Genomic DNA, 72,089 nt, shown 5'->3' on the forward strand with positions numbered 1-72,089 from the left:
CAGATGCCAATGCAATAATGGAAATAAGGACATAAAAGACCATTACACTGTCAGTTCCCCAGTGCATTTTTTGCCTTGTATTCTTGGCATAGCCTACATAACTTTGATGGTATTCTACAAATTCTATTCACTTCTCTGAGCCAAAAGACTCTGCACCGGTGATTTATGACTGTAATTCTAGCTATTCAGGAGGCTAAGATCTAAGGATTGTGGGTCAAAGCCAGCCAGGGCAAGAAAGTCTGTGAGATTATTCCCTCTAATTAATCACCAAAAAGCTGGAGGTGGAGTTGTGGCTCAAATGGTAGCACACTAGGCTTGAGGAAAAAATTGTTCAGGTACAACATGCAGGCCTTGGGTTCAAGTCCCAGGATCTGGACACACACAAAAAGGGCCGGGGGTTTGGCCTAGTGATAGAGTGCTTGCCTAGTATGCAGAAGACCCAGGTTCGATTCCTTGGTACCACATACATAGAAAAGCCAGGAGTGTTGCTGTGGCTCAAGTGGCAGAGCACTAGTCTTGAGGAAATAGACCAAGGACAGTGCCGAGGCCCTGAGTTCAAGCCACAGGACTGGCCAAAAAAAAAATCACCTTAAAAAATAGATAACTTTCCATTTCCTCAGTTCTGCTTTAATTTCATTTTTCAGAATTTTAAAGTTTTCATCAAAAAGGTCCTTTACATTCTTAGTGAAGTTAATTCCTAGGTACTTTATTTTCTTTGAGGCTATTGCAAAAGGAGTTGCTTTCCTGATTGTTGCACTCTCCTATAATGACTTATGTAAATGAGAACCCATGTGAATGTTCAGTAGTTTTCCTTAAATCTTAGACGTCCTACTTGTTTATAAAGGAGATTCTGGTAATGAGTTATCCTTTTAATCCAAAATTTCATAACTTGAAATAAAAAACTTTCATTGTCTAAACTCTGAAGTCCCATTATCCTACTGAACCATTATGCTGAGTGATTGTAATTGAATTTTTATTAGCTTCATGTTGAAAGTTGTTGCAGCTGGGATGCTCAGCATCTAATCCTAGCTCCCTAGATCCATAATTAGGATATTTTTCTTACTTTACTAAAAATGTGTAAAAGGGAATCCTTCCATGTATGTATCTTTGCCACTCTTCTGGAGAGAATATGTAATATATAAATGTAGAGATTTTTTCCCCCACTGTTCAGGTAGGGAAAATAGATATGGTTGGCTTCCTGAAAGTTATGATTTAGTTGTCAAACTAAAACAAAAGAATCACCTCCTAGAGAAACCATTGTTCAAAAATGTGGGGTGGGTAGGCGATTGCCACTCTCAAAATCTTTGAAATAAAATTTGGTTAAGTGGCACTGTGGCTCCAGGGGTAGGGTGGTAGCTTTGAGCTGAAGAGCTCAGGGACAACACCCAGGCCCAGAGTTCAAGTCCCATGACCATGAAGTAAAATAAAAATATTTGGTTGAAAACATTAAAATCTGGGCTACATTACTTCTTGAACCTTGATACTTTATCTGTACCCATACCTGACAAATGTAACTGTAACCCCTCTGTACCTTATCCCGACAATATGATACATAAAAAAAAAAACAGAGGTTGGCTAAAGACTGAAACAGAGATGTTTCTGAAGAGGAAATAAGAATGGCTAATAGACACATGAAGAAATGCTCGGCATCTCTGGCCATACAAGAAATGTAAATCAAAACAACTTTGAGATTCCACCTCACTCCAGTTAGAATGGCCACTGTCAAGAAATCTAATAAAAAGAGATGCTGGTGGGGATGTGGCCAGAATGGAAAGCTACTACACTATTGGTGGGAGTATAAACTGTCAACCACTCTGAAAAGCAGTACGGTGATTCCTCAGAAGATTAAACATAGAGCTCCCCTATGACCCAGCAATCCCATTTGTGGGCATTTACCCAAATGCCCAGAAACAAGACCATACTAAAGCTACAAGCACAACCATATTCATTCCAGCATTTTTATCACAGCTAATATATGGAATCAGCACAGATAACCCTCAGTAGATGAATGGATCAAGAAGATGTATTTATACACAATGGAATTCTATGCAGCCATCAGAAAGAATGACATCTCCCCATTAGTAAGGAAATGGAAAGACTTGGAAAAACTCATATTTAGTGAAGTAAGTCAGACCTAAAGGAACATAGGATCCATGGTTTCCGTCATTTGTAATAATTAGTGCATATCTGGGATTCTCCTAGCAGAGGATCACAGTAACTCAAAAGCCATGTACATATGACCATATAGGACAGGCTAAGTTAAATGAACTCTAGGATATGGAGACAAGAGGTTTATCTTTGTAATTGTTATTCTTAATATAGTATGTGAAGTTATTTCTTTTCCCCTTTTCCCCTCTTATGGTTTAATCTCATGTTGTTACTGCATCTGACTTTGGTACCTACTAAATTGAATATGTGTTTATTTGTTTATTTGAAATAGGAAAGGAGAAAAACAAGATGATGGGGGAGGAGGGAAAGTGGGAGAAAAACATGGGAAGAAGTATCAATGTTCAAAAAGGATTGTACCCACGAACTGATGATTGTAACTGTAACCCCTCTATATGTTACCCCAACAATAAAATACAATTAAAAAACATGGAAAGGGGTAACAATGTTCAAGAAGTAATGTACTTACTACCTTAAGAATGTAAATGTGACTCCTCTATATATCACTCTGATGAGAAAATAATGAAAAAGACAAATAAAATATTTCATTATATTTTGATAAATTACAAAACATTTTTTTTGGTTTTGTGGTACCAGTATTATGGCTTCAGCTCAGGGCTGTCACTGACAAGGGCTCTTTTGCTCCTAGCTAACACTCTAACTCTTTAGCCATGCCTTCAGTTTCATCTTTTTTTTTTGCCAGTCCTGTGCTTGGGCTCAGGACTTGAGCACTGTCCTTGGACTTTCTCAAGGCTAGAGCTCTACCACTTGAGCCTCAGCACCACTTCCGGCTTTTTTGTATGTATGTGGTACCAAGGAATCGAACCCGGGTCTTCGTGTATGCTAGGCAAGCACTTTAAACACTAGGCCAAACTCCCAGCCCTTCAGTTTCATCTTTATGCTGGCTAATTGGAGATTGAGTTCACAAGAATTGCCTTCCCAGGTCAGCTTTGGCTTTTGATTCTCTGATTCTCTTGAGGAGCTAGGATTATAGACAAGAGCCACCAGCTCCCACTTTAAATACATGTTTTCTTGAGAACATGCATTGAATACATGACTAGAACACCTTTAGGGGTCAAGGGACTTCCAACCATTGACATTGAAGTTAATATCATTGCAATGATAAATGTGTCTAAAGAAATCATTTTAGTGATTAATTGAAGATAAGAGTCTCAGGGACTTCAATGTCCTGGCTGGCTTAGAACTATAATCCTCATATCTCAGCCTCCTGAGTAGCTAGGATTACTAGTGTGAGCCACTGGTACCTGGTGCCATCCCATAGTTTTAATTATATGTATGAGATACAATGCATATACATGAGGCCTTAAGTAGGAGTTTGTTGCTCAAAGGTCAGGCTAAGGACAGAGGTTTTTACTTTCCAGGTGTCACCATTTAGTTAGAACTGTCCTGTAATTTTTCTACCCCTAGGGAGAAGTCCCAACTGCAAATTGATCATACATTACCCTGCGGAGGACTGGTCAGGGGGAATGTTAAGGAGGAGGTAGGACTCCTGGGTGTCTCCTAGGGCATGACTAGAGAGGAGATCAAATTCAGCATTGTTCCCCTGTAGCTAACCTGACCAGTAGCAGACCAGTAGCCCTTTGGAAAGCAGCTGACTATTTTTTATCCATTAATCTCTCTGTTGCTAACTAATCAGAGAAATTACATTAAATATGGACTCTTTCAGTCTTCTGATTTCCCTATCCCTAGGTTTTCAGCATTCTGCAACTAAACTAAAAATAGAAAGCTAAAATTCCATACTTTCTTCTTGTAAAATATGATATAATGATGGACATGTATCATCATTCTGACTTAGTTGGCAAAAACTAGATTCACATTCTCAAGTGACTGAATGAATGGGCACTAGATTATTTTTTGCTTGTATATTGTTAATTTTGTTTTAAATTGATTGCAATAACACATATTCATGGATTTAAAGTGATGCTTGATTCATATTTATATAGAATAATTAAAGCAAGATAATTCACATCTATTACCTTAAATATTATTTTGTGGTGAAACATTTCAAATTTACTCCACAAGAAATTTTAAAATTTCTTAATGTTGATCAATCCAATCGATTTCCAAAAACCTCTTTTCTTTTACATTTTTACTTAAAAAAATTATTGTAAAGGTGATGTACAAGGAGCTTCAGTTGCATAAGTCAGATAATGAGTACATTTCTTTTTGAACAGTGTCACTCCCTCCCTCATTCTCTCTGTTTTTCTCCTTCCAACTTCCCTCTCCTTAAGTTGTATGGTTCATTTCCAACATAGTGTCTAGTGAGTATCATTGCAGAATTGGTTCATCCTTCTTTGTCCACTGTTTCTATGCTTACCCTTCCCTCCCACAAATCAGATAGACTCATATGCAGACAAAGGGACAAAAGGGAATATACAAAAATAAAAGAAAGAGAAACAAAAAGAACAGCACAATTAAAAAGAAAATCTCTTGTTTCCATTTCTTGGAGCTCATTTTGCTAACCATCTTTTGATATGGTTATATAATTTATTGAGTTCTTGTGATCCTCTCCTAAAAATATCTTCCTTTGGTCTCAACTGTGTGAATGTTTATAGTGCTTTTTTAATTACTTATTTCCACGAGTAATTATTTGTCTTTTACTCTCACTGAGTTTTCTTGTAGATTTATAGGTGTGTTCTAATTATTACATGCAGCCTATATTTCTTCGGCTCTGGCTTATTTCACGTAGTATAATTTTTCCAAGTCTTTCCATTTCCTTATAGATGGGGCAATGCCATTCTTTGTGATGGAAACACAGAATTCCATTTTGTATATATACCAAATTTTCTTGATCTGTTTTGTCCTTTTAGGGGCATCTGGGTTGATTCCATATCTTAGCTATGGTAAACAATGCTGCAATGAAGATGGTTGTGCTGATAACTTTAGTGAGGATTGGTTTCTGGTCATTTGGATAAATGCCCAGGAGTAGGCATAGGGAAACTCTAAATTTATCTTCTAAGAACATCCATACTGTTTTCTAGAGTGACTGAACAAGCTTACATTCCCACCAACAGTGTAACATTTCCTTTGGGCCACATCCCTGCCAGCATCTACTGTTGTTAGTTTTCTTGATAATGATCATTCTAATTGGATGAGGTATAATCTCAATGTTGTTTGATTTGAATTTCTTTTATGGCCAGAGATGTTGCACAACTCTTCTTGTATCTAGTGGGTATTCTTTTTTCTTATATTTTTATTGTAATTAATAGAAGAGTTACATTGTATTCACCAGCTAGAAGTTGCATTACTTCTCATATATTGATACCCTTTCTCATGTCATGGTCCCCTTTTCCTGCCTTCCCCCCCCAACACTCATGTTGTTTTCCCCCCTTCCCTATCCAATTTCAAATAACCATCTATTGGGTATTCTTCTTTAATCTTCAGGGAAGTCTTTCCAACAACAAGAAAAGTAAGATCAAAATCAGGAAAGCAACTCTAATTGTAATAACATCCCTTCCAAATAAAATGCCTAGGAATGAACTTAACCAAAGACTTCTTTAACTGAAACTTTAAAAATCAGAAAAAAAGACTTTAAAGCAGATTTAAGGAAATGGAAAACCCTCCCATGTTCCTGGATTGGAAAGATTAACATAGTGTAAATGTCAATAATGCTCAAAGGTATCCACAAATTCAAATACCCATCAAAATCCCAACCACATTCTTCAATCAAAAATCCATATGGAATAATAGAAGGCCCTGAATAGCAAAAACAATCCTTAACAGGAAGAGTAGTGTTGGAGGAATATCAATTCAAAGTTTCAAACTCTATTATTTTTTCTCTTCTAATTGAAACTTTATCCCCTTTGACAATGCTTTTCTATTCTCCCAACACTTCTAGCCACTGATGCTCACAACTCTTGGCCTTTAAAATCAATGGTATTATTCTTTTTTCACCTCCAGTTTCTTAGCACAATGTCCTTTAAATCAATAGATATGATCACAAATTAAAGCATTTCCTTTTCTTAAGCTGAAAAGAAATTTGTGTATATGATGATGGTCCTGGTGCTTGAACTCAAGGTGAGTGCTCTACAATTTGAGCCAGCAGTCTATTTCCAGCTTTTTCAGTTTTAATTAGATATAAGAGTCTCACATACTTTCTGGCCAGGGGTAGCTTCAAAGGTGAGGCTTCTGACTAGGGTCATACTAGGTAGGCTTTGCAATCAGGTAGACTGCTGGATGTCATTGTGATCTCTTTTGATTGCACAGGATGGAAGTCAGATTCCTTGTCTAGGCAGTAGGTTACTAGAGTTCAAGTGTTGGATGGAGCTGTCAGGCAGGGACCTGGGTGCAGGAGGAATTACTCCCCACAACAGATTCCTCCGTAGAAATGCACTATACAGTCTTGCTTCTCTATCTAGGTGAGGTCCCTAGGCCTTCAGTTTGGACTAAACTGCTACTTGGAATTCTAGGTCAGGCAGGTCTAGTTAATATGCTCCACAAAAATACATGGAGATGGGCCTTTCCTGCCCTGGGAGGGGAATTCAAGTAACTTCTGAGACTAGGCCAAGCCACTGGCTGACATAATAGGTGACTGTTAGGTTCCACAGAGGTGCGGTTTAGCTAGCACATAGTATGGTTTAGGCCCTCATTCTATGCAGTGTCTGAGAATAGGTTATGAAGGTGCTAGGGATGGAAGTGGGTTGCGTAGAGAGTCAAACCACATTGAATTTCCTACCATGCTTCTGAGAACAATGAGTTTGGCTTTGGTCTGGTACCTCTGGAGCTGGCCAGAATACAGAGCTAATTTTTGTTTGTTTATTTTGTTGTTGTTTCAATCTAAGTCCAACAGCTCTAGCGTATGCATTACTCCAGTGTTCTCTTTGAGGGAAGATAGGAGTGGGCTTTCTGAAAAGCACTTGTGAATGATATAGAAGCTGGGTATCTGTCTTTAGTTATCTATGTTAGACACCACAGGTTCTGGCAAAGACGCTTGTGCTTCTCAAGGCTGTTTGGTGGAGAGAGGCAGGGATGAGTCAGTCAGTAAAATTATGTCTCTTACCTTTCTAGAATGGCTTTTATTTGGGTCTATAGTTTACATGAGTGTCTGATTCCCAAGTTTTGGGTTTGTCACAAACTTTATTGTGTTGGTAATTGCTAGATGGGACTTCCTTTTAGGACAGTGAAGTTTGGGACTTCACAGGTTGATTTCTTGCTGATGCTACTTCTCTGACATTGACTTTTAAACAGAGAGAAGAAATGAATAATACACAATCAGTTGAAGGAGCAACTTGCTCAATAAATGGGAAAAAAAGCACTCTGAAGTGCAAGCAGGTGTATTGAGGAAGAGAATGGGATGAGGTGGCCCAAGCGGAGTGTGCAAAGAAAAGGTTAGTGGGTAATGAGCACAAAAAGTGGTGTGAAAAAAATGAAAATATTGTCAACTACTGAAGAGAATTGATGATATTACCAACCCATGAATTTAGTTCAGTGGATTGTGTCCCAGAAGAGACACAGGAATAGGCAAAGTCAGCTTGGGATACAAAATGACTGTTGCAGGTTTTACCTTATGATAACTTTTTACCAGCCTTTGAGGTTCTCAGAGCATGCCCTGGCTGTGGTGTCAAGGTGATCTGCTACTGCGTATTATTTCTTCCATTTAAGGGCCCTGTGCACAGAATATGAAAATTGGACTATACTCTCCAAGGTTAGCCCAGTTCTTCCTATTTGCCTGGCAATATGTGGAATGGACAAAAAATAGTATGGCACACACACACACACACACACACACACACACAAACACACACACACCCCTATATAACCACAGGATCCCTCATGACTTCCACAAACCATTTGAGTGAAGCATTTTCTGTTACCTTATGATAGACAACATTCAGGAGTCGCTTTTATTACAGTGTTCTCCTTTAGTGCTTCTTTTGATGCTCATCTTGAATTAGTTTGCATAAAAGTAATGGGTGACAGAAATCAAATGGAACTATGGGGTGTGATTTATGGCCTTACGCATTTTCATGGCTTGCTGAAAGACCTTATGAAAGTCCCAGAATTGCAGCCATATCTACTAATTCAAGAAAGTCCAGTATATATGCTCTCCACCTCTCCCAGCAGCCTTGTGTTCTACATCCTCATCCCCCACAATGCATCATTCCACGTGGTTAACAAGAACCACATCTCAAGGCCAATACAAAACAGGTTGCAGCAAGTAAGTTTTTCTGATATCCTGCCATTTGCTTATATTACTTATTGCATATTTTGTTAATTTTGTAGTATGTTTCCAATAAAAAATATGGCCATGGTTGCTTTATTCCATCTAAAGTCTATTATAATCCAACTCACCATGCAAATGCCTGTGTAAGAATCAGAATTTTATTACCATGTTTTATATCACAAACACATGGATTTTTTTATCCTACATTTTACTTATTGATTGGTCATATTGAAATGAAACTCAGTAGTTGAGCAGATCAACTTCTGTCCTGGATATCTCCTCATAAATGGAGCAAAGTAAGTTAATTTTGAATTTTTATTTTCATTCTCTTTAGTAAGATCTTTCTTTTTTATTTTTTTATTGTAATGTATAGAGGGGTTACAGTTATACTCAGCAGATAGAAGGTGCATTGTTTCTTACACATTGATACCCCTTCTCATTTTTTAGTAAGATCTTTCTAATAGATGTTTCTCTAACAATAATTAGGAATAGATAGCACATTAAAAGTTTTCTTAATCTTGTTAATAAAGTAAGGCAACAGGTGAAGCTGAGACTTCCTGTACTATGAGCATATCCTGCCTAGCATGTTAGTCAGCTTTCTGTTAGTATAGTAGATATAATCAACTTATGAAGAAAAATGTTTATTTGGGCTTACAGTTTCATAAGTTCCCATCCATAATTGATTGATTCAATTGCTTTAATGAGTTAGCTAATCTTGACAAGAGTACGTGGTTGAGTTAAACCACTTACTTTATGATCAGAAATGAAGACCTCAATCCCTGTGAAAGGCATGCTCACATGGTATGTATACTTCTCACTAGACTGACTTCTTCTTGGTCCTATCACCTTCCGATGGTGCCATCCTAGGGCCCATATCTTTACCCAATGAATCTTTAGAAAATGACCCAATGACACTGATTATCTGCATTATCAAAGAGCATACTGTATTGACTTGAACACAGACAGACTGAGGATCAAATAATGTTTATTCTATATTGGAGAATCACAATTTCTGCATATAATATTGTATTATCTTTCTAAAAATTCGGTAAAATCCATATGTTCTCCTTGGAGGGGGGTGAATAAAACCAATGGCTTTGTACATACAGAGCTTGGGCATACATGGCAGAGTTGCCAATAATTTATGTCCCCAGTCTATTATAGGATATTTTTATTTGAAAGATCTAACTATAAAGTGTATTTTCCAAAATTCATGGATACTTTGTGTTGGTTGTGGAGCTTGAACTTGGGGCCTGTGTGCTGCCCCTGAGCTTTTCTGTTCAAAGCTAGTGTTCTATCATGTGAGTCACAGCTTCACTTCTGATTTTCTGATGGTTAGTGGAAGATGAGGGTCTCACAGACTTTCCTGCCCTGGCTGTCTTTGAACCGTGATCCTCAGATCTCAGCCTCCTGAGTATCTAGGATTACAAGCCTGAGTAGAAGCATCCTGCCAATGTCATTCTTCATAATTCCTTAACATAGAATGTAATGTGCTTATCCCATCAATACTAATGTAAGCCCTTCATCCTTTTGACAAAAATATGTTTGTTGGAAGGAGCTGTTCCATTTTGATTTGCATCCTAGGTTAAGTCTTACCACATAAAGAATTGTCTCTGTGAAGAAAAGTGCCAAATCATGTTGGAGCTGGTTGATGGTTCTCACACCTTTAATGTTCATAAACAACATTTTTATGTTGCCAGATGTAAACCAGATGGTGCATATTAATTTATACTTGCTTATTGGAAAAATATATAGTTTCCATCTGAGGTCTTTTAAATATGATTTCTAAATTGATGGGTGCATTGCTTCCCCCCACAACTCACACCATAATGTGAGTCAAAATATGGTTCCCAGGTGAAGGAGCAGTTATCTGTTTCATTTGACATCATTTTATATTTCTGAGCCATGAGTTCTGAATGAATTTTGTCTTTTCAGACTTGGATTCAACTAGCTGAAAAGCAATGTGATAGTGTCAGGTAACTCTCATTATGGTGAAAGTCAGTGCTGATAAGATAAATTTAGAATATCTTTCATCTCATTTTCAGTATTAACAACTGTTCTATAGTCTTGCCAACAGACACATATCTGTGATAAAGTCTAGACATTTTAATCTTCCAGCCTTCCTGTTTTGATAAATATTAGACATAAGGTGGTACTGAAACACCATTACAAATCTCAAGATCTTTTATTAGATAAAATAGTCCATCATAAACTCATCATGAAACTATTTATAAGGGGCTGGGAACATAGCCTAGTGGTAGAGTGCTCGCCTTGCATGCACAGAACCCTCAGTTTGATTCCTGAGTACCATCTACACAGAAAAAGCAAGAAGTGTCACTGTGGCTCAAGTGGCAGAGTACCAGCCTTGCGGGAAAAGTGTCCAAGGACAGTGCCCAGGCTCTTAGTTCAAGCACCAGGACTGGCAAACAACAACAACAGCAGCAGCAGCAGCAGCAGCACAACAAAAACAAAAGGCCATATAGTAGGACGCTAAATGAAAGGATCTCTAGGATATAGAAACATAAGCCATATAATGAATGATTGTTGTTCTTAAGGTACTATGTTATCTCTCATCTCTTTTGCTGTCCCTTGGTTATCTCATATTGTTACAGTATTTCACTTTGTTACCTGATATATCGGATATATTTGTATTTGGTTATTTGAAATTGGATAGGGTGGGGGAGGGGGAGAGGGAAATGCGGACCAAGACATGTGAAAGGGTATCAATGTATGGGAATTAATGCACCATCTATCTGGCAAATATAATGTAACCCTTCTATTAATTACAATAAAAATATATGAAAAAAAAGAGAAATTGTAAGACCAATTCAGCAGACAATTCTCAGATTGTGATTTCCTGCTGGCTTTTTCTTTAATTTAGGAAGAGTCCAATCTATTGTTCAAAAGAAACAAAATGTATGTCCATTTTATAACAGTCCTTGCAGTATATATTTCAAAAGAAATCTGATAAGCTGTCTTAAAGAAAAATACTTCCTTCACATTTATCTTCCTCTTCTCCCACCTTTTCCTTTTCTATAGTATTCTTCTTTAGCCTATTGTATATGATGAATGTTGTTACTTATATCTTCTTTTTTTTGTACTGATAGGTAAATGAAGAAATAAACACAATTTAATGTCCAAAACATTGTTCAAAAGTTTAGAGTATGCTGAGATACCTAGTTTTTTCACTCATAATCATAGAAGAACACTGCAAACAACTAACTATTCCTTGAAATCTATGGATGTTTGTCAGAGATCTGATTAACGATGCTCATAACTCCAGTTTGTTAGAATTCTCCTGTGAAACTTACAGTATTACCTTATATGTAGCTTTATTATTTTTGCATGCAAATTAGAAGGCTTCCAGGTTTCTAAGTTAAAGGAATAAAGGAATGTAAGAAAACTGGAAGAGTCACCAAATAGAACACGCATATTATTAAACACTAAAGCAGTAAACTACATGTCCACCACGTACAAAGCTGCTCACACAGACTACCTTCCATCTCTGTGATGTTTAATATTCCTTTATAGGCACATAAAAACTCAACCACTTTCAACATATGTTCACCTTCTGTACACACATTCATACACACCTACATACACAAAACACATCTCCCAGTATTCCCCACAGTTTGTTCTTTGAAAATATACTATATTATAGTGAGAACACAGGTTCTCTGAGGACCTAGACATGTGTTGTTGCATGTAGCAAATACGTGACATACTTTGTCCCCACTTACTGTCACTTTCTATCATGTAGGAGAGAAAACTAAATATTTCAGTTTTTACTGAATCCTTCCAGATGAAAATCTCTCCCAACTTTAGCCTGCTGAAGTTTTTAATGAAAGAATAGTGTGTAAGAGTCTAGAAACCAACACCTAGGACAGACTCATAGTTCTCCAGTCCCAGTAGTTCTTGTCTCTATCACCCATACTTAGACAAGCACTGGAGATATCTACCTCTTGCTATTTATTGTCAAACTTTCCCCTCACCCCCCCCCACACAAACACTTGAATGAGGGCTGGATCCATTGACATCCATGCAGCCAACAGAATTCTTTAAGGTAACAGAATGTATTTTCCATGAAGTGGTTATAAACATATCATGACTTCCATATTGATAATTGACAGTTATATCTTATTGTTTGCTCCTCTGATGGGAAAATTGCTGTGTGGTGAGACTGACATAGCAAGCAATTGAAATAACTTGTAGCCAGTGGAAAACTAAGGTTCTCAGGCTATCAGTAAGCAAGGAACTGAATCCTACCAATGACTGATGGAACTGGGGAAGAGATCTTTCTGAGACTTCAGATGAAACCTCAGCCCTGGGTGATCATGTGAAGTTCCATGGGAAATTCTTAAGCAGAGGACTCAGAGGAGCACTTCCCAGAGTGCTGACCCATATTACATATGAGGTGATGAACTGTGCAGTTTATGATGATTTTCTCTATATTGGTATTTGTTACAGATGTCTAATATGCTTCCTAAAAGCCCTGTGTGGCATAAAATTCAAGTCCAGACTCATCAAATACCCATCCGATCTTTGTATTACTACTACTGCTATTACTTTCTTTGGGTTTCATTAATCAAATATTAAAAAGAATGAGTTAACTGAAATCACAAGCAATAATACGAAGCATAAAATTCACAAAATAAAATACATACAAGTTTAGATGCTGGCCTTCTTGGGATGACATTATTTTATTTATATTTTTCTCCAAGATCTGTCCATTTACATGGCATCTTTAGTGAGTCACTTTGCGAAATGTTTTTAGACTTTAGGAAAACATTACCTTATCATCATTGATGAAAGCCAATGGTTATATAACTGCTAATTTCATCTTGCTCTTTAAACTGGCCTATAAAGACTACAGCTGCAAGGTTGTATGTATATACATGTACGTATGCATGTATGTATGTAGAAGTCCTGGGGTTTGAACTCAGGGCCTTGGCACTGTCCTGAAGTTTTCTCAAGGTTAGTGCTCTATCATTTGAGCCACAGCACCACGTCTGGGTTTTTCTGTGTATGTAGTATGGAGGAATCAAACCCAGGGATTATGCATGTTTGGCAAACACTCTACCACTAGGCAACCCAAGTTTTATATTTTTATACATAGTTTGAAGTGCATTTTTCAAAGACACAATTGATTTCCAAGGCCCAACATAAACCTCTAGAAAAGTTTCTGTTGACAATAACAGGAAGCCTACCATTGAATTTAACACTTCAAAAATGGTGAAGGCAGCTGCTATAAAGAGTTATCTAAAAGAAGTGAGCAAGTTAAATATTGGGATGAAATATTTGTTACTTAATGCAGATCTTCAGTTACACCCTTCCTTTAATGCACTGCATTTCTGTCGAATGATTTGACAATAAGTAAAGCAACAGTTTAGTGGAAGTAGTAAAGACTGTCTTCTACATTATCTTTTTTTCTCTTTTTCAAAAAATTATAAAATATGCCTGGCAGTTTTGCTGACAGTTCAATAATGTAATATGCTTCACTTTGCTCCTGCTCTCAATGACGTTCTCAGATTCTTGTTTAATAAATCAATGCCAGGATAAAACTTGGAGATAAACAGATTTTAATTAAGTCTTTGTGATGTTAAGTAGTTAGGAATTTGGAAATTGTAGAACTATGAATCATTTTGGTGGTTTATTTTGCTTGAATATTTGGCATTGAGTATTCTAACAGCTTTTTGATGGGAAGACAAACATCTAAGAAGTTTTCTCCACCGGCTTTCTGAAGCATTTGGGGAAGCAGTTGGGGACATTCTGGTAGAATTTCTGCCAGAGCTTTGTATTTCTCCCAACTGGTCTTACATGTGCCTTTTTTGATGAGAATGGAAGACACTGGGATTCAAAGTTAATACTGCATTTTTGACTTACCAGTTGATAAACTTGAATCTTAGATAGTATTAGTCTAAAAAAGTGCCCTTTCAACCAAATGCTTTGAGGTCTTCACATGTATTACCATGTGTCATATCCAGTAAAGGCCATCTACTTTCCTGGAGGAAGAAGCATGGGTCAGTATTAGAGCACTGTCCAGTGAGTGACAGGTCTTATGTCCAAACTATAGTCCAGAGAGAGGGGGGGGAAAGGGAGAGAGAGAGAGAGAGAGAGAGAGAGAGAGAGAGAGAGAGAGAGAGAGAGAGAGAGAGAGAGAGAGAGAGAGAGAGAGAGAGGGAGATAGAGAGATAGATATTATACTAAGGGATAAGGAGGAGTGATACTGAGATGTTTCACAAACAAATGCTGAAAATAAAGTTTATTTTCAGTAAGGAAACTTTTCTTAAAAGAAAGTGTTGAGCCCCTTGCTTCTAGGAAACGTCATCCTAACATTGTTGTCTTTATCTGTCTTTCCTTCTGATTGTACAACTGTGTAGCCTTACACCAAAATCCAATCTCCAATAGAAACCATATTTGGCATTAAATTTTGTTTCTGTTTGTGTTATTTTGAGAAATGAATAAAATTGTGGAAAATAAATGTGAGAACAGTGCAAACAGTTCTTTGAAAGGGAAAAGTATAATAGACTGTTTCATGGTAGATTTTACAGAAAGGTATAACTGTTTTTGCAGATGACAACTGAAGGTAAGAATGAAGAGGAGATTGGGTGAATGGCATAGACTCAGTAAACTGAAACTAAGTTTTCTTTTTTTCTTCTGAAATTAAAGAAAAAAGTTACCCATGAGTTTCTCTTCCTGAATTAAAAGTTATCCTTCACTGGTCATAGTTTCCACTTGTATACACTTACTGGTCTTTGTGTCTCTATCAGAAATTCCAAGTTCATGAGTAAGATGCTTACCTAGCTTTTAGAATAAAGATCTTCTCATATTGCTGTAGTCATTTACTTCCTGTCTTGTAATTCCAAACTCTTCATTATCTCTCGTGGTATAGATCTTCTTTGTCCCCTGTTTCTTGGGGTGTCAGCTTGAATTATGGAAGCATTCAATTAAAAACTAAATGCTAAACAGCCTGTACAGTAATTAGAAAAATGTAGAGAACAAATTCGATTCTCATTATAAACTTTATGAATGTAGACTTATAAACATAGATTTGACCAGTATTAGACTCAGACTATGTTTGGTTGCTTTTCTAAGATTAGTTATGTTGTGAAATGTAGCTTTGCCCAACATTTCCAATTGTACCTTGTCTTTGTAATCATCTCAAGTGTTGTCACAAAGCAGGGACTATTACTAAGCTGTTTTCCACAAGACTTAAAGAACATCTAAAGGGTGAATGCCATTTTTAAAATTATAAGGCAAAAACTCTCCTTCCAGCACTGTCTTCTGTTGACCACATTGCTCAATGATGATAGACTCAGAAAGCAGTTTCTTTTAAATGACACTTATTTTAAATCATGTTTCATTTCTTATGTGTCAACCAATAATAATCCCACTTGATATATGTAATTATAGCAAAATTAAGAGGAAAATAAAAATACCCGAAAGGATTACATGCAAGACAAAGAGAAAGCCATGCGAAGGAGACTTTTCAATATCCAAATTAAGATGTAAGTTCTATTGCCCTGGTCTTTTGTCTTAAATCATTCATTTAGAAAAATCATTTGAAATTTCTGGCCCTCATATGCTAATAGTGTCAAGACATGTGGGAAGATCAATAAGCGAACCACGGGGTAAATTTAGGCCATAAAACTGAGATGAACAAAAATTTCCATCTGAAACATCACCTATCAAGCAGAGAAGCTTGAGACAGTTTTTTAAACCAGACCATGAAGAATTAAGTACCATAATCTATCTTGGGTAATACTATTTTGAGTGGGATATCCAAGATTGGATTCAATGAGGAGGAAAAGAACAGATGATTCTGTGACCGATTATCTACAATGTCTAAGCTTTTGATAACGTAGTTCCTCATGTACTAAAAAGTTCAGTGAATCAATGTGACTGTTTTACCAAGAAAACTAAATTCCAGTTACATCATAAGGCCACACTATTAGCTACAATGTACAAGAAATTCTAAACTTTCCAGTAAGTAACCATTCCTCTTAGTGACTAGACTACAATTCTCAAAATGGATATGTGCTTATATATAAAAAATATATGAAGCAATTCATCAGCAGAAAAGGCAAACTGAAGAAATCTTACATAACTGCCTCTATTGGGTCAGTGCTGTGCTAGTTTTCTGATGCCTAAGAAGACTACAATTATTACTGTTACATGTTTAAAGATTATACTGTAACTTATAGAGTGCTCATTAATTATAGCTACTATTTTCATTAATCATAGTGGCTATTATTTCATGATATGGAGGTTTTAGCTTTTCAATATGTTCCCAATAACTTGTGGAGGGTGAAAAAAAATAATGAAGTTATTTATGTTTTAGTTACCATGGCACTGCAGGAGCTTTTAAAAAAAAACAATAAAATATATTCATCTTTATTTTTAAACTTTTCCTTGTCTTTTTAGCTTTCTCATCAAATCCCCTGACAAACATGGAGTTAACTTATTTCTCCTTTTTAATTATTACTAGATTTTTCTATCCTCCTTGTCACCTTACTTTTAATAATTTACCAATTATGCCTGATCAGGCCTACTTGGCTGGCACAGCTGAGCTATAGAAAAGAACAGGAACAGATGTCAAGAAATGCATTTGTTTTCTTTCTTGCCAAATGCCAAGAAAAGAATGGCATGGTTCTGCATGCCTACCCCTTTTACTGGTGAGTAGTACAAAATAGTTCACACAACATCTGCTTTTGTAAAAGACCTGTTAGCACTGCCCACGAAGGTCCAGATGTTATTGAATACACACACAAATATCTGTAGAACTGAAAGTGAACAAACACTTGTGGGATGCCAGCCCAATGCTGTTTTGTTCCTGGGTCTGGGAAAAAAAATGACAAAGGAATGGTGGCATGCATGAGAATTAAAAGATCCAACCTCAATGTTTCTTTCCCCATGGCCTCAATCTTTTGGCCTTAGATAAGGGCTAGCAATAATTTGCATGAGTAGCTTATGGCATTCAGTAGAGAGCTTCGTTCCCATCTTATACTTAGCAGGAAAGATGAAGGAAATCACCCTTCCAGGTCAGATATGAGGTGAAATGCATACAAGATCTACTTTAAGATTTTCTTCATGAACACAATTCATCTGAAGCTAGATGGGGTGGTTGTAGCCTCTAATCTTAGTCACTACGTTTTGGTTCAAAGCCAGCACAGGAAGGACACGCCGTGAGCCTCTTATGTCCAATTAAGCATCAAAACTCTGGAAATGGACTGACCTATTTCAAGCACTGAAATAGAAATGGCAATAAGAGACCTTCTATCCAAGAAAAGCACAGGGCCAGATGGATTCAGAGCTGAATTCTATAAGGTCTTCAAAGCAGAGCTCACACCAATACTCCTCAAGCTCTTCAACAAATTTGAAAATGAAGGCTCTTTGCCACACACATTCTACGAAGCCACTATAACTCTCATCCCAAAACCAGACAGAAATTCATCAAAGAAAGAGAACTATAGATCCATTTCTTTGATGAATATTGATGCAAAACTTCTCAACAAAATACTGGCCAACCATCTTCAGCAACTCATCAAAAAATTATACACTATGATCAAACAGGATGTATCAAGGGAGGCAAAGCTGGCTCAACTTACACAAATCAATTAATATAATTGAACAAATCAACAGGAGCAAGGACAATAATCACATGATTGTCTCAATAGAGGCAGAAAAGGCATTTGACAAAATCCAACATGCCTTTATGCTAAAAGCTCTGGAGAAACAAGGAATCCATGGAACATTCCTCAGTATAATAAAGGCTGTGTATCACAAACCCACAGCTAGCATTATACTTAATGGCAAAAAGCTAAAGCCATTCCCTCTAAAATCAAGAATGAGACAAGGATGCCCACTCTCTCCACCCTTCTTTAACATAGTATTAGAATTCCTAAGCAGAGCAATAAGGCAAGAAGCAAGCATAAAGGGGATCCAAATAGGGAAAGAGGAAGTAAAACTTTCCCTCTTTGCAGATCAGGTGATTCTGTATTAAAAGAACCCTATAGACTCCACTTTCAAGCTGCTTGAGCTGATTCAAAACTTTGGAAAAGTAGCAGGGTATAAAATTAACCCTCAAAAATCAACTACCTTCCTATATGCCAACAATGAGAAAAACGAGGCCACAACAGAAAAGCAACTCCTTTCGCAATAGCCTCAAAGAAAATAAAGTACCTAGGAATTAATTTAACTAAATGAACTTTTTGATGAAAACTTTAAAATCCTGAAAAAGGAAATTAAAGCAGAACTGAGGAAATGGAAAAACCTCCCATGCTCCTGGATTGGAAGAATCAACATCGTGAAAATGGCAATCTTGCCAAGGGCTATCTACAAATTCAATGCAATACCTATCAAGATCCCAATGTCATTCTTTAAAGAAATAGAAGAGGCAACCCAAAATTTCATATGGAATAATAAAAGACCCCATGTAGCAAAAAACAATTCTTAGTAGAAAGAACAACTCAGGAAGAAATTCAATGCCAAACTTTAGACTCTATTACAGAGCCACAGTGACGAAAACAGCTTGGTACTGGCACAAGAACAGGCCTGAAGACCAATGGAATAGAACTGAGGACCCAGATATTAACCCACAGGCCTATGGCCACCTAATCTTTGATAAGGGAGGCGAAAATTAGAATGGAAGAAAGGCAGCCTCTTCAACAAGTTGTGCTGGCAGAACTGGTTAAGCACCTGCAGAAAACTAAAGTTGGATCCTTCTTTGTCACCCTGTACCAGGATTAACTCCAAATGGATCAAAGACCTGGAGGTAAAAGCTGACACACTGAAAACTTTACAAGAAAGAATAAGCGATACACTAGGTCTCCTTGGCACAGGTCGAAACTTTCTTAATAAGGACCAAGAATCACAACAAATCAGAGAAAGTCTGAATAAGGGGGATTGCATTAAACTGCAGAGTTTCTGTATGGCAAAAGACATAGCTAGCAAATTAACTAGAAAGCATACAGAATGGGAGAAGATCTTCACTAACCATACAACAGACATCAAATCTAAAATATATCAACAGCTCAAAAAATTGAATCACTCCAAAACTAATCTCCAAAGTAACAATCATCCCATTAAAAAATGGGCCAAAGACTTAAAGAGAGTCTTCTCTGAAAAAGAAACAAAAATGGCCTATAGACACATGAAGAAATGCTCAACATCTCTGGTCATAAAAGAAATGCAAATCAAAACAACTCAAAGATTCCACCTCACTCCAGTTAGAATGGCCAGGATCAGGAAAATGAATAATAACAGATGCTGGAGGGGATGTGGCCATGAGGGATCACTACTACACTGTTGGTGGGAGTGCAAACTCATTCAACCACTATGGAAAGCAGTATGGCATTTCCTCAAAAGACTAAACATAGAACTCCTTTATGACCCAGCAATTCCACTACTAGGCATTTACCCAGTGGTCCAGAGACAAGGGCATACTAAATCCACTAGCACAACGATGTTCACTGCAGCAATATTTCCTATAGCAAAGATATGGAACTAACCCAGATACCCCTCAGTTGATGAGTGGATCAACAAGATGTGGTGTTTATACACAATGGAATCATATGCTGTTGTTAGAAAGAGGGACATTGCCCCATTTGTAAGGAAATGGAAAGACTTAGAAAAAAATCATACTAAGTGAAGTAAGCCAGAGTCAAAGGAACAGAGCCTCAATGGTTTCCCTCATTTGTCATAATCAGTGGAAAACTTGGGCTCTCCTAGCAGAGATTTACCATAGAACAAAATCTAGATACATAAGGCCATATAGTATGATGCCAAGTGAAAGGACCTTCAGGATATAGAAACAAAAGCCATATAATGAGTGATTGTTGTCCTTAATGTACTGTTATCTGTCATCTCTTTCGCTGTCCCTTGGTTATCTCATACAATATTTCATCTTGTTATCTGATATATTGTATATATGTGTATATAGTTATTTGATATCAGATAGGGAAGGGGGGAAAACAAGATGAGGGGCAAGGGGTGGGGGGAGGGAAATGGGGACCAAAACATGAGAAAGTGTATCAATGTATGTGAATTAATGCACCTTCTATCTGGTGAATATAATGTAATATTTCTATTAATTACAATGAAATATATGTAAAAGATATTTTCAAATGAAAAAATAAAGAAAATAAATCATATTCATCACACAAAAAAATCTGAAAATGGAACTGTCATTCAAAATAAATGTGTTAGTCTGAGCAATTGAAAGCTCAAAGAAAGAACCTGGGCCCTAAATTCAAGGCACAAAGCTAGCAAAAAGGAGGTGAGTGAAGAGGGACGGGGGAAAGAGGGAGTGGAGAAGGGGGAGGGCAACATCCTGAGTTGGATGCCAATTTCCTGTAATCCTAACAGCTAAGGACACTGAGATCTGAGATCTGAAGACAGTGGTTCAAAAGCCAGATTGGGTGAAAAATTCACATAAACCTTATCTACAATTAACCAGTGAAAGAGCTGGGGTGGAAGTGTGGCTCATTGGACAGAGCCCCAGCTGAGAAAGAAAAACCTAAGCAAGAGTACAAGTCCCTGACTTTAGTTCTCAGTACCACTACAAGAATGAGCTCCTGAGAGCGCATGTGCTCTCTCTCTCTCTCTCTCTCTCTCTCTCTCTCTCTCTCTCTCTCTCTCTCTCTCTCTCTCTCTCTCTGACACACACACACACACACACACACACACACACACACACACACACACACACGACAACTCAGCATCTTAGCTAGGGAAATAGCTTATTACTTCCCTTGCATGTTCATGCCTTTGAACTTAATATTAATTAATTAATTAAGTGAATAAAGCATCTCAACAATGAGCGGCTGAATGTATTCATTTGATTCATTTGCATCTTTTCATGCATGTCCTCAGCTCTAGACCTAAATTTGGCATAGGCACTCCTTACCCTCTTGAATTTAGGACCTCATTTTCCTCACATCAGGATGGACATAAAAATGATGGTCTGCATTTATATTTCAATCCGTTGTCCACATCCCGCAGGAATCTGTAGACTTACCCTGTTGGACCTATTAGGTCTTTTCCACACTTGGTTGTACTGAACTGAAGTGTAAACGAGGTAAGCAGCACCTCTGTTAGGCAGCATGGCCTAAGGGCTGAGTTCCTTTTATTCTTTGCCCTTCTACTGCTATGCCAGTTGTTCAGTCTCTGTATGACTGAATTCCTTCAGTTGACAGGAGAAAAATAATAACAAAATACTACCTACTGCATGAGTTGTTACAAATATTAAATGAGTTGCTGTTTGTAAACCCTTAAAGTAACCATTTATTTAAAACAATATATATATATATATATATATATATTACAGAAACTGAAGAAAGTTTAAGTCTATCTACCAGGAATGAGACATAATAAAGAATTGTCTAAAAGTTTATTGCTGATGAGAAGGAAATATATTGTATCTTTAGAGAGAATGGTAATTGTAGCAGAGAGTAGTTTTGTAGTTTGACCCTCAGGATGATTGGGGGAGAGGTTTCTAGGCTAGAGATTATTTTCAGAGAAAAAGTAGCATTAAATGGAGCACTAGGTAGGCTAAACTTCGTTTCCATTCATATATATTTGGAAAACAATCTCTTTCCGTATTCTAATTCTCAATTTCTGCATTCCAGTTCTCTATTTCCTCATTCTAAAGGAGCATTTCTTATACATAGGAGGATCATCTAATTATGTATAGAAATTTGAGCTTCTATTGCAGCTAAAGAATAAGCTATAAAAATTCACCTACAGGCAGGCATGGTTAGACATGTTATGACGATCACAGGTTTAAAGTCAGCTAGGGAGGCCAGCTAGGGAAAAAATGTCTACATAATAAAAAAAATACTACCAAACAACAAGCATTAAGTATTACTCTCAATACCTGATATGGCCATCCTACATGTGAGGCTTATGGTCATATTCATCGTTTTGGCTGAACTAGGCAAAATCGCCTATCCCATTTAGGCAATAACTTTGTTTCTCTCTAGAATGGGGCATTAAACAGGGGGAAAAACTTGTTAAAAATAAATATTATGCATCAACTATATGTATGCTAGATAAGTCCCAAGAATTGCTTGTATATTGGGAACATAAAAGTAAAGACCTTCTGGGTTAAAATTTTATTCTACAAGAAATGAAAAAGAAAATGTATGTACATGCAATGTTACACAGTATGATAAGCACAGTCAAGAAAAATATTGAGACTAGGAGCTAGAAAGGAGCAACTAGAAAGCAGCACAACTGACTGGGATTCTTTTTCACAAGTTTCTTACAGTTTTTAAATGAACTTAAAAAATCCTTCTATCTTCAACTCATTGCCTGGAATTACAACAGTCACCACCCTGGAACTAATGAGAGAACTTGCTTAAGCAGAAAGGGAGACATGGCAGGGAGAGTCAATAGAAAGACAGGGATATCAGTGAGCTCACCAAACTGCTAAATTAGCAAACCCTGCTTTCTTACATACTATACTACATAATAGCACACTTTTCCATAGAAGATGATCCAAATTTGAGGGTTTTTTTTGTTTTACTACTGCACAATAGGTCTTTTAAAATGCATACAGAATAGAAATACCAAACACATCCAGAATTTATCACATCACCATGAGCCTGTAAAATTAGCTGCACAAGATAGTGCAGAATTACATCCACATAGGGTTTGGGAGAGGGAGGGAAGCCTGCTTCCTTGGTTTTCTAGTCCAGTCCCCGCCTGCTGACTGCTTGGACTTTTTTCCCCTGGAGGCTCATGTGCAAATTTTTGTTGTTTTTACCCCTTTAGAAAATCCATTTTTATTTGAATACATTTGAGTGGCAGAGTATCTTAGCTTCAAATTGGAATGTGCTGGTATTGATGGGTCTGATTTATTATCAATGAGATAATGTCTCATTTAATGTTGAATATTCACACAAAGACAGAGGTACTCATGACATAATTATTAACTTCGTAGCCACAAACATTGGTGGCAATATCCAAATTAGATATAAGATTGGATAGAAGAAGGACAGGGATCGACCATAACTCCGGAGCTGAGGGCAATATTTGCATGGATATTTTACAAAGAGGAGCCAGAATGATAACTAGCAAAGCAGATTTGTTCCATACCCAACTCCCCCCCCAAAATCATTGAGGCATTTATGGGATTGCTCACCTGCAACTGGTAGTTAAAGAAAGGAATTGATTATAAAAACTAAAGGGGTTAAAGAGCATCTCAATGCTCTTCACTCTGTTCTCCCATTTGGATTTTTAAAATTATATTTTACATGATTTTCTTAATAGTTTCTGAGGTAAGAGTGTCTTCTTCCAAAATAAGGCTTGGAAGAATGTTTTCTGTGCAGAATTAGCTGGTCAGCACAGCTAAGGACAGCTGGGGTTTATTTCTGGGCTCTTACATACAATACCTGAGTTTGGAAAAGCTATAGTTCTAAATCCCTTAGAAAATAGCACAGAAAATAATTGGCTTTTAGATCTCAGTAAAGCTTACTGGTTTGATCTATAAAACTCATATGTATCTTACCCAGTCCCCTACCTGTTGCCTTATTTTCCTTTCACATTTGGAAATGATTTTTCATTTTATTTCCTGCTTTGTTCTGTGAAGGCCTGGGATGATTTCACAAATAAGGAAGGCAAGAAAAATCTCTATATTTGTTTTCTTGCTGCTGCATAAATATTGATCTTCAGAAATTTATGAAGGATTGCTGGAGGCCTCCCAGGAAGTTTGACTCCACCTGGACCATGGCTTTTCTTCTTGTTGCTTTGAATCATGGAGGAATAAGTACTTTTGCCATTCTTGATGATTATTAAAAGCAATAACACTAACTGTTTTCTTGGGGCTTAATTTACTGCTGCAGAGGTTGTTATTGCTGAAAAAATCCCCAGAAGCCTTTACTCTTTGTGTTTGACAGAGCTCTGTGGACCCAACACATTTATCTCTGTGATTCAGTTTTCATAATGAATACACAGGCGTTCAAGTTAGCAGAAAACTCTTAAGCAAGTACTTTTCTATAGCCATTTTATTTAAGTCCTATGGAATTCTCTACAAAATTTGTAATGAATGGAAAGAGAAAGGATGGGTGGATACAAGCCATAATATTTAGCCGAAATGTGAAAATGGGTATGTAAGGGGAGAAGATGGGTGGGGTTGAGGGAGATGGTAGAGAACGTTGGAAAACCGGGCACTGGTCACGATGCATTGTACTCACAAAGGGATATGTTAAATGAAACCTCCTCTGGACAACTTCTTAACGATAATTTAGAAAATGTACATAAGACACTTCTTGTGACAGTATGTCCAGAAGAAGGTCAGTTTCAGTACAGGAAGGCTGGCTTCCCAAGGCAAAATTCAATACTTGACAGCAGCTCCATGGAACAAAATAAGATCTTGTAGAGTATCCTTTACTTTTTATTTTGCTTTTGTTTCTTTGAGTTTAACACTGCAATTTGTCCTTCCTTTTTGTAATATACATAAAGTTGGTGATGATGCAAAACAATTCTGTGTAAAATAAACATTGACTGAGAGGAAGTGCCTGTAAGTTCAATGATGAGTAATGAAAGAGAGAAAAGGATTTTCTTTTTTTTATTGTAATTAGTAAAAGGGTTGCATGATATTTGCCAGATAGAAGGTGCATTAATTCACTTACATTGATACCCTTTCACATGTCTTGGTACCCATTTCCCTACCCCCCCACACACCCCCCACCCGTCTTGGTTTTCCGCCCTTCCCTATCAAATTTCAAATATCCAAATACAAATAAATTCAATATATCAGATAACAAAGTGAGATACTATACCAATATGAGATAACCAAGGGATAGCAAAGGAGATGAGAGACAACATAGTACATTAAGGACAACAATCATTCATTATATGGCTTTTGTTTCACTATCCTGGAGGTCCTTTCAATTAGCTTCACATTATATGGCCTTATGTATCAAGATTTTGCTCTATTGCAGATCTCTGCTAGTAGAGCCCAAGGTTTCTACTGATTATGACGAATGAGGGAAGCCATTGAGCCTAAGTTCCTTTGAGTCTGGCTTACTTCACTTAATATGATTTTTTCTAAGTCTTTCCATTTCCTAACAACTGGGGCGATGTCATTCTTTCTGACAGCAGCATAGAATTCCATTGTGTACAAATACCACAACTTGTTGATCCACTCATCAACTGAGGGACATCTAGGTTGGTTCCATATCTTTGCTATGGTGAATAGTGCTGCAATGAACATTGTTGTGCTAGTGGATTTAGTATGTCCTTGTAGTGGAATTGCTGGGTCAAAGGGGAGTTCTATGTTTAGCCTTTTGAGGCACTGCCACACTGCTTTCCATATGCTCTCTTCTTTTTTTTGGAAGATTTGCTAAGGGCTTGTCAATTTTGTTAATTCTTTCAAAGAACCAACTCCTTGTTTTGTTGATTCTTTCTATAGTTTTTTTGGATTCTGCAGATGTCTGTTAGATCTAGTTGGTCTATATAGTTGTTCAGTTCTAAGGTTTCTCTGTTGAGTTTTTGCCTTGTTGATCTGTCCATAGGTGAAAGTGGTGTGTTAAAGGCACCGACAATCAGTGTATTTCGATCTATGTATGGTTTCAGTGTAAGTAAAGTTTGCTTGATGAAGTTTGGAGCTCCGGGATTGGGTGTGTAAATATTTAGAATCGTTATGTCTTCCTGGAGGAACGATCCCTTTAGTAGTATGTAGTAACCTTCTTTGTCTTTTCTTACTAATTTTAGTTTGAAGTCTATTTTATCTGATATGAGGATGGCAACTCCAGCCTGTTTATGGGGGCCATTAGCTTGATAGAGTTTATTCCAACCTCTCACTTTCAAAAGATGATTGTTTTTGGGGGTAAGATGTGTCTCTTGAAGACAGCAGAACGATGGCTCTTGCTTTTTGATCCAACTAGACAGCCTATGCCGTTTAATTGGAGAGTTAAGTCCATTGATATTGAGAGTTAGGATTAAGAGATATTTATTAGGTCCTACCATTTGTAAAAGCTTTTATTTGGGCCCATGTCTTGACAGTTCTTGTGGTCCTTAGATGGTATGCTGTTTAGGTGCCATTTCTTTCCCTATATTGCATTTATATTGGTTTTCTATGTATAGAACATCTTTGAGAATTCTCTGTAGTGATGGTTTTGTTGCGACATATTGTTGCAGCTTTTCCCTGGAATGGAATGTTTTTATTGTTCCCTCAGTTATGAATGAGAGCTTAGCTGGGTACAGTATTCTTGGTTGGTAGTTATTTGACTTAAGGGCATGACATATATGCTTCCAGTCACTTCTTGCTTGCATGGTCTCTGCTGAGAAATCTGGGGTTATTCTGATTGGTTTTCCTTTATAGGTTACTGAACCCTTTTCCCTGGCTGCCTTTAGGATCCTTTTTTTGGTTTCTATTGATCCAGTGCGGATTACGATGTGGCGGTGGGATGTTCTTTTCTGGTCAGGTCTGTTTGGGGTTCTAAAAACTTCTTGTCTCTGGATGGGCCTGCCCTTCTGGATATTTGGGAAATTCTCTGCGATGATTCCCTGAAGTATATTTCCAATACCATTGACCTCTTTCTCCACGCCCTCCTCAATACCAATTAGCCTAAATTAAGCTTCCTAATTGTATCTTGGACCTCCTGAAGCGCTCTCTCATTTTTCCTAGATTTGGATTGACTCATTTTCTGTTCGTTCTCTATAATAACTAAATTATCTTCAGCCCCGGAAATTCTCTCCTCTGCATTGTCTAACCTGCTATCAAAGCTATCTACTTTATTTTTCATCTCCCTTGCTACTAATTGCTCATTTTTGATGCCTTGCATCTCTTCTTTTAGATCATGTATGGATTTCTTTAGCTCCTTGATTTCCATTTGAGTGGTTAGCTCAGTAGCTTTATTTTCTTTGAACATTTGCTGGAGTTCGGTCACCTTTTTATTTATGGATTCTATGAATTCATCCATCTTTCTTTGAAAAACCTTTATTATTGCCTCCTTTATGGCTTCTTCTTTTTCACTTATCACCTTGTTTATGGTTTCCTCTTGTTCGGCTATGGCTGCCTCCCTTATTTCTTTCTTTATATTTTCACATTTTTCATTAATGATGTTTATCAATTGCATTTGTACAGCACTTGGAAGACTCTCCTCTATGTTTTCCAGTGACTGTTCCATTGGCTGTTTACATTGGGTGAGGGGGGTGGGGGATGTTGTTTCTTGATTTGACATTTTTCTTGAGTTTCTTGTTCTGCCCATTTGAGAATTGGAGCAAGATCAATACTAAACACGATTATAGTTTTTCAGATATAACCAACCTAGACCTCTGTAACTGGCAGACTCTAGATGTTCACAAGTTTTGATTGGTGTTATCACTCTTTCTTTTTGTGTAGTTACCGACCAGTCTAATAATCCCTGATAAGCGATTTATACCCAAAACAATAAGCCTCTCAATCCAATCTCTATTGTCTTTAAGTCCCTCTGAGCCTAGAGAATAATTAAACACCTAGATATACAGTGTTGCTCAACAGCCATCAAGTGTAGATCCATGCAGTATAAGGGTGGAAAGACGAGCAGAGGTCCAGAGATAGAAAAATAGAATGAGAGAGGTCAGGGGGTAAGTAGGTAGAGTATTTGAGTACAAAGTTTGGAAAGTATTAGAATAAAACTTACGTTTTGCTGCATGACTAGCTCTTAGCCCAACCAGTGGCCTCACAGTGGACCATGGGATGGATCTGCGAGCTTCCATCTGAGCGCGGTTGGCGGACGTTTTCCTGTGCTGCTTCCAGGGGCGGCCCCAAGCCAAGGGTTTGGGGATTGACAGTTTCAAGGGCTCTCAGCAGGACCAGCAGGGGACCCCTCTGTTCCCAGGGGCGGGGCCCAGCTGGGGACGTGGGCTCCAAGGGCGGAGCCGCGCCTTTTTGGTTCTCAGAAGGGGAGCTTGGCTGCTGGTCGGGCCTTCAGATCCCTGCTGTGTTTCCACTGCTTTGTCAGAGTCTGTGACTGTGGGGGGTGCCCCTCGGTGGTGTCTTGCTCAGGATTCCCAGCTGGAGGATGCCCTGCTCAAGAATTGAGGGGGGGCAGATGCTGGCTCCTATTTACCCGCACCCCCTACCCACTGTTGTAAGGCAGGGTCCCAACGCCCTCCACTCTCCAGATCCAGTGGCCTGGGAGAGGAGCCTGGTGGGCGGTGGGAGCTGGGACAGCTCTGCTTCCCCTGGTGGGGTGCTGAGTCTTAGGGTCCGCCTGCTTGTCAGTCTCCAGTCAGAGGGCTAGGGGTTGAGCCCGTTGGGAGGGTGGGAGTTGGGACAGCCCCGCCTCCCTTGGTGGGGTGCTGGGTCTTAGGTAGCCTGCCTGTCAATCTCCAGTCAATGGCCTGAGGGAGGGGGCTGTTGAGGGAAGGGACAGGATTCTAAATTCCTTGCCCCCCTGCTCCCGCCAGTCTTTCTGGGCGGGGTGTTGGGGTCTGAGTTAAGTTCTATTGCTTGGCACCCGCTCCGCTTTCCCGATGTGTTTGGGGATGCGCTGTATTACTCACGCCTCTGCGTCCATCTGTGGGTGCTCCACAGTGGTGGGGAGTCCTCGGGTCTCTGTCGCCGCCTGTCTTCTGCGTCTGGGTTCCGCTGCTTGCTGTTCTGGTTCCGCTGCTTCCGCCATTCGCTGGCCCGGTTCTGTGCTGGTTTCTGCAGCAGTTGGGCTCCCAGTCTGGCGCCCTACACTGCCGCCGCTTTTTGCGGCTTGATCCGGCGCCAGCTGCTGCTTTTCGCAGCTTTCCGCAGCTTTTGTGGCTTGGATCTGGCGGTGAGAGGTGGGGCAGGGGTCTTCACGTTCCGAATTCTTTGAGAAAGTTGGATGTGAGCTTTATCTGGATTTCTCTTCCGGTTTGAGTCCTTCTCCGTTGCTTTTTGAGTTTGTTGTTGTGGATTTCTTTAGGTAGTTGGCTCGTGGGACTCCCTGGTTCTCTCTTTTTGTCAGAGAGAGCTAGGCAGCGTCCCTATTGTCTCGGTGCCATCTTCCTTCCCCGAGAAAAGGATTTTCAAAAGTTATAGAAGATCCAGAAATAGAACCACATACCTATAGTCAACTTGTATTTGAAAAAGGAGCCAAAGATATACAGTGGAAGAAACACTATCCAATTATTGGTGCTGGCAAAATTGGGCAACCACATGCAGAAAACGGAAAATTGACCCTAGCATTTGGCTATGCATAAGCATTAACTCAAAATGGATCAAAGACCTCAATGTCAGATAAAAACCTTGAAACTGCTACACGATAGAGTTGGAGAGACACTGGAACTCATAGGCATAGGCAAAAGATTCCTGAACAGAATCCCAGGGTCACAACAGATTGGAGAGAGACTCGATAAATGGGACTACCTAAAAATAAAAAGTTTCTGTACAGATAAAAGCAAAGCCACTAAAGTAGAGAGACAGCCAATCTGGGAAAAGATATTCACCAACAATACATCTGACAAATGTTTAATATCCAGTATCTACAGGGAACTCAAGAAACTAATCCCCCCAATCCCAACAAACCATTCACTAAATGGGCAAGGGAACTAAAGAGAGACTTACCTAAAGAAGGAGTTAAAATGGCAGAAAAGCATATGAGAAAATGTTCATCATCCATGGTCATAAAGGAAATGCAAATAAAAATAACCCTCAGATACCACCTTACACCAACAAGAATAGCTAAGATTTTGAACTCAGACAATGACAGTTGCTGGCAGGGTTGTGGAGAAAAAAAGAACCCTACTGCACTGCTGGTGGGACTGTAAGGTAGTTCAGCCACTCTGGAAAGCATTGTGGAGAACTTAAAGAACTGAAAATTGACCTTCCCTATGATCCCACTATATCACCCCTGGGCATCTATCTTGAATATCATAACCCAAGATATGATAAGGACACCTGCTCAGCTATGTTCATCTCTGCACTATTCACAATAGCTAGGCGATGGAAACAATCCAGATGCCCTACTGCAGATGAATGGATACATAAAATGTGGTATATATATACAATGGAATTCTACATAGCCAACAGACAAGATAAAATAATTGCATTCGCAGGGAAGTGGATGAATCTAGAGCGAATCATGTTGAGTGAGACAAGTCAAGACCAAAGGAACAAAAGGCACATGGTATCCTTAATATATGGCTATTAGATCCAAAGAGTACAAGAGCGAGGACTCAATAGTTGCATACCCAATGCTATGGTACTGGAAATATAAACACAACTACATAGACATAAAAACTTATGACTCTATAGATATAGTGTTTTATTACATAGATTAATATATATCTGTATGACATACAAACCTTCAGCCTAATTCTGATTATGTTCTAAAATCTAAGTGCCAGTGATTGTATATAAAGATTCCCTTCTTGAATACTTGTTTGTTAAATATGTCACTTGAAATATGATGTAAAAATCAACATTAATAAATTCTTTAATAAAAAAGTCAGTAGCTGAAAGATATGAAAAAGTCATGACAGATCTTGTATTCCCAGGACCACGGACAGAAGCCACACTAAGCAAGGAGTTTAGAGAAAGGAAGATTTGCAAAATGGCAAATAGAAATGTGAGAATAGGCTACGGCTAGGTTTCTAAAACACAAAAGTACAGTATATTTAAGAGACATTTCCTAGTTGTGCCTAACAGCTACATAATGAACAAATGTTTACCTGTGCCATGCAAATGTAATCTAGATTTGAAAAGCTGATTCAGTAGATGACATGGAATTTCAATCCCATCCTGGCTTGGCTTTTATTTACTTCTTACTTCTATACTTAGTTCCTCTATATTTTGTCTACTTCTCTGTTTATTTCTCCTGCTTATCTGTTCTGGGCATAAATATGAATCCCAATTTATCTTGGAAGTCCAAGAAACATAAACAGAATGAGTTTGGCTATTTAACAGTTGTGAAGTGTAAAAATTTTAAAAACTAGGAGACAGTAAAGAAACCTATAAGGGGTCTGTGTCTTAGAGAGGAGAGTGGGAGAGCCTGATGGAGGCTTGAAATCGATTGGAACATAGCGTAAACATGTATGATATTTAACAATGAAATTTCCTCACTCATCCTCATGTAAAGGGATGTAAGACAGTAAAATTAAAGCAAATAAGGAAGCAAGGATGAATTTCTATTGTTCCATGTTGTCCCTCCATGATTTCCTATTTACTATAAGATTCAATATATTGTTCAACTTTTTATATAGAGAATATTCTCCCTTCTCTATAATTTAGCAATATGAAAATATTTGGGGGGAAAATCAACAACTTTAACAAAAACTTTTAGAAATAGTATAGATGCATGCTGTTTGTTGTCATCCCAAGTTTTCAGGGGCTCTTAAACATCACCCAAAAACCCATAAGTCAATATTTAAAAGCCTGATAATATTTTCCCTTTCTTTGGGGAGCACAATAGCTTTAGAATCATTTCTGAACTCTCTACAACTTGGCATGTAAAGGTAGCTAAAAAACAAAACATAACACGTTTATGAAACAAGAAGTAGAATTCAGGAAAGAAATCTAGGAAGTGAAGGGTGTTTGTTTTTTTTAAGGGAATAATGGTACCTGACTTGCTGCATTTGGATTCATGTTTAATTTCATTCCAAAATATGTTATCATTGTGTTTGAAGAAAATCTCATTTTTGTTTCCAGGTCTTAAGAGCCAAACCATCTTCAACTGGAAATTAGAACAATCGGGTTTTAATTTTATATAATCAGAAACACATTTTGATCTGTATGTGCTCTAGTTACTCTGGCAGGGGCGGGAATTACTAGATGGGTTCCCAGGAAAGGAACATGAAGAGGATAAAATGAGATAACTTGTTAAGTGCTAAGAAAGATTCCCTATAAAAACAAGCTATTATAGTTACTTAATATGAGTCTCTCCTCTGGAGACTGTCATCCTAGATTGTTTGCCAGCTCAGCTTTAGAAATGTCAGGCATCACGGAAAAGGAAAGCTCTAAATGAGAAAGTTGGCTGTAGTGGGTCCCAGGGGCCCTTCCAGCACTGGGCTGTGGAGACTCGTGGTTTAATCAGTTAAACCTGTGTGGGGGAAGTCAGCCATCCTTCTTGTGCACAGCTGGTGTCACAGAGGTCTTGAGCATCAAGCCAACACCTCCTGCAGAGCAGCAAAACGTTTGTGCTGTCTGCCATCCTGGGCAAAACAGCCATGCTGCTAGAGAGGGTAATCAGTGAAGAGTGAGCCCCGTCACTTCTGCCATCACTCCCCTCTTCCACCTGGGGGGTAGAAGAAGTAACTATTGAGCCATCAGAAAGAAAATCTTTATGAGGCCTGCAGTGTTTCAGTCACATACAATGACCTGCCACAAGACAACTTTAGAAAGGATGCTGAGTGTCTTATCTGGCTAATAGGAAGATGTGAACCTCGTTTAGATTTTGTATTAACCTTGTCTGGATGATCTCACTTTTGTCCTCCCATATATATTCAGCACCATTTGCCACCTGTGATGTTTCAGACATTGTTCATGGTCATATGAATAAGTGGGATTACTCATATAAGTTGGTGAAGTAATGCACCTTCTATCTGATGAATATAATGTAACCCTTCTATTAATTACAATAAAATATATTTAAAAAGCCCAGGTTGTGGGGTTCACTCAGAATACAATGAGAATGAAAAAATATAAGTTGGATTAGCAAAACGTCAGCTCAAGGTGAACCTAAAATAGGCTTTTGCTCCCAAGGAGTTTACTGTCTATACCCAGTTTGGGGCAGTGGGGGACAAAGACGAGAAGCAAGCTAGAATGTGGACAGCACAGTACGGGTGTGTGTGTTTGCATGTGAAAATGTATGTACTAAAATGGATCAAATCTTGAGGCTTTTCTTTGTGTATATGGGCCAGTACTGGAGCTGGAAACTAGGAACAGCATATTCGTCGTCCTTAGCTTTACACTCAAGTGGACACTCTACCACATAAGCCACACATCCAATTCTAGCTTTTTCTGATTCATTGGATATAAGAGTTTCTTGGACTTTTCTACATGGGCTGGCTTTGAAACATAATTCTCAGTTCTCAGAGTAGTTTGGATTACATGCATAAGCCACAGATGCCCAGCATGCGGCAATTTTTTACTACATAATAACAGATTAATATAACCAGTGAAAAGAATGGATTGTGAATTGATGCAAGGTGTGGTTATAATTGTCATTTTAAGACTCAAGAAGCAAAGAGACTCAGAAAAGAAAAAAAAATAGACCCAAGGTTGGGACAACCTAGCTGTCATTACAGGCATGAGGTGGTACACAGCACCTATGGAGAAATAGACATAGGAGGACTGTGGTCTGAAGCCAAACTGGCAGTAATAAAATTGGAAATAAGTCCAAAAAAACCTGTTACTGAATCTTGTTCTTTCCTACAAAATAAAAGGTATCTTATTACTTTTCCATGAGAAGACTGGGACAAGACAATTTCTTGACTATTATTTTTAGAGTTCTATTGCTACCAACCTATATTTGACAAGTGAGCTAATGATACTATGTAATAGAATGCAGCCAAGGTCTCCTGCCCATTCTTCTGTATGCTTCACCATGCATAGCTCTACCATTGGCAGATCCTGGGGACCTCATGAGAAATGCAGAATCCTGTTGCTTCTTCACTAATACCAGGATGGAATCATCACTTTAGGAAGAGGTGATGGCTACAAGCATGGGTGGGAAAGGCGGTGCTTTCACATGTCTGTGTTTGAAATATATTCAGTCTTCTCTCTCTCTGCTTGTTTGGTTTTTTAACAAGTCTCTGTTGAAAGGAAAAGACTAGCTTTTATGGAAAAGAACAATCCCGTACTGGGGGCTCTACTTTATCTTATTTAGAATCTTATCTGTAGTGGACTCACCTTGAGTTTCTCTCATCTTTTTGAAGTTCTGACAGTAAACGCATGCATTTAGGTTTATTCAATCTGAACCCTACATAAGTAGGATTACACACTGCGCATTCAAATGCTCCCAGAAACTATTTTTTTCCTCTTCAAGTTAGTTACAAAACATTGTTTTTTTATATTTTGTTAAAGAAATTGGTTTTCAGGTGGAAACCTTATAAAACAAAATGTACAGAGACAATAGGGACGCTGCTTAGCTTTCTCTGACAAAAAGAGAGAACCAGGGAGTCCCACGAGCCAACTTTCTAAAGAAATCCACGACAACAAACTCAAAAAGCAACGGAGAAGGACTCAAACCGGAAAAGAAATCCAGATAAAGCTCACATCCAACTTTCTCAAAGAATTCGGAACGCGAGGACCCCTCCCCCACCTCTCGCCCAAAGCCGCGGAAAGCCACACCAGACCAAGCTCCGAAAAGCGGCTTGAGCTGGCACCGGCTCCACGCGGGGAAAGCGGGGGCGGGCACGGGCTCTAATCCACGAAAAGCGGCAGCAGTGGAGGGCACCAGGCTGGGAGCCCAATGGCTGCAGAAACAAGCACAGAACCGGGCCAGCGAACAGCGGAAGCAGCGGAACCCAGACGCGGAACCAGACAGCAAGCAGCCGGACCCAGACACAGGCAGCAGCGGAGACCCAAGGGGAGTGAAGGACTCCCCACCACCATGGAGCACCCGCAGAGGCGTGAGTAATACAGCGCGTCCCCAAACACATCGGGAAAGCGGAGCGGGTGCCAAGCAATAGAACTTAACTCAGACCCCAACACCCCGCCCCGAGAAAGACTGGAGGGAGCAGGGGGGCAAGGAATTTAGAATCCTGTCCCTCCCCTCAACAGCCCCCTCCCTCAGGCCATTGACTGGAGATTGACAGGCGGGCTATCCATAAGACCCAGCACCCCATCAAGGGAGGCGGGGCTGTCCCAACTCCCACCCGCCCAACAGGCTCAACCCCCACCCCTCTGACTGGAGACTGACAAGCAGGCGGACCCTAAGACTCAGCACCCCACCAGGGGAGGAGGAGCTGTCCCAGCTCCCACCCGCCCACCAGGCTCCTCACCCAGGCCACTGGATCTGGAGAGTGGAGGGCTTTGAGACCCTGCCTTACAAAAGTGGGTAGGGGGTGCGGGTAAATAGGAGCCAGCATCTGCCCCCCCTCAATTCTCGAGCGGGGCATCCTCCAGCTGGGAATCCTGAGCCAGACACCACTGAGGGCCCCCCACAATCACAGACTCTGACAAAGCAGTGGAAACACAGCAGGGATCTGAAGGCCCGACCAGCAGCCAAGCTCCCCTTCTGAGAACCAAAAAGGCGCGGCTCCGCCCTTGGAGCCCACGTCCCCAGCTGGGCCCCGCCCCTGGGAACAGAGGGGCCTCCTGCTGGTCCTGCTGAGAGGGCCTGAAACTCTCAACCCCCAGACCCTTGGCTTGGGGCCGCCCCTGGAAGCAGCACAGGAAAACGTCCGCCAACCGAGCTCAGACAGAAGCTCGCAGATCCATCCCATGGTCCACAGTGAGGCCACTGGTTGGGCTAAGAGCTAGTTGCGCAGCAACACATAAGTTTTATTCTAATACTTTCCGAATACTCTACCTACTTACCCCCTGACCTCTCTCATTCTATTTTTCTATCTCTGGACCTCTGCTCCTCTTTCAACCCTTATACTGCATGGATCTACACTTGATGGCTGTTGAGCAACATTGTATAGCTAGGTGTTTAATTATCCTCTAGGCTCAGAGGGACTTAAAGACAATAGAGATTGGAATGAGAGGCTTATTGTTTTGAATATAAATTGCTTATCAGTGAAAAATTAGACTAGTCGGTAACTGCACGAAAAGAAAGAGTGATAACACCAATCAAAACTCGTGAACATCTAGAGTCTGCCAGCTACAGAGGTCTAGGTTGGTTATATGTGAAAAACTATAATCGTGTTTAGTATTAATCTTGCTCCCCTTTTCAAATGGGCAGAACAAGAAACTCAAGAAAAATGTCAAATCAAGAAACAACATCCCCCACCCCCCTCACCCAATGTAAACAGCCAATGGAACAGTCACTGGCAAACCTAGAGGAGAGTCTTCCAAGTGCTGTACAAATGCAATTGAGAAACATCATTAATGAAAAATGTGAAAATATAAAGAAAGAGATAAGGGAGGAAGCCATAGCTGAACAAGAGGAAACCATAAACATGGTGATAAGTGAAAAAGAAGGAGTCATAAAGGAAGCCATAATAAAGGCTGTTCAAAGAAAGATGGATGAATTCATAGAATCCACAAATAAAAAGGTGACCGAACTCCAGCAAATGTTCAAAGAAAATAAAGCTACTGAGCTAACCACTCAAATGGAAATCAAGGAGCTAAAGAAATCCATACATGATCTAAAAGAAGAGATGCAAGGCATCAAAAATGAGCAATTAGTAGCAAGGGAGATGAAAAATAAAGTAGATAGCATTGATAGCAGGTTAGACAATGCAGAGGAGAGAATTTCCGGGGCTGAAGATAATTTAGTTATTATAGAGAAAGAACAGAAAATGAGTCAATCCAAATCTAGGAAAAATGAGAGAGCGCTTCAGGAGGTCCAAGATACAATTAGGAAGCCTAATTTAAGGCTAATTGGTATTGAGGAGGGTCTGGAGAAAGAGGTCAATGGTATTGGAAATATACTTCAGGGAATCATCTCAGAGAATTTCCCAAATATCCAGAAGGGCAGACCCATCCAGATACAAGAAGCTTTTAGAACCCCAAACAGACCTGACCAGAAAAGAACATCTCACCGCCACATCGTAATCTGAACTGGATCAATAGAAACCAAAAAAAGGATCCTAAAGGCAGCCAGGGAAAAGGGTTCAGTAACCTATAAAGGAAAACCAATCAGAATCACCCCAGATTACTCAGCAGAGACCATGCAAGCAAGAAGTGACTGGAAGCATATATGTCATGCCCTTAAGTCAAGCAACTACCAACCAAGAATACTGTACCCAGCTAAGCTCTCATTCATAACTGAGGGAACAATAAAAACATTCCATTCCAGGGAAAAGCTGCAACAATATGTCGCAACAAAACCAACACTACAGAGAATTCTGCAAGATGTTCTATACATAGAAAACCAAAATAAAGGCAATATAGGGAAAGAAATGGCACCTAAACAGCATACCACCTAAGGACCACAAGAACTGTCAAGACACAGGCCCAAATAAAAGCTTTTAAAAATGGTAGGACCTAATAAATATCTCTCAATCCTAACTCTCAATATCAATGGACTCAACTCTCCAATTAAACGGCATAGGCTGTCTAGTTGGATCAAAAAGCAAGAGCCATCGTTCTGCTGTCTTCAAGAGACACATCTTACCCAAAAAAAACAATCATCTTTTGAAAGTGACAGGTTGGAATAAACTCTATCAAGCTAACGGCCCCCATAAACAGGCTGGAGTTGCCATCCTCATATCAGATATAATTGACTTCAAACCAAAATTAGTAAGAAAAGACAAAGAAGGTTACTACATACTACTAAAGGGATCTTTCCTCCAGGAAGACATAACGATCCTAAATATTTACACACCCAATTCCGGAGCTCCAAACTTCATCAAGCAAACTTTACTTACACTGAAACCATACATAGATCGAAATACAGTGATTGTCGGTGACTTTAACACACCACTCTCACCTATGGACAGATCAACAAGGCAAAAACTCAACAGAGAAACCTTAGAACTGAACAGCTATATAGACCAACTAGATCTAACAGACATCTGCAGAATATTCCACCCAGCAACAACACAATATACGTTTTTCTCAGCAGCACATGGAACATTTTCCAAAATAGATCACATCTTAGGCCATAAAACAAACCTGGACAGATTCAGAAACACAGAAATTATTCCATGCACACTCTCAGACCACAAAGGCATCAAACTTGTACTGAACACACACCTCCACCAACGAAAACCCTGTAACTCATGGAGACTGAACAACACATTGTTGAACCACCAATGGGTCATTGAAGAGATCAGAACAGAAATCCAACAGTTTATGAAATTTAACAGTAAGGAGCACAGAAAATACCAACTCCTTTGGGACACAGCAAAGGCAGTACTCAGAGGAAAATTTATAGCGCTGAGTGCCTACAACAACAAGTTGGAAAAATTGCAAACCAACAAGTTAATGTCCCACCTTAAGCTCCTGGAAAAAGAGCAACAAACCAACCCTAATCCCAGTAGAAGAAAGCAAATAATTAAAATCAAAGCAGAATTAAATGATTTGGAATCCAAAAAAACTATAGAAAGAATCAACAAAACAAGGAGTTGGTTCTTTGAAAGAATTAACAAAATTGACAAGCCCTTAGCAAATCTTACCAAAAAAAGAAGAGAGCATATCGAAATAAACAAAATCGCAGATGAAAATGGTAATATCACGACAGAAATTACCAAGATCCAGAATATCATGAGGGAATACTTCTCAAACCTTTATGCCAACAAATTTGAGAACCTAGATGAAATGGATGAATTCCTAGCCAATATTAACATACCCACACTGAACCAAGAAGAAACTAAGCCAACTCAACAGGCCTATTTCAAGCTCTGAAATAGAAATGGCAATTAGAGAACTTCCACCTAAGAAAAGCCCAGGGCCAGATGGATTCACAGCTGAATTCTATAAGGTCTTCAAAGCAGAGTTCACACCAATACTCCTCAAGCTCTTCAACGAAATTGAAAATGAAGGTTCCTTACCAAACTCATTCTATGAAGCCAGTATAACCCTCATCCCCAAACCAGACAGAGATTCATCAAAGAAAGAGAACTATAGACCTATATCTTTGATGAACATCGATGCAAAACTTCTCAACAAAATACTGGCCAACCGTCTAGAACAACTCATTAAAAAAATTATACACTATGATCAAACTGGATTCATCACAGGGAGGCAAAGCTGGTTCAACATACGCAAATCAATTAATATAATTCAACACATCAACAGGAGCAAAGACAAAAATCACATGATTGTCTCAATAGACGCGGGAAAGGCATTTGACAAGATCCAACACCCCTTCATGTTAAAAGCTCTGGAGAAACTAGGAATCCATGGAACATTCCTTAATGTAATAAAGGCTGTGTATGAGAAACCTACTGCTAGTATTACACTTAATGGTGAAAATCTAAAGCCATTCCCTCTAAAATCAGGAACGAGACAAGGATGCCCACTCTCTCCACTACTCTCTAACATAGTACTAGAATTCCTAGCCAGTGCAATAAGGCAAGAAGCAAGCATAAAGGGGATCCAAGTAGGGAAAGAGGAAATAAAACTATCCCTCTTTGCAGATGACATGATTCTGTATTTAAAGAATCCTATAGACTCTACTCCCAAGCTCCTTGAGCTGATCCAAAGCTTTGGAAGAGTAGCAGGCTATAAAATCAACCCTCAAAAATCAACTGCCTTCCTTTATGCCAACAGTGAGAGGAACGAGGCAATAATCAGGAAAGAAACTCCTTTCACAATAGCCTCAAAGAAAATAAAGTACCTAGGAATTAGCTTAACTAAGCATGTAAAGGACCTTTTTGACGAAAACTTCAAAACCCTGAAAAAGGAAATTAAAGCAGAACTAAGGAAATGGAAAAACCTCCCATGCTCCTGGATTGGAAGAATCAACATTGTGAAAATGACAATCTTGCCAAGAGCTATCTACAAATTCAATGCAATACCCATCAACATCCCAATGTCATTCTTTAAAGAAATAGAAGAGGCAATCCAAAATTTCATATGGAATAATAAAAGACCCCGTATAGCAAAAACACTTAGCAGAAAGAACAGCGCTGGAGGAATTTCAATTCCAAACTTTAGACTCTATTACAGAGCTATAATCCTCAAAACAGCTTGGTACTGGCACAGGAACAGGCCTGAAGACCAATGGAATAGAACTGAGGACCCAGATATTAAACCACAGACCTATGGCCACCTAATCTTTGACAAGGGAGCCAAAAAAATAGAATGGAAGATAGACAGCCTCTTCAACAAGTTGTGCTGGCAGAACTGGTTAAGCACCTGCAGAAAACTAAAGCTGGATCCTTCTTTGTCACCTTGCACTAGAATTAACTCCAAATGGATCAAAGACCTGGAGGTAAAAGCTGACACACTGAAAACTCTACAGGAAGGAATAGGAGATACACTAGGCCTCCTTGGCACAGGTCGAAACTTTCTTAATAAGGACCAAGAATCACAACAAATCAGAGAAAGGCTGAATAAGTGGGACTGCATTAAACTGCAGAGCTTTTGTATGGCAAAGGACATAGCTAGTAAACTAATCATTAAGCCTACAGAGTGGGAGAAGATCTTCACCAACCAAACAACGGACAAAGGCCTCATATCTAAAATACATCAACAACTCAAAAAATTGAATCACTCCAAAACTAACCTCCAAAGTAACAACCATCCCATTAAAAAATGGGCCAAAGACTTAAAGAGAGTCTTCTCTGAAGAAGAAACAAAAATGGCCTATAGACATATGAAGAAATGCTCAACATCTCTGGTCATAAAAGAAATGCAAATCAAAACAACTCTAAGATTCCACCTCACTCCAGCTAGAATGGCCAGGATCAGGAAAACGAATGACAACAGATGCTGGAGGGGATGTGGCCAGGAGGGATCACTACTACACTGTTGGTGGGAGTGCAAACTCGTCCAACCACTATGGAAAGCAGTGTGGCAGTGCCTCAAAAGGCTAAACATAGAACTCCCCTATGACCCAGCAATTCCACTACTTGGCATTTACCCAACCATCCAGAAACAAGGACATACTAAACCCACTAGCACAACAATGTTCATTGCAGCACTATTCACCATAGCAAAGATATGGAACCAACCTAGATGTCCCTCAGTTGATGAGTGGATCAACAAGTTGTGGTATTTGTACACAATGGAATTCTATGCTGCTGTCAGAAAGAATGACATCGCCCCAGTTGTTAGGAAATGGAAAGACTTAGAAAAGATCATATTAAGTGAAGTAAGCCAGACTCAAAGGAACTTAGGCTCAATGGTTTCCCTCATTCGTTATAATCAGTAGAAACCTTGGGCTCTACTAGCAGAGATTTACAATATAGCAAAATCTTCATACATAAGGACATATAATGTGAAGCTAATTAAAAGGACCCCCAGGATAGTGAAACAAAAGCCATATAATGAATGATTGTTGTCCTTAATGTACTATGTTGTCTCTCATCTCCTTTGCTGTCCCTTGTTATCTCATATTGGTATAGTATCTCACTTTGTTATCTAATATATTGAATTTATTTGTATTTGGATATTTGAAATTTGATAGGGAAGGGGGGAAAACCAAGACAGGTGGGGGGTGTGGGGGGGGAGGGAAATGGGTACCAAGACATGTGAAAGGGTATTAATGTATGTGAATTAACGCACCTTCTATCTGGCAAATATCATGTAACCCTTTTACTAATTACAATAAAAAATAAAAAAATAAAAAATAAAAAAATAAAAATAAATAAAAAAAAAACAAATTGTACAAACAAAACATGAAAGCAAAACAAAGTGCTACAGTTGTTGACAAATCTTTACCCATGGACTATGCCTAGAATAATGACATATCCAAGATGGTTCAAACATTATTATGGTAATAATATTATCAAATGTTAAATGGGAGGAATGAGTAGCCACAGTGTTGTTACATATATATGTAACATATATATATATATATGTACACACATATACATACACACAAACACACACACACACACACACACAGAGGTGGCACCTGGAAAATGTAATTAATTTGATGGTATAAGCCTTCATAAATTATCAATCATTCCCAGTAATGGCCATGAAAAAGAAAGAAAATAAAAAAATAAGAGAAACATGAGCAGCCTTTCAATTGCTTGGTTTTCTCATAGCCAGAATTATTTTAAGGTGGTAGCATTGCTGTTGGTTTTAAAATATATTCTCCTAGTATTATTACTATTAATGGTCCAGTCCACCTTTAAGAAAAGGTGATCAAGATTCAGAGTCACACACAAACCAGCATTGACATCTCCAGGTTGTCATTCTTCATGTTAAAGAAGCTTTAAGAAATTAATTCTAGGGGAAAGGTTGCTGTTAGCTCCACCAGAAATGAAGTCTCCAGATTCCACATCAAGTGTTGTTTGGAGAGAAGGGCAGAGCGTCCTGGGGCTCCACTCCCACCAGGCTGATGCTGCCAGGCACAAGTCCTATGCTTGATTGCATCCTGGGAGAAAGAGGGGCTGCAGCAAGAAATGTTGAATATTCACAGGAAGCATACAAAGCACTCCTAGTTATCTCATATTGTTACAGTATTTCACCTTGTTATCTGATATATTTTATATATGTTTATTTGTTTACTTGAAATAGGATAGGGAAGGGAGGAAAATATAAGAAAGGGTATGAATGTTTGTGAAGTAATGCACCTTCTACCTGGTGAATATAATGTAACCCTTCTATTAATTACAATAAAAATATATGAAAAAAAGAAATACAGAACAATGCAATAGAGAAAATAACTCTCAGGACAGACACAACTGTAGGTGTCCAAGACTGGGTCTCTGCAATACCACTGAAATTACCTCTTAATATCCACATAATTTTTCTATAATTTAATTAATTAGTTAATATAGTGCAGACTGTGATTCCATCTTCGGAACTGCCACTTAGGAGAGATATATTGTCTGCAGAGTATTTAGGTGGGATGTGAAGAACATCTTTATTACTCTTTGTTGCTCAACCATGAGAGAAAAAGACAATATATTATGTTCTCCTGTTACATAACTCTGAAGCAGTTAACACTTAAATAATCTGCCCACTATTTAACAATTTGTGGGAAAGTAAGAATTTCCATAAAGTTCTGATTTTGGATAGTCTTTTTTAACCTTGAAACTATTTCCATATATAGATTGTTATGAAAGGTTTGGAGAGGTTGAGAATTAGAAGCTTTCACTAAGTGAATTAGAGCAAAAGATATCAAAATCATAAAGACACTTACAGGATCATCCAAAGTATTTTCTTTTTTTCCATATATTTTTATTGTAATTAATAGAAGGGTTTCATTATATTCACCAGATAGAAGGTGCATTACTTCACATACATTGATACCCTTTCTCATGTCTTGATCCCCATTTCCCTCCCCCACCCTCGCCCCTCATCTTGTTTTCCCCCCTTCCCTATCTGATTTCAAATTTCACCTTGTTATCTGATATATTGTATATATGCATGTTTGGTTATTTCAAAGTATTTTCTAAGGGTAGGAAGAAATCTGAGCATATACCAGACTAGAGTAGATGATCATCTGGGAGCTTTCAGTGTTCAACAAGTCATTTTCTCTACAGCACAGTAGCATTCAGCTGGTTGGCTGGCAATTTTACAAAAACAAACCTGTCTTCTTACAGAAAATAAGAGGGAAATGGAAAGTGGATCACCTGATAGAGATCGGGTAGCTAGAGGTGAATGGCACTGATTTTAAGACATTAGAGCAACAAAGGAGCTGTAAAACCCTTGGAGAATACTGCAGAATACTTTTATAAAAGATGCTATATAATCACCAGCTCTTGAATACAGGATGAAAGAAGGTTGGTTCTTCTCTTTATGTATTTACTTATGATAATTACAGCATATATTAAACTTAGTGATAACAAGTTGTAGAAAATATTACACAGTAAAATATGGGAAGAACCAAATGTAGAAGTGTATTTCTTCTGTAAGAAGAAGGTAAATAAATAAGATCCGTGCGGATCACAATCTCTGCTGTCAAAGACGCAGACCTACCGTGGCCAACCCTTGTGTGGTTCTGAGCAGTCATATTTCCTATGTCTCAGCGTCTCCAAGGCTTATGGCACCAGGAATGCCTTGGTGGTGGTTCTTTACAGGCACCACCATGGACAGAAGTTTGTTCTTTTAATCTCAGCTTCTTAGGGGGGAAAGTAAGAGCATTGTAGTTCGAGGCAAGACCAAGAGAAAAGCTAGCCAGACCTAGTTGCAGAGAACAAGCTGGACATATGGGTACAAATCAGTAATCCTAACTATGCAGAACCAGACCTAGAGGACGTGGAGCTTAAAAAACAGCACTTCTAGCCTAGCTAACATGGCTCTCTGAGTTCAAACTCCAGTATTATATAAATAAACAAGTTAGTGAGCAAATAGATAAATAGTGGAAATTGTAGGGGTTTTTTTTGGCAGCATGGGTGGGATTATTTCTCTTTATCCTATTCTTTTAGATTATGTTGGTTTTTCTTCTTGTACTATTACTCTTTTATACAATTTCAAATCATAAAGACTTTGAGTTTTAAATGTATTTCATAAATGCTTTGTAGATTTTTATATATACATTTATATTTTAGTGTTTGCTTTTCTAGTTTACTCATAAATATCTGGGTAGTTACTTTAATTTTGTTTTATTAACTATTTTCCAGGTAATTTGATGGTGGTATGCACAATGTAGCTCCTTTTTGAATGCTGGTTAATCTTGCAATGTTAACTTTGGTTGTTTATTGTGTCTTTTTGTTTTCATTGGGACTTTGTAGCATTTTCTCTATGTAAGATTATTTCAACAGAAAACAATTTTATTTCTTCCTTTTAAATTTAGATCGCTGTATTTCCTTTTTCCCCTTTTATTATTATCTTTAAGTAGTTATACAAAGGAGTTGCTATTTAACAAAGCAGTTTATGAATACAATATAGCTTGGTCAATGTCATCCTTTTTTAAAAAAATTAGTCATGGAACTTGAACTCTGGGCCTGGACACTGTCCCTGAGCTCTTCAGCTCAACAGTACCATCCTACTCCTAGGGCCATAGGACCATTTCTAGTTTTCTGGTGATTAATTGGAGATAAGAGTCTCTCCGAGTTTAGTGCCCAGGCTGGCTTTGAACCTCGATCCTCAGATCTCAGACTCCTGAATAGCTAGGATTGCAGGTGTGAGCCACTGTGCCCTGCTTAATGTAATTCCTCAATATTCTTACCTATCCCTCTGTACCAACACTTCCATTCTTAATATTGTATGTAGGAAATACACTGGATTCTTGCCTGCATTATACTCTCTTCTCACCTTACCTTTACTCCACCTCTTTAAAGTATCCATTTCCTGGTGTTTCATTTTGATGAACTTTGATTTTGCTTTTCTAAGGAATTACATTATTTGAGATCTCTACTACATTCCAGTTAATACACTTGCTTACCACCCAGCTTACTTACTTACAAGTTTGTAGGATAAATCTAACATTCACATGTGAGAGGAAACATGCATCCTATGCCTTTCTGGGCCTGATTTACATAATTCTTTAACATAATTTTTAACATAATTACTTAACATAATTCTTTCTAGATCTTTTCATTTCATTTGTACAGATGATATGATATCATTCTTTATAGAATGATACACACAATGTATGTATATTTCTGTAAGAAGAATGATATTTACAAATGACACATTATCATTCTTTCTAATGGATGAGAAAATTACATTGGTATATATATGTAATATAATGTACTGTAATATATTATATACAAGTTGTGTAATATATTATAGGTACAAATATATATTATATCATATTTCTTGATCTACTCTTCCATTGAGGGGCATTTGGGCTGAACTTGATCTTATCTACTGAGAGGCATCTGGGTTGGTTTCATATCTTTGCTGTGGTAAATAGTGCTGCAATGAACATAGTTGTGTTAGTGGCTTTAGTATGTCCTTGTTTCTGGACTTTTGGGTAAATACCAAGTAGTGGAATTCTTGGGTCATAGGGGAGCTCTATGTTTAGTCTTTTAAGGGATCACCATACTGTTTTCCATAGTGGTTTTATGAGTTTGCACTCCCACCAACAATATATTAGTGATCCCTCCTGGCCACATCCCCTCCAGCATTTGTTGTTATTAGATTTCTTGATCATGACCATTCTAATTGGACTGAGGTGGAATCTCAAAGTTGTTTTGATTTGCATTTCTTTTATTTCCAGAGAGGTGGAGCATTTCTTCATATGTCTATAGGCCATCCTTAGTTCCTCTTCAGCGAAGTCTCTCTTTAAGTCTTTACCCCACCTTTTAATCGGATGTTTGTTTCTTTGGAGATTTGTTTTGGAGAGATTCCGGTTTTTTAGCTGTAGATATATTTTAGATATGAGGTCCTCTGTCTGTTGTATGGCTAGTGAAGAACTTCTCCCACTCTGTGGGCTTTCTATTTAACTTGCTAGCTACGTTCTTTGCTATACAGAAGCTCTGCAGTTTAATGCAGTCCCATTTGTCCAAACTTTCTTTAATTTGTTGTGTTTCTGGTTTCTACCTGTGCCAAGAAGACCTAGTGTATCTCCTATTCCTTTTTATGAAGTTTTCAGGGTATCTGTTTTGTTGTTTTGTTTTGTGGACTTTTTTTTTTTGCCAGTCCTGGGAACTGAGCATTGTCCTTGGGCTTTTCTCAAAGCTAGTGCTCTGCCACTTTAGCCACAGCACCACTTCTGGAGACATATATATATATATATATATATATATATATATATATATATATGGTACTAAAGAATTGAAGCTGGCTCGTCGTGCATGCTAGGCAAGCACTCTACCAGTAGATCAAACTCCTGGCCCCCAGGTTATCTGCTTTTAAGAGGTTAAATTTCTTATGTGAGATCATTTACTTTATTGGTGTGGGCATTTGTTGCTATAAACTTGAATGTTTGATTTTGTTTATTTCAAGGTATTCCTGGTTAAAAATTTCTTCTTAAACCTATTGGATAACAGGAAAATGGTGCTTATTTTCCACATATTGTATATTTTTCCATTTAATTCTCGATATAGATTTTCATCTTCATGTCATTTTTGGTAAAAATAATTTCTTGGTATGATTTCTGCATTCTTAAAAGTATTAAACTGTTTTAATGGCAAAGGAAAGCATACTGTGTACACTTAAGATCAATGCAGTCTCTTTCTTTAACCAAATATACATAGCTAGCTTTCCAATGGTTACCCCATGCTAACTGGAAGTGTGAGAGGCTAACATTCTATAAAAGTAGAGGGCATGTGGATTTGTGGAAATCTCCATGCAATTATTTGTGTCCTGTCATTTGCTACTCGTAGAATAATCGGACCTGTACTGGTAAGAAAATTCAGAATTCAAATGTCAGTCTTCTGAAAACCTGAATAGAATTGTGGGATTTGCCTTTTATTTTCTTTAATCAGATTTAAAATCATTGAGAGCAGGGTCAGATTTCCTGAGTCATCTCCAGGAAAGAGCAATCCTGTACACATGCTCCCGTCCCTCTCTGGCTCTTCTCATTCTGACTCCAGGAAACACGGCACCAATTATTGGAGTTAAACACTCTGGCATATGGTTAACAGAACATGGAGAGCCTATTCTTCATCGTTTCATCCTCCAGAAACAGTTACATGCATTTCAGTAGAATTAGCATTGATGCATGCGCACCTTAAAAATTCCCGTTAACAACTAAGCACTCATCCTTTTACTGTGGCATTCCTTTCTCTATCCATCGACACCATTTCTGAGTCTTCACATTTCGTTCTGCTAACTTTCAAAAATTCCTCATCTTCTTCCATGCTTTGCATTCCTTTTTCAAAAGCACTCACATTTGCAAAATGAAGAGGAAGGAATATTTATAGGGGAAAAACCCATACAATATCCCAAAAGCTTTTCCAAAGTGCAGGAAAGAAAAAAGGGAGGGAGGGAGGGAGAAAGAGAGGGAGAGAGAGAGAGAGAGAGAGAGAGAGAGAGAGAGAGAGAGAGAGAGAGAGAGAAAGAGAGAGAGAGAGAGAGAGAGACTTGTTTTTTTGTTTCTTTGTTTGTTTCTCCATTGGCTAAGCTGACTTTTAACTCTGGATTGCATATTTATTCTTAACAGTGCAATCTCATGCTGCATGTGTGACTCTAAAGCTTAGGAAGCTGGGGAACATGTCACAGGAGAGCTTTCAGTTTCAGGCCAACGAAGAATATCAGAGCACCACACGAAACAAGACTCAGAAGTGAGAGCAGGCCTCAGCTGCAAAACATATGTCTGGAGAAGAAAAAAACACTTTTCTTCTTCATAGTAGCGTTACCTTTGATATATTTCTCACTTGGGAGTGGACTAATAAAGCATATATAAAGAAAGCAGTCTTGCAAAATTCTGGGTTTTCATCTTCCTAGGTTTTAAACTAATCAGATTCAGCAGTGCCCTTTGCAGAACATTAAGGTTAGTGGTCTTTAACAAAGATCTGCAAGGCACATATGCATGGATGTTAAATCAGATGAAACAGACTTAAGTGCTTCTGGGGGATGGAGGGGTTGAGGTTAACTTCTGTCCGTTTGACTAAGTATGACAGTGGAGCGTGACAAAACTAAATGGAGCACAAGAGTCTGATCTTAGTTAGACAACATGGTTCCATTTATTATCAAGGTGAAAGTAGAGACTAGTGACTGGCCACCATGCTGTGCAATTGCATTTTCTGCTACATTTGTGCTGCACCTCTGAACTAAGGAGCTGGGTCATTCTCCTATTATGTTAGACAAAGTAGGCAAGTCATTGAAGGCCTTCAGGTAGCAACATCTGGGTAATACTTTATAGTACAGTAAAAGCCAAGGAGCTGAGCCTCAAGTACTGGCACATCTGTTGCAGATTTGAATATACCATCTTCTTCTTGGGAGGGTGTCCTTGAGAAGTTTCGGACACATTTTGTGAGCAATGTGCAGTGATGCTCTTCTTAGAGGGACAATATTTTTAGAAATGACTAGGTGAGCCTCTGACATGAGATACATGCTTTTCCAAAGTAACACTTGTCTCATAATTATTCAATGTCCATGACCAGTCATGGCATTTTCCACTTTCTGATGTGAGAACAATTGAAATGTTCTTTCCTAGTTTTATTTTGATTTTGTTGTTCCTGGAAATATGTTGACCATTTTAAGGTGAGATAAAATTAATAAAGTAACTGGTTTGGTGATAGAGTAAAAAGAAAGAAACTACACCACAATCTCCTTCTTATAAATTTAGTAGGCTGAGTCAAATGTGGGACTGGAAGTTAAACACCTGTCTTATTAATGGGTCTTTTGAAGAACAGCTACTTAAAAATGAAATAACTTATCTCATGAATTAACTGAACCTTGAGTCAATCCTGCAAATGTTCAGTTTATATTTACTGTCCAAATTAATTACCTCCAAATGATAGCCTGGAGTTGCCCAACCATTAATATTCAGACTTGCTTCTCCTTGGGCAAAAAGAACAAATTAGTCAAGTGAAGAATAAAAACACTAAATATTCTCAATAAGACAACTATAAAACAAATCCAAGGTGTCTCAACCTTCCTTTTCTTTCTCAAGAATATCTAATACGGGGCCGGAAATGTGACCTAGTGGTAAAGTGCTTGCCTAGAATGCATGAAGCCCTAGGTTTAATTCCTTGGTACTACATATAAAGAAAAGGCTGAAATTGGAGCTGTGGCTCAAATGGTAGAGTACCAGCTTTGAGTAAGCTCAAGGAAAATGTCCAGGCCTGAGGTCAAGCCCCAGGGCTAGCACAAAAATGAAAAGAAAGAATACCTAACACTATTGTAAGAATTTCTAAGGGAGCTTGAGAGGATATCTTTGGCTCTGATACCCAGATGACATTCTTCTCAAAGCAACAATGCAAATCATATGTTTGTTTGTTTTTTTCTTCCTCTGTGGTATTCACAACAATGTGAGTGTTTTGTGAAACAAAATCTTCAAGTGGTCAGAATATGGTCAATACAAATACAGTCTTATAGAGTTTCATGGAAGTCCTAATAAACGATTTGTAAAGAAGGGGAAAAGCTCTAATGCCAGGACTAGAACAACAGACGCTTTGTGGGTATGGGTAGGAGAATGGTGTTGAAAACAGGCTGTGCCTCAGGCTCACAATGCGGTTCCTGAGACAAGGTTGGGGGCGGGGGATCAACTGGCTCTAATTTTGAAAACACATTCTGGAGCTTCCTTCCTTCCTTCAACTTCCTCAGGAGCTATGCCGTGGTTTATTTCTCACAGTCAACTTCTGCCACAGAATGAGGATTCTTTCTGTAACATCGATGGGATCAGATTTGTTTCAGATTTTGAATTTTAAGATATTCGCATGAACATAATGAGATGTCATACAGTGGAGACCCAAGACAAACCATGCAATTTATTTCTATTTCGTGCACACATTATAATTCTGAAAATAATTTTACACAGCACTTTCAGTGTACCTCCATCTTTACTGAACATGAAATCAGATAGAGAGTTTTTCATGATTATGGTCAAAGAGTTCTAAGTTTTGAAGGTGCTTTGGAGTTCAGATGCATGAGATAAGGATACTGCACCTCCATAAGCACTACTAATATTAACAGTTTACTAGGTTAAAAAAAAGTGGCTTATATCTGCATTCTTAGCTAATCAGGAGGCTGAGATCTGAGGATTGCAGTCTTAAAGTCAGTCCAGTGGAAAAGTCTGTGATACTCTTTAATAACCTATTCAGAAAAAACTAGTGGCTCAAGTGGTAGAGCACTGGCCTTGAGCACAAAGATGCTCAGGTACAGCATTCAGGCCCTGAGTTCAAGCCCCAGCAAGACTGTTTATCTTACCGTGGGTAACATGGTATGGGGAAGAGGGTGAAGAAAGAGTAGGAAAGGCAGTCATCTCATACTAGCTCTCCAGAATATCAGTAACTAACAGCACATTCAGTGGTGTCAGTAATTCCAGTCATGTAATGTTAAATGTCAAGAAAAATCTCCACATAAAATGGCATCATAGCCAATAAGCTTACCAACAGAGACTGAACTAAAGCTCAACCAAGGTTGCTAATTATGCAGATCTGATTTTCACAAGAAGAGATCCTTAGCTAGAATTATAGTTTTTAATTTTCAATGTCTCTTCTCTTGCATTTAATGACATTTTTGATTACCAAAGCAATAAATGCTCCCTTTAAAATTTAAGCGAATCAATAGGTACAGAAAAAATTCTCTTATTGACTAAAGATAAATAATCTTAAACATCTTGCTGGATGGCCCTATTGACCACACATTATTTGTGCCTGCAGATGAGTTGATGTTAGATGTGTATGGCATAAAGACATTTGCATGAGAACATATAAACTAAATAGTTAAGGTTATGATTCAATCCTAGATCTGCCTAACATAGATTTCTAAGTAAAAGAAGTACATTTCCAAATACCCAAACATATGTAAAAATAAATATACACATATGCATATAGGTATATATACATATATAAACATGTATATATGCATAATATATGTATATGGGGATAAAAATTAAAAGTCATTGTTATTAATATACTAGATATACATTGTATAGATAGCCTTCAAAGATGTCCTTCCTATTTGTATTGAGTTTTCTTTTACATTTTATTTTATTCTATTGTCTGGGTAATGTATTAAGGGATTACAGTTGCATCCATAAGATATTGGGTACATTAGTTCTTGAGAATTGTTACCTCTTCCCATGTTGCAGTGAATTGTAAAACCACATGAAAAATTAGCTATGCTTTTTGTAACTCTTCTCCTTTTGTACCCCATTATTTCTTCATTTATGTCTTAGTTTCTTAGATCATGTGTTGAAATAGTTATTTTCTAGAACACCCTTTAGGAAATCCTTGAATGTCATGTTTTCCAGACCCTTGGATATCTGATATATCAAGTGCCTACTCACAGAAATCATAGATCTAGTGTATACTTGTATATACATATATATATATATATATGCCGTCTAAATTCCACTGAGTATAATTTCCTGTTATTTTTAACTGAAAATATCTCTTTATTTTATTCCCCTAACTCTAAATTAAAAGTATTAATTTTTCCCCTCTACAAGATTCATTTATATTGCAACATTGAAAGACAGTACTAATTTTAATAATAAAAATATGACTTTTATATTACATTTTGAATCCAATAATATTTTCTTCTTATAACTTAAAATGTATTCTATTTGGCTCACCATCTTCTGCATATATATGAAAATCCAAGTTAGAGTGAAATAAAGAGAATTGTCCAGGTAATTAGTCTATATAAAATAAATACAGCTGCAATTCTTTCAGAATTTTTCCTTTCATAAGATTTCTGATTTTATTTCAGAAGTACAGTGATTTTTTTATTCCTTAAACAGCTTTGCATAAGATAAGCTTTGTTTATCCAAGAATGATTTAAAATGAATTTCAAGTTCATCTTTGTAGGGGCCTCTATCCAATTCCTTTATTTTCAAATGAAGTAGGTAATACACTAGATGTATCATAGTTTCAGCTATGATACAAAATGATTATTTTGTAGCCTGGGGGAGAAATTTAAGGGTATTCTGAGTCAGAAAACAGATGAATCTTTATAGCTAACTTTGTCTGTGGTCCAAAGAGATGTATGTTTATTATGACACTACAAATTAGCTTTGTCCAGAGGGAGTCTTCCTTATTTAAGGACATAGCTATTTCTATTACATGTTGCTTGGTCAGCTCTGTGCCTAGCCCTTTCCTCTCTGATGTGAGGACTGTCAGTCACAGCCTTGGAAGTTGTATTTAAACTAGTCATCCATGATTGGGGATAACATCATCACATTTTCTGACCCTCAATTCCCCAGTCTGTCAATGAAGAGAAATTAATTTCAACTCTGCAAGGATGCTGTGAAGCTTTTGAGAGATACTGTGGCACCAACATTTGGTCACCAGAGTGCTTTGTTTGCATGGTGAATGGATTCTTGTAGAATCATCATAGTGCATATCAGTGATCTCCCAGTCAACTTCTATCCCTTTCCCCAGGGAATCTTCTCTATTATTCTTAAAATCCTTTAGCAAACACTTATATTTCATTTGATATCATAAACACTAGAATAATGAGTATGATGGATCTGATTTGAAATGACTTTTTAATGTTAGTGTATCTTCTCCTGGGGCAGTTTCTCATGTATACTTTGTTGTTGTTGTTGTATCTGTGTGTTTGCCCTGGTTCTGGGCTTTGAAGTCAGGGGCTGGTGTCGCTAAGATGTTTTCGCTCAAGACTAGCACTCTACCACTATAGTCACAGCACTACTTCTACCTTTTATTTTGGTAGCGAATAGGAAGTAAGAGTCTGGTGGAGTTTTCTGCTTCGGTTGGCTTTGAACCAGGATCCTTAGATCTCAGCCTTCTGTGTAACTAGGATTATAGGCATAAAATGCCAGGACCCAGCTATCAGCTCTCATGTTCTATTTTTTTCATTAGTATTTTCTTTTTAAATCACAGATACTTTATAGGGAAAGAACAAAAGAAAAACCAGGAGAGTGAGAGTGTGGAAGTTACACTAAAACAAATGACCAGAGAACATTCCTTATGGATGCAATATAAAGAAGCAGGTGGTTCTGGAGTCAGCCTGACACTCGTACACAGACATCTCTCCTTGTGAGCTCAGGAATGTTGTCCTGTCCTGAGTATTGAGATGAATCCCTGTTCTAAACAACCTTGCAAATAGCAGGACTATATCCAGGTGGGTTCATGAAAATACTTCCATATAACCCAGCACCATTCCACTGCCTTTGTGCCATATCCCATCCATACTCAATCATCTGGCATTAAAAATAAAGTATTTTCTTAAATGTGATCATTTTAAAGAAACTTTGTGGTTATATTGGGCACTTGAGATCTTGATAGCTACAAGTGAAAACAAGTGGCTCTGCTGACATCACCCCACTCCAGACTGCATTAGAGGAGTAGGACGGAGGGCTGGAGGAAATGGATCTCTACTCCATTGCTCCATAAATCACAGTGTTTGCCTCTTTTAGTTGAAGTCAGCAGGCAGCACTCAGGAGGTGGCTTGTAGTCATTATTAGTCCATCAGACTCCTGAACTGGGTTTTATTTTTTATAACTGTCCTTCTTCATGGCTCCTTATTCCACCTTTGAAGATGAGTCTCTGTGTCTAGACTTCAGGGCATCTTAACTTCCTTCTAACCACAAAACTCATCTGCAGCCACATGGGATTGTTAGAGGCTCCCTCCTGTGGACATTCCAGCACTGGCAATTAGGTAGGAAATAGCTGGAGCAGTTTGAGTGTGATTAACTTATACTCAACATCAAACAATTGTTGGGGGGGGGGAATAAAAGGAGAAACTGCTCGAATTGGCTGGATTATCTAGATGCTTCCACATGCAGGGAGTTCTTTCCTTGTCTCTGTAGTACTTATGAGGTTCCCTAGCCAGATCATTCTCAGTGACTCAGTGGCCTATGAGAACACTGCTATTTGGAGCCTGCCATCAACACTGGGCCACATCTGTACCTCTTCTCTCTTCTAGAAACTTCCAGAAGACTGTTCCTCGGAATTTTCTCACTCGTTGCTGCTGATCCCAACTTACACAGCTAGTTGACCTCAGAATCCTCATCCTTCATTTTTCAAATGAAGGGAAGTGACCAGATTTCCCTCCAAAGACCTTGCCAGCTTTGACATTTAGTGATTTGATAGCATGCAAATCTGCCCAAACCGTAGTATCCAAGCAGCTTGCCTTCTTTCTAAGTGAACAGCATAAATTCGGCACCTGGAACAATCTTCATGACAAAAATGCCCCCTCCCAGATGCTTTAGAGAGAGAGAGCTTAGGCACGAAGCACCCTCATCCTGTGGAAACAGAGCAGAGAGCTTTTATCCTCAGACCTGGCTTTGGCCTTAGCTCCATATTCTGCGTTCAGTCACTGAACATTTTCATAAAGTATTCAAATTGTTTTTCTCATTTGTAATGTGAGAAGCAGTTTGTTATAGATCAGAATCCATGTATGAAAAGTGCCTGGAATGTAGTTGGTTCTCAATAGTCTAAATGTAACACTGTCTATTTCTTTCTCCCTATTTCTGCCCCTTTCATACACAAAGCAAGAGATGAATAAAGCTAAAGACGAGAACTGGTTCTGAGATTCTCAGACCATTATGGATCCCCCAAACAAAACAAAACAACAACCAAAAATAGTCCTACAAAATATCTTGTTTATTTGACACATTTCAGTGCCTTTGCTTAATTTGAATTCTCCTACATTTTTACTTTCTCAAATAATTTGAACTGTGACAAAAGGTTTGCAAAAAACATAGAGATGATTTTGAAAGTTTCTCTCTTTTTGACAGTAATTCAATGCCTTTAACAAAATTTATAATCCTTTTGTACCTAAATGTTTATATTTGTTGTTAAACCATAATGTAGAAGTATATAAACATTTTCACATGCTCCACCAGATCAAATATGGTATGTATGATAATAATTAGACCCACCAACCTAACATATTGTGAAAAATGCCACATATGCATTTAATTACAGTTTCTGATTTTCAAGCATGCATTCAGGGAAAGAAGGAAGTGGCTTTCTATTTAACTTCTTCACTGCTAACAGAACATGCATGTGTTTTGGCAACTTTCCTAGCGAACATCTGTCTAAAAGGGAACATTGGGAGTTAATCGACATCCACCAAGCCTGGGCAACTGCTGTATGGCCCATGCTGTCTCCATTAAACTTCTTAACTGTGTCTGCTTTAAGCGGACTCACAAAACATACCATTGATTCAGCTCTTTGAATAGAAAAGCAGATCACAAGCACAACTGAAACTGGTTTATTTTCAGAATAGCTTTATTAAGTTGGTAAACAATTTATATTCTTTTTCCAAAAGAATTATTGGCAGAAGCTGCCCATGCTGGGCAGAGAGAGGAGTTATGCGGAAAGGCTTGTAAATGGTCAGCGAATATGTTTCCAGTGCCTCATATCAAAGGAATGAATGGAAAAAATACTTCTTAGAATTGGTGGGGGTGGGGATAAGAGGGTTATGGATGAGTGAAAGAATACAACAGATTCACATTTTCACATTGCCTCTGTTCTAGTTGAAGGAAGCATAGTGAAGGATTTGAAACAACAATAAAGAGCTTAACAATTTCGAGGATTTGGCTAGACTGGTATAAATTGAATGGGATTAAATCTTCCCTTCCCAGATAGGTTTGACAAAGAGTGCACTAAAAGTTACCAGATGAAGAAAGAACTCTAAGTACAAGCATGATTTGATCTGCTACTTGGAAACTTGTTCTGGACAGTCAACTTTAAACTCGGCATTTTTGATCTAAGTACTAATATTTCTATAAAAATACATTGGTGGCTCATGCTTGCAATCCTAGTTGCTCCACAGGTTGAGATCTGAAGATTTTGGTTTGAAGCCAGTCTGGGCAGGAAACTCTGTGAGATTCTTACCTCCAATTATATACCAAAATGATGAAAGTGGAGCTTTGGCTCAAGTGATAGAATGCTAGAATTAAGCACAAAAGCTCAAGGATTGTACACAGTTTCTGACTTCAAGCTTCAAGCCTAGCAAAAAATAAAATAAAATAAAATTTCTCCATTTGTTAATGGTTATTCTTTCACAAGAACACTGGAGACTCTAAGGGATGAAAAAAGGTCAGATGTTGGGTCCAACAAAATACAGGACACATAGTAGTTAAGTTTGAATTTTAAATACACAATGAAGTCTTTTGTTCGTCAAATCTGTCAACCACATTCCACAGTCTTAATGCAAAACCACAGGCAGAATCTGTGTGCTGATCAAAATGCAAAGCTAGAGATTCGTGGAAAACAGGAACACACAATTTGTATGGAAAGAAAAAGAGTGGTGCAGAGGTGGAGGCAGAAACTGAGAGAATTGCATCGTCAGAAGAAGGCTGAAGTAGGACAGAAGAGAGAAGCCAGAAACTCAAACAAGATGCAAACTAGGAAAATGGTGTCCCAACAATTGCAATACATGGCAAAGACTTACTCAGAGATGAATCAAAGGATTAACATCTTTTTCCTCACAGGTCTGGCAGCTAGAAGAAATTCAGTGTGTCAGCCACATTGATTTTTCAGTTTGGCTTCTAGATGGCCCTCTTTCTCTAGTGTCATCACATGGTCCTTTCTCAGTGTATGACTGTATTCTGATCCCATTTCTTCTGACATAGATACCAGTCATGAGATGAGAACATGCCTGATGGCCTCATTTTACCTTGGGAAAGATTTTATTTCCAATACAATACATTCCTGGATGTTAGATGGTAAGATTTCAATGTATTCAACTTTGAAGAGACAAAATTCACCAAAACGTTCTATTTTTTAAGGTGATGTGGTATGTGTGCACGTGTCTGTGTGTGTGTGTGTGTGTGTGTGTGTGTGTGTTTGCCAGGTTCAAGGAAATTCAAATCAATAGAGAATTATTCCTGCTCTCAAATGTATCTTATAATAGGGGAACATGTATGATGGAATTGGTATACAAATAATAGATCTAGATCACATTCTGACTCGTCCCCTAACTGGCTAAGTTAACTTGGACAGTTTTCTTTTTGGACACAGAGGTGTGATCGTGTCTACTTTTTAGAGTAGTCCTGAGGATTAGAGACATTGGTATCTAGGCCAGTTTCTCAGGGTTCAGAAAACAAGACCTGATAGCTGTTATTATAGGAGCATTTAGACATCTTTCTCAAAACGGCTGTTGTTACATCTGACCCCTTCAACTTCAGGCCAGTTTTGTCAAATAAAGTAAGGGCTACATACAAAAATCAGCAAAACCCACATACTATATATGTCTAGAACAGAGCAGCTGATATGGAAGGAATAAAATAAGGCTAGAAAAGAAAGTTGGTGCCACATTACAAATGGCATTGAGCCATACTAAAGAGTATGCCTTTAACAAGGGGCAATACTGCTGTTTGAGGATTGTTCTGTTGTCCTTGGTTGATTATTTTTATTCCTTTCACAGGAAATTAAATGCTTTTCTTTCCTATCCAAATGTGAAAATTCTAATAGTTAACATCTTATTATTTTATTATCTTTAAGTAGTCTTATACAAAGAAGTTGTCATTCAACAAAGCAGTTTATAAATACATTCTATCTTGATCAACGTCATCCCTGTCCACATTCTCACTCATTCCGCCGAATCCCACCCCTTTTGTCATTTATCTTAATTCTGTAGAAGACATATGAAATTCTTCACTTCATCCTCCCTCCCATTTTCTCTTCATCTGCTCTCTCTCCTTGACCCTACTCTCTCCCTTTCAAGTACCAGTTTCCTGCTGTTTATTTGGTTGCGCTTTGACTTTGCTTTTCTAAGGAATTATAGTATTTGAGATTTCCCTCGAATCTTATTTCAGTTAATACATTTGTATACACTTGCATACCACCCAGCATATTTACTCACATGTTTATAAACTAATTCTAGCTTCCACATGTGAGGGAAGACATGCAATCTTTGTCCCTCTGGGCCTGACTTCCTTAACATATTTGTCTATGTCTTTCCATTTCTTTGCAAAGGATTTACTATCATTCTTTATGCTTTTCAAAGGCAATCGTTGGAAGTGTCTAAAATGAGCAGAAAGCTAATGAAAAGAACAGTTTCTCTCCATGGAAGAAATGGAGGAAATATATGCACTAGAATGAGGTTAGTCCCTTATAGAGTATTGATGGTTAAAATGTTTGTTTCAATTTACACAAAGGCACAACAGAATGCAGAAGAAATCTAGCATCTGCTGACTCTTCACACTTAATGTGCAAGCCATTCAGACTCCCCATACCTTCTAAAAAGGATTCTTTGTCCTTCCCTCTTTTGTTTTGACCTCTCATTTCACTGTATTCTTTTATCTCCCTTGTAGATATATAATAGTTCCTTCTTGTTAAACAAGTAAACAATTTCTATTGCTAAATGGTGTGCCTATTATAGATGTATTAGAATATACTAGAGAAGTTTAAAAATTTAAGAAAAATCCAACTCTTTGCAAATACCTCCAGGCATAGCTGCATACACATGTATTTTTGCATATATTTTTTATTGTAATTATTAGAAGTGTTACATTATATTCTCCAGATAGAAGGTGCATTACTTCACATACATGGATACCCTTTCTCATGTCTTGGTCCCCATTTCCCTCCCCCACCCTTACTCCTCATCTTGTTTCCCCTCTTCCCTATCCTATTTCAAATAACCAAATATGCATATATACAATATATTACATAACAAGGTAAAACACTGTAACAATATGAGATCATGACACATGTATTTTTATAGTACTATATTTTATTTTGTAAGGGGCTTTTTAAAAATAAGCTGTTAAAGAAGATGTACATATAGAAAATGTTTATTAAGAGCACTACTAGGAAATAAATGATCCTGAGTTCTGTTGACTTGCCAGTCTGCATGATCACTGCCCTCTGGACTGATAACACTGCAGGTTTGCTTGAGCTATCTTTGACTTTCAGAAACAGAGTACAAAGAACACTATTCTTTACATCTGACTTCTTTCATTCTACATTATAGTTGTGAAATTCCACCATGCTGTGGTATCTACAATGGTTTATTCATTTTTATTGCTTTATAATAATTTATTACATGGCTCTACAACAATCCATCCATTCTTCTGTTCATGAACATTTACATTTTTTTTGTTTTGGGCTATTACCATTAGTGCTGCTGAAAACATTACAATGTACATATTTTGGAGCAAAATTGTGTATTTCTTTTAGGTATATATTTGGGAAGGAAATGCTTGGGTAGAAACTATGCAAATGGTTTTCAAAACTAATTATGCTAAATGACATTCCCTGCAACTTTACATAAGAATCTAATTGCTTTACATCTCACAAATACATGGTATCATCAGTCTTTTTAATTTTAGTCATTCTGGGTGTGTGGCGTGTTGTGGTGGTTTATGTTGCTTTTTAATTTTTTTCATTTTGTTGTGAATGAGACTGGGCATCTTTGTCTAATTTTTAGTGGATAAGAGATATCCTCTGTTGGAAAGTGTTCAAGTTTGCCTGTTTCTTCTATTAATTTCGCTGCTTCTTTGTTATGATATATAAAAATTCTTTATGTTAGATAAAAGTGCTCTGATGATTATGTGTGCTACAAATATCTTCACAGGTTCAGTGGCTTGCCTAAAAAATCCTTGCAATGGAGTCTTGATGAATAATATGCCTTAGGTTTTGTTGGTTAAATTGTTAAATTTGATAGTTAAAATAATGCAACCATTTTAACCACCAATGTTTGATGAATAATGTCGCTTAAGTTTTCAGTAGTTTACTTTATACCTGTACAGTGATTGTGAGACTGTAAAAACTTTGCCTATGTGAAGGCAACAAAGGCATATATCTTCTTATTTTACCTTCTAGAAGACTTACTGTTCTGTCTTTAATATTTAGATATATAGTTTGCAGAACTAATTTATTTGCATGATGAATAAGAACTGATAAAATTTAATTTTGTATTTTTAGCATTCCAATGGCTTTGGTATGTGCCAAATCCAATACTTACAACAATTCTTAATGTAGTCGGTGTTTGAACAGATATGTGTGTGTTATTGATTAAACATTACTTTGCAAAGTACTCCCTTGGTAATGTATAATTTTCCAAAATTTGTATTCACTGGATCGTTTAATGGCATAACAAACCTATGAGTCCTATCATTTCTCATTCTTGGATTAGCAACCTAAGGGGCAAAGGTATTCAAGAACTTGTTCAAAGTCAGCCCACCAGAAGATGAACAAGGCTGGATGTAAATCTAAACGTCTGCTGCAGAACTTGGGCTGTTACTGATTGACATTACTTCTCCTAAAGATGAGTATAGCCATTTCCAAATCATTTTTGTTTGTTTATTCATACATTATATATATAAAAAACCAATAGCTTGGCATGGTGGGCCAATCCACATAATAGAAGCATTTTTTTTTCAGGATGAGATAGATGAACTTGAGGTACAAGCCATGAAAATCCTTTGTAAGGAAATGAAAGAGATAAGGGATGACAGATAGGGTGTAGAGGCAAAAGAGGAGGAAGAAGAGAAGGGGGAGAAGGAGATAGAGAAGGAGGAGGAGAAAGAGATAGAGAAGGAGCACGAGAAGGAGGAGGAGAAAGTGAGGAGGGGAAAGAAAGATAAAAAGAAAGAAAAGGAAGGAGAAAGTAAAGGAAGAGCAAAACCAATTGCTGCTGCTCAGTACCAGGTTGAGTCCTCAACTACAACCTGTGTTCACTTAGAATACAGACCAGTTCTTTCATAATTTATAGCCTTCCTGCTAATAGATTGTATTATTAGCTGCCCTCATGATTTGGATAGCCATAATTATTAGATTGGAGGTTCCCAAGAAATGCTTCATGCTAGAAATTTGGGTGCACCAAAGATTATACTTTTTTTTGTTTTGTCATATACATGTTTATTTTGTCCTGTTTAGTTTTTCCTTTTTGATGGTTATTCTAAAGGTGATATACAGAATGGTTAAAATTACATAAGTCAGAAGAAAAATTACATAAGCCAGGTAATGAGTATATATCCTTTGTGACAATGTCCAGAGTCTGATGCATGTCTTCAACATTTGTCCCTCCATTTCTGTGTCCTATTTACTCTCTCCAAAACAGATAAATGAACAAACAAGAAAATAAAAAAGAGGGAAAAGAACCCTCTCATTTTCCATTTCTTGAGTTCATTTCAATTAACATCAGTTTGCTCAGATATACATAGGCATTGCACCCTTGCTTTTCTCTCCTAAAGGTATCCTTCTTTGATCTCACTGGATGTGAATGTCTAGAGTCCTGTATGATTTATCATATCCCAGTGTATTTTAGGTCTGACCTCTAGCTTCTGTGTGTGAAAGAAAACACGTGCCCATTTGTCTCTCTGAGCTTAGCTTATCTCACTTACCATGATATATTCTTGGTCCATCCATTTCTCTGAAAATGACATACTATTCTAATGGCTCTGTAAAATTCCATTGTGTGTAGGTACCACATTTTTTTAGATGCATTTCTATTGTAGCTTGCTTATTTAAATTCACTTTAGGGAAATTCTCTAGAGAAGGAGAAAATGATAAGTGATTAACCAGCAGCATTTATAGAAGCTAGGGGTACATAGGGCATGGGAGAAAAAAAAAACACAACACTTTAACCAATCACTAATGAGACCCACTGAACGTATCCTCCATGAAGATGTCTCCATGTTTTCATTAAGATTAATGTGAAACAGCATTCCCCCTGTTCGTGCACTTGACTGGTTTTGTGTGGATTTCACAAAACACTTTCACAGCCCTGACTGTTTGCTGCTTCAGAAACCCATGTGTGGTTACACACACTTAAAGACTTCCAAATGGAATGAGATCAGAATGAAATAAGAAACCCCTACAAGCTATTTTAAATAACAACTAGTAAATAAAAACATCTGGTAGATGATTAAGATCTGCATTCTGAATCCCCAGTGAAGGGTGGGCCATATACCTTTAAGGCGGAGCAAACACATTAGCTATTCTTGCCCTGGCTTTTGGTGACTAGCAGGGAGTTCAGGAAATGTAGGCATTAGGATGTGGAGTCATTCGGAGAACTCGGTGGGATGAGAGGGCACTGAGCACGTCTCCCTCTGTTTTATTGATCTTTAGACTGTGTTCTGTTTATGCTCTTTAGAAGAGTAGTTATGAAAAGCCAGCGATTACACTCATTGGCTGTGACTGTGACACTAACATCTGCTTGCCTTGGCTTGGCGCCTCTGGTAGGAACCTTCGGAAGCTCTCACCTTTGCTTTGGAAGCAACGTGAAAAATTAAAAAGGAGAGAAAAGAATAAAATGAAAGCTTCAAAGACTTGGAACACCTGCATTACCTCTTCTGTACCATGGAACAGATTCGGAAAAAATCCAGACTTCTGTTCTCTACTTCTCTTTGAAGATGGAAAAGTGTGACCATACAAAAAAGATCCTCACGACCTGTGAAGTTATTATCTGCAGCCTGATTCTGCCCCCTGGGGAAGAAAATCCTTAGCGTCTCAAATAAATGTAAGAGCAAAGAAACAGGAGTGTTGAATGTCATTTTTTCCCCACCCACACAGCAGCCTCAGTTAGAAGGTCAAAGCAAATAAAATCTTCTGGTACCATTTTAGTAATGGATAATTCTGAACAAGCCCCACTGAGCCTTTATGACTTTATTCTCAGTTTTCCAAAATAGGATATAACTTGTTTCAATTGCTTAAAACATAGAGGCAAACCATGTCTGATGAATGCATTCTGTTTGAAATCAATTTCCTTCATCATTTTATTAGATTGAATTCTCTGACCTGGGAAGTATTATTTTCCCATTGTGTGTGAGCACAACTGCCCATTCTTGGAGCTTGGTGGAGGAGTGCTCCTGATTAGTTTCATTGTTTTTCTCTTCTACTTTCAGGCTACCAGGACTTAACACTTTCTTCCCCTTTGAGTATCTGGGCAGCACCAGGAAGGTAAACAGGCTGATTAGACAGCTAGCTTGCAGCAAGGGGGCAATATTTCAATAGCAAATATTGCTACCCATATACTTCAACAGAATGTGCTAAAGTAAACAAAATGATAGCATAATTATAGTAGTTCCAATTATGTTAATTAGGCTGCATACACGCTTCATTGATAAGCAACTGTGCTACAGAAAACACACTAAGCTTGGTATTTCAGCCTTTAGCAGCTTGGGGCACATAGGCTATTCCACCAGGGGGTACACATTCACCTCTCACATTTTTCTTTGATGATACTTATCTTGAAAGACTATTAAAAATATATACCAACCTCACATTTCTATAGAATTCAGTATTTCCGATTGTATTCTGTATGCTCTGTGCATCTCACAGTTTTCATTCCCTTCTTGAAGTTAAATGAAAATCATTAACATGTCCCATTTGACTAATTAAAATCCAGCTTAAGAAAATGGATTTGCTCTCACTCTACTCCAAATTGCATCCTCTGCACTGATATCACCCATAAAAGAGAATCCCTGGGGAAAGAAGCTATGAAGAGCTGCAGCACAAATAGTAAGTTTCATTTGTAGGGGGAACTAAAATTTGGGGGATTCTGGAATTGTTGGGGAGAGTATTTTGTTGGAAATTTAGAGGCATTTGATTTTTTTAAAAAAAGGATCTTGTGAATTACAAAGAAATGAAAGCTCTAAAGAGACAAATCACACACACAAAGGGAAATACTTGAAGGGAAATGACAACTGTAAATTAATTAGAACCATTTACAGTTTAACACCAAGTGGTAATGCAATGAAAATGATACCATGATTTAAACATGAAGTGGTTATAAAAAATACCTATCAAATCCTGGTATAGAATTAGGGAAAGAACCTTTATATGTTGTTGGTAAGAATGTGAGTTAGTGTAGACATTATGGAAATCAGTATGGATGTCAACAAAGAAATTAACACTATAGCTATTGCATGATGTCTCAGGAACATAGTCCTGGGTATATACCTGAAGGGTACATACCAAAGCCAGCCTACTATAGATACCTGCATGTCTGTGTTTATTTTGGCAACAGCAAAGATATGGAAAAGGTCAAGATGACCGTGTGTGTGTGTGTGTGTGTGTGTGTGTGTGTGTGTGTGTGTATCATACCACACAATGGAGAATTGTAAATTCAGTAAAAAGAATGAAATAAAGTCATTTGCAGAAAAACAGATGGACTAGAGATCATTGATAAATGAAATAAGATGCACTCAAAAAGGCACATATCTCATGTATTTTTTCCTTATGTAAAATATTTGCAAGTAAAATTTTGAAAATAGAAGAGAGATTATGAGTGTAGGGGAAGGAGTTTATATAGGAAAGGATCAAGGAGGGGAGGAAAGGGAAGTATGGTGGTGGAGGGGTAAATATGTTCAAAGTATCTTATGTGCAAGTATAAAAAATGTCAAACTACAAGAAGTTATCTTATACCATTAATAAATGCTAATAAAAACTTCTCCACAGTTCCTTACAAAGGTGATGATATCATTCTTTCTTATGGCAGCACATTTCATTATGTACATACACCACATTTCCTTGATCCATTCATCTATTGAGGGACATCTGGATTGGTTCCATATCTTAGCTATGGTAAATAATCCTGCAGTGAACATGGCTGTGCTCATAGCTTTAGTATGGACTTGTTTGTGGACATTGGGTAAATGCCAGAAGTGGAATTGCTGAGTCATAAGGAAGCTCTATATTTAGTATTTTGAGGAACCTACATACTGCTTTCCAGAGTAGTTAAACAAGTTTACATTCCCACCAACATTGTAGTAACATTGCTTTCTGGGCATATCACCGCCAGCATCTGTTGTTATTAGATTTCTTGACAATGGCCATTTTAACTGGGGTGAGGTAGAATCTCAGTGTTGTTTTGATTTGCACTTATTTTTTTTCCATGCAGAAAAGAGTTCATTGGAGGAAAAGCAAACTTTGAGCCTGCAAATGAAATAGACCTGCTGACACAGAGGAGAAAGAGAGAAAATAGAAAACGGGCCGATTTGCATTCCTTTTATGACCAGCAAGGTTGAGCATTTCTTCATGTGTCTATTGGCCATTCTTACTTCCTCCTCAGGGAAGTCTCTCTGAGTGTTTAGCCCACCTTTAATGGGTTTGTTTTTGGGAGATTTCACTTTAGGAGTTGTAGGTGTATTTTAGATAGAAAGCCCTTTTCTGTTATATGTCTGATCCCACATTGTGGACTTTTCATTTATTTTGATAGCTATGCCCTTTGCCATACAGAAACTCTGCAGTTTAATGCAGTTCCATGTCTCCAACCTTTCTTTAATTTGTTGTGTTTCCGGGCTTGTATTAAGAACATTTCAACCTGTGCCAGGGATCCCTAGTGTATCTCCTATTCCTTCCTTTTACCTCAAGGTCTTTGATCCATTTGTAATTGATTCTGGTGTAGAGTGACATATAGGGCTCTATCATTAATTTTCTACACCTGTTTAACCAATTCTGCCAGCACCATTTGTTGAAAAGGCTGTTTTTCTTCCAGGCTATTTTTTTGGCTCCCTTATGAAGATTGGGTGAAAAAAATATTAAATGAAGTAAGCCAGAAACATAAAATTCTCTCATTTGTAATAATTAGTATATATCTAGGATTTTCACAATGACTAAACAGCTATGTACACATGATCACATAGGATGATGCTCAGTAAACTGACCTCCAGATATGGAAACAAGAGGTATTTTTTGTGGTCATTGTTTTCAATGTACTATGTGAAATTATTTCTTATTTCTTTTTTCCATTCTGTGGTTCATCCCCTGTTGTCACAGTATGTGATTTTGGTACATGGTATATTGTCTATACCTTTATTTGAATTAGAGAAGGGAAGGGGAACAAGATGGTGACACAAAGGACAAAGGATGAACCAACCTAACCACAATAATCACAACATAATATGTTGGAAATAAACTTTACAACCTGATAGGTGGGGATGGGGAGCAAAAGAGAGAGAACAATGTGGGAGGAGTTAACAATGTTCAAGAAGAAATACACTCACTACCTTACATATGTAACTGCAACCCTTCTCTACACTATCCTGAAATAAAATTAAATTTATAAAAACCTGGGAACTAAAAAAACTCAGACAGAAAATAAAATATCCTTTAAAGCCTAATCTAATCCAAAGAGACTCAGGAAGGAAACGCAGTCCAAACTATTCGATCTAGATATTATCTAGGAGATATTGTCATAGAAGTATAGCAAAAAATCTACTCCAAGATGAAAAAATGATAAAGGGCTGGCTTTTCTCCAGAAGACTGACAGGAAATTAGAAATCTAAATGAACTTTTTACACAAGTTTAGAATACTGGAAGAATTAAATAATATTGCAGGCTCATAGCAGCAGAGTAGATTGTTGCTAATTGGGGAAAAAAATCATAAGGCAATTCAACTTCATCTTTCCAAACCTCTTCAATACCCCCCACATTTTTAGGAGCTAATGTTATTAATTATTCATTTTCTCCTCTTTATTTCTTGTTTTCTACATAATATTATTCCATAAATTTGATTCAAGTGATTACCCTACTCTCTTTTATAATTTTCCCCTTTCTAGAGTTCTTGGGAGATGAGTTCTATATTCTCAGCTTTGCTATTAGTAGCAAGTAAGAAACTTGATTGGATTACATTCCAAACAAATCATCAGGTCATCAGAATAGGTGGAGTTTTCTTTGGTTCCCCTTTTGAATTCCATTAGATGGAGATTTAGAGTGAGTACCCATCAAACATGATTTCTATTTAAAAATTTTCACTACCAGTCTTTTCAGTGTATATGGGGTTGTGTTCCATCAGATGGAATATTCTGCAGGAGAAAAGTGTCAGGGAAAAATAACATAATGCAGAGAATATCCGTAGCAGGTAAGGATAGCCTTACAAATACCAAAAAACAAATGCCCTGTGGGGAGGGATTTAAAGAAATTCTGAGCTGATTCTGGAGGCAAGGAAAGCTAAGGGCTGGTAAGTGACCACGAGTAATTATGTGAAAGATTATTAGGAATGGGATGCTGCCAGCTGCTCTCCTTTGTGCTGAGGGTAGAAATATGTGATTAAATTAGAACCAGAAAGATTATAGTAGATGTGAGCATGAACATTGTAACTTTAGGGTTTTTCTGAGATGTATTATCAAAGAGCAGAGGAGAACCTTTGATAAAGAATTGTAAAAAGTGTGAATAGGCAGACCTTTTTCCATCTCAGATAGTTTAAGCCATTTCTATGAGGTTGAAAGGATATTTGGATAAAATTTGCTCTTAAATGTTGTTTATGTATTGTATTCAAAAATAGATTACATGTAATTATAGCGTCCATAAAATGAAAATTAGCATATTTTGCTTTAGGATTAATATTTTATTGGCTTCAATCACAGTTACTTTTATTTATTCTCACTCTGATGGGTTTTTTAAACATAATTTTACTGTTGGTTTAATTTCAAATACCTCCAGGTAGAAAGATTGATTACATGATGTCTTCTGATTTCCTTGAAGCTTAATAATTCAAATTTTTTTTTTTGCCAGACGTGGGCTTGAGCTCAGGGCCTGAGCACTGTCCTTGGACTTTCTCAAGGCTAGAGCTCTACCACTTGAGCCTCAGCACCACTTCTGGCTTTTTTTTCTATGTATGTGGTACTGAGGAATTGAACCCAGGTCTTTGTGCGTGCTAGGCAAGCACTCTACCCCTAGGCCAAACTCCCGGCCCAATAATTCAAATTTTTGAGGTTCCACAGATAGATAAGAACATGATAGGATCTAGGGAAAGATACATTTTCTCATGTAATTGCTATGCAATTTTTTTTTGCCAGTCTTGGGCTTGGGCTCAGGACCTGAGCACTGTTCTTGGACTTTCTCAAGGCTAGAGCTCTACCACTTGAGCCTCATCACCACTTTCAGCTTTTTTTATATGTATGTGGTACCAAGGAATCAAACTCGGGTATTTGTGCATGCTAGGCAAGAACTCTACCACTAGGCCAAACTCCCTGCCCCTGCTATGCAAATTTTTATATTGTAATAAGCAGTAGAAAAGGTATTGATGAGATCCATCCAATGATAAAACAAGCTGGCACCAGTGGCTCATATCTACAATCCTAGCTACTATAGAGTCTGAGAACTGAGGATTACAGTTCAAAGCCAGCCCAGGTAGAAAAGTCTATTGAGATTCTTATCACCAGTTAAACAAAACATAGGTGGAGCTGGGAATAAAGTGGTAGAACATAGGCTTGAGCAAAAAATCTCAGGGACAATGCCTCAGCCCTGAGTTCAAGCCCCCAAGCAGTCACAAAAATAAACTAGAATAAAACAAAAATCTTCTAACAGTCTTCTTCAGGAAAGGGTCTTATCAATGACTTCAAGAATAGAGGGTAGCTAGAACTTTGGAAGATAGTAGTTTGATAGAAGAACAAAAGTATTTCATCCCCATGATGAAATAGAAATAATCAAAGGAAATGGAGGGTACAAAAGCCACTACAAGCAGAGTAATAATCTGAGATGAACAGGAGAAATAAACTAGGGCTACCTTACACTGAGAATTATGACACTGATGTACCATAGAGGAGACTGCTTCTCTACAAACACAGAGGATTTGCTAGAGAGTTTTCCACATGACTGTGAGGTAATAAAACCTTTATGTTAAAGACACCATATCAACGGCAGTATGAGAAACGGATTCCAGCAAGACAGAGAGTGGAAGGATAGTGAGAAGCTTTTTACAGTGCTATAGGTAAAGGTTATGGAGCTTGACAGGAATACAGAGCGTGGAATCAGAGAGAAAACTCATAGTTCAAACAGCATACAGGAGGTAGTTAGCAAGTGAATGGCAGACATTGAGAAGCATATTTCTTGGAGTTTAAATGTGAGTATAAGAAAGGAAATGATAAGAATGGTTTCTAGGAATCCCTCAGATTGCAAGCACTGGCAAAAGAGAAAAATAGTAAGCTTTTCTGGGACTATGTATAAGCAGTCATTGACAAATGTAGATGAATGACTTCGATTATGTGCCAATAAAGCGGTCAGTGTGCCATGTTTGGTCTGGAGCAATCTTTCCTATACAATATAGCTGATGAATACTGATTGCATAGAATGTTGCTCTAACCTAAAAAACTAAATTTTACATTGTCCATCGTTTCATGTAGAAAAAAAGTCACAACAATGTAAAATATTTGAAAAATCTACAGGAAAAAATGAAAGCCAAACTTTTGATATGGAAAGCATTAATTGAAGCTTTCAACAAATAATGCAGATATTGAACAGAGATTAAAAAATCAGACTAGAGATTATTTTGTTTATTAACTTTTAGTGCAAGGTTTGCATTCATCTTTCTCTAAAAAATAAGGTAGCAACCAATATTTGAATCACGATATCTCACTGTATTTTACCGATGTCACTTTTCTGTGAAAGACATTTTTCTCTATTGTAATTATAGAAAGAATTTATTTCTAGTGGAGATTTTATTTTTAGTTACTCATTAGCATTTAGATTCCAAGCCAAGTTTTTAATGCATCTTTTCTAACACCTTGACCAGAGACTGTTAAGAGAGCTTGAAAAACAATGGCACTTAGTGGTATAAGAGCATAATTTTATTTTATAAAAGTATTTTTGACAAATGATGTAAATGTTCTCTCATTTATTTCCTAATCTGATTATATGGTTATATAGATTACATGATATCGGTGATCATATAAATATATCAGTTTTGAATTTTTTATGTTCCTGCAAGTTGTAATAGAACACATTGATAAATCAGATATTTTGCAAAGAATTTTCCCTTTCCAAACCACGAACCCAAATCTTGATGTTAGTTCTTATAAATATCATGCACAGAATCAGTGAGTTTTTTTAACAGTTTGTTTTTTGGAGAGCAGATATAGTTATATTCTTATTAGAGATAGTTAAACTGACAAGTATTTTTCTTTTTGACATAATTTTATGTGGCCAAGAAATCCTCATTGAATTGTACATTATAGGGACCTCTTTTATAATCCAGCTGGACTAGAGAAACTGAAGGAAGTTTTGATACTCCAATACTCCATAATAATATTAGAACCTAAAAGAGACATGCATCTCCCCTCCCACATACACACACTCCAAAACACAAACACAAAAGGCTCTTCCCAGATGCTATTTAAGCTCCGTTAACTAGCTTAATGCATTTTTTTCCTTACAGAGTGTTGCTCCTCTCTGGGGCAGCAACACAGGAACGGGGAGGGACACACAGGGCCAGCCTGTAGTCCCCCGGGAGCCGAGCGAGATGGTAAGTGTCGAAGACCCAGCCCTCCCCCAATCACCGGGGAAGAAAAAACCACGCTGAGTCAGAAGCAGTGTTAACCATGAAAGCGCATCAGATCTCTCTGCTGATCTCTGCTGATCTCTCGTTCTCTCTGATGCTCTCCTCCTTTATTGCGTCAGACAATTAGTTACATACTGTTAGGGTAGGAGAAGGTGGGCACTGGGAAGCTAGCCAATAGGAAGAGGGCCCCTGTGCTACCACCAAGGGTCTGGGTGGGGCTTTCAGGTAGTGGGCAGGACAGGTGCAGGAAAGCGCGCGAGACTTGAGCTGCTGCGAGACCCGCGAAACTGCGGGGGGTTCAATCGAGTCACGTACACAGCCTTAAGAGAGGTATGCAAAAGACCAAATGCCTGGACAAAGCCCTTTAATTGCAGCTGAGCCAGAATCAGGCCTCAGAGATGGAGGCTAGGCCCCAACAATTCCCCCTTTTTTGTTTATTAGAACAGGGGGGGACAAGCGCGCAAAACCCCTGTCTTAGGTCGTCCCCTTCAGGGGATCTTACCCGTCATTGAGCGCTCTGCGGCCTTCTGTCCCACAGTACAGATCACCCCCGGGCCTGTCTTAGGTTGTCCCCACTCCAGAGATCTTACCCGTCATTGGCTCTCGGGGAGACATCTAAGGGGAGTCAAGGGATCCTTCCTCGTCATTGGGCTCTCCTTGGTCATAGGAGTTATTGGCATTGGTAGCAAGCCTCTGGTAATGCACCTGTACGTTCATCAATTGAGTGGATTCGTTCATCAACTGAATGGATTCTATCCTGCTTTGAATGAATTGTAACCTTATTGATAACACAGGGCCCAAAAGTTAAGAGTAAGAAGAAGAGGAGTATAGGACCAAGGGATGGAAGGACATAGGGTAGCCATCTGTGCAGTCCGGTCCAGAGGATGTTGATGATGGGTATCTTGACTCCAAGAAGAAACAGGATCAGCACTGTAAGGTCCATCATTTATTCTGAAAAAGAAGAGAGAGAGAGATATCCTCAGGAGGCAGAGAGCCTTCTGGGTCTTCATCAATATTATTGGGGTCCCTCCATATTTGGGGACAATATTTAAGATCCCTTGTAGGGACCCAAATTGGCTTTGTTTCATCAGTGGGGAAAACACAACCAAATCCTCTTCCAGCTGTAATGAGGGGGTCAGGGCCCCTCCACTCCCCATTAAGGGGGTCCTTCCACCGGACATAGACAGTTCGATAGGGAATAGAAGTTGTCCAATGTTTCTGGAAGGGTGAGAGATGTTCCCCTTTGGCAAAATTTAAAATATTGAGAGTAAACAAAGCCATCTTTAGCTGATCATGGGGGGGGAGTGTATTCCCCCTTTTTTGTTTTATTAATTGAGATTTGAGGACATGGTTATATCTTTCTACTATTGCTTGTCCTCTGGGATTATG

Source organism: Megascapheus bottae, chromosome 9, assembly GCF_031878675.1.
Source record: "Megascapheus bottae isolate mThoBot1 chromosome 9, mThoBot2.hap1, whole genome shotgun sequence".
Classification (NCBI taxonomy): Eukaryota; Metazoa; Chordata; class Mammalia; order Rodentia; family Geomyidae; genus Megascapheus; species Megascapheus bottae.